This window comes from Phascolarctos cinereus, unplaced genomic scaffold (assembly GCF_003287225.1).
Source record: "Phascolarctos cinereus isolate Bilbo 61053 unplaced genomic scaffold, phaCin_HiC Scaffold_4;HRSCAF=312, whole genome shotgun sequence".
NCBI lineage: Eukaryota > Metazoa > Chordata > Mammalia > Diprotodontia > Phascolarctidae > Phascolarctos > Phascolarctos cinereus.
The window spans coordinates 336,828,534-336,900,622 of record NW_027555847.1 but is presented as its reverse complement, the minus strand read 5'-3'; the positions used below and the strand labels follow the sequence as shown (position 1 = coordinate 336,900,622).

Here is a 72,089-nt window from a genome sequence, read left to right as displayed (position 1 = left end):
TATGAGGGGCACTGCCTTGTTGAACATCTTTTCTATTCTACGGTTCAATAAAAATTTTGTGGCCTGTAGAAAGACCTTCAAGTGCTCGCCCATTTTGTTCCAGTACTAAACTTGAACTAACAGGATACTGGCCTCAGACGTGCCCATTACAACATACTTTGAAGGGGACAATGAATGCTTATTACCATGAGTAAATGTCATTATGATTTTTTTGAAAAAAATCAGTCTTTTCATATTATAGTCATGTGTACCTTATAATATCATATAGAAATGCAGTAGGCATCCCTGTCACTCTTTCTTGAGTTTCAGCTGTATTGAGTGTATGTGGGGGGGAATGAGGAAAGAGGGAAGGAAGTGTCTGTTGAAATGGCCAGGTGGTGCCAGCTTTGATAATGACACTTTCCCCAGCTGTTTTTTGATCCACAGACACTTTTGAAGATGGGCTAGATTATCTTGGTCTCTGAGGGCAGGCTTGGTTGTTCTTGGTACCCACCCTGTTCTGTCAGGCCTGATTAGAGAGGAGCCCTCAACTGGCCAAAGCAGGTCCAAGGCATTCCTGTTCATGCTGGTTGATGCCATGGATGGGCTATGAATAGGCTCCAAACACTGTGCTGATACAGAAGAGCTCTTGCTTTGTTTCCCAAAGTTGTTTCTCCTCTCTCCCCCCACTCACCACCTTCATCTATCAAGTACTCTCCCAGCTAACATAACAGTTGTGGTTCACTTGCCTTTTTGTTTTTGTCTGACTGTTCCACATAAGCATGTCTTAAGGTTTTGATCCCATCTGACTGCAGAAGGTTACTTAAATTTTGCTATTGCATCTCTCCCACCTTCCTCCCCAGGGAATAACAGGACTAGAATACAACAAATTATCACACATTTTCTCCAAAATAGGAGACAAGACCCGGGTTAAAAAGTAGGAAGTTTGATGGGAGTTTTTCCCTCGGGCCCTAATATTCTTTCATTATTCTTTCTACCATATGACACAACTGTTTCAGAACTTGAAAATTAGAGCTACATAAAATACCTGATGTCAGCAAATAACTTCAAATACATATTTGCTGACCTTTCTATGATCAACTTTTATTCATTCCAAAAAACAAAACAAAGCCGCCAACTGCTCAGTCTAGAGTTTCGGTGCCACCTAGTGGTATAGTACAATGCAACGTGAAGAGAGTGTGACATTTTGAAAGCAGCTCCAACATCCTGGGTCAGAGTTGAGGCTAGCGAGCACCAGGGAGCATGAGGTTGCGGGGAGGAGGAAACTGTTGGAATTATTTCTCCCTCCCTCCATGGAATGTTTGACACCCAAGAGTACTCTTTCTTTCCCCATACCCAAGGGTACCATGGCCTTCATCAAGGGGAAAGTTTCATTGAATTGCCTGACCAAGGGACATCTTAATTCCCTCAAGATGCCCAGACTCAGTATGGGAACAAGTTCGGGGAGGGTGTTGAGTGTCTCAGTGCTACTGCTGCTGTCTCCAGTAAACACTCATTTATTTAGAAAATGAGGTAATACATTCTTTGAGGGCAGGGACTTTTTAATTCATGTATCTTTTTTTTTTGTCTTTCTTTTTTAGTACCTTGTTCAGTACCTGGCATATAGCAGGTGATTAATAAATACCTATTGATTGATTGATTGTAGTACCTACTGGTTGGTAATAAAAGTGATTGGTATAAGATTAGGAATAACTGTGATGTTCCAGTGTCATCCTTTCATGGTGGTGGGGAGATAGCCTACTTAGAGAAATGAAGAGATGGCAGGCCTAGACATCCTCCTTAAATGAAAGTTCTGAGAGTAGCCATCCAATCAGAGGGAGAGACTTTCTAGGTGTGAATTCCAGGGCTGTGGTGATCTTCCAGAATGAAGATGTTTCTGGGGGGCAGGAGGATGGATATGTGGGAAAGTATGGAGTCCAGCCTGGTGAGAAATGACATAGCACTTGCGTTTGCCTTTTCATTTTTTTTACCATATTAAAAATTGTGTTCACTAAAGCCTAGGGACATGGAAACAGAAAATTCTGTCAGTGAATAACAGGAAATGATGATGTCTCAGAAGGACTATTTGATTCAATACTTTAAGGATCTGTGATTTCACTGATGAGGGCACTCCTTCCAGCAACCCTGAAACCTCCCCACAGTCATCAAAATCATTAGAAACTCCACAACTTGTTAGATCAGCTTTGATAGTTACTGTGGTCAAATAATGTATTGCCCCGTAACTGACTTGGTGGTGAATCTCTCTGCCCTTACTAAGACTGGTCCTAAGGTGTCAGATAAAGTTCTAATCTTGTGTAGAGGTGACCTTGGACTCCTGAGGGCTCTGCTCTAAGTCTGCAAGGCCTGAGAGGTCTTACCCTACCAGAACTACTTCAAGTATTGTGGCAATGGCAATTAGAAGGAATATCTGATAATTAATTAATGAATGCCTATTTGGTTTCTAGGGTTTTGTGATTTTTTAAAAAATTTGTTTGTTTGGGGTTTTTTGCTTTTTGCTACCACAAAAAGTGCTACAGTAAGTATTCTTCTACATATTGGTCCTTGACCTTTTGTGAAATAGGGAGTCCTTATGCCAGTAGTTGTGTCCTCAGGCTTATCAAATACTATGCAACTGTGTTGGATTGTTTCAAGTAGTATTTTTGTTGACTCTCTGGAGTTCTTTAAGTACATTATTCATATCGTCTGCAAAAAGTGATCATTTTGCTTTTGCTTTTCCATGCTGATTCCTCCAGTTTCTTTTTCTTGTTTAATTCTGTTGCAGATATTTCTAGCGCTTTGTCAAACACAAGTGGTGACAATTGACAACCTTGTTTCACTCCTAATTTTATTGGAAAAGATCCAGTTTTTCCCCCATTACAAAAATGCTAATTCTTTGTTTTAAATATAGTGGTGTTGTTCGGTTATTTTCAGTTGTGTCTGACTCTTCATGACCCCATTTGGGGTTTTCTTGGCACAGATATTGGAGTGGTTTGCCATTTCCTTCTTCAGCTCATTTGACAGATGAGGAAACTGAGGCAAATAAGGTTGAGTGACTGGCCTAGAGTCACACAGCTAAGTGTCTGAGACTGGATTTTAACTCAGGAAGAGGAGTCTTTCTGACTCCAGGCCCAGTACTCCATCCATTTTGCAATGAAAGGTTGATTTATCTTTATGTTTTCTAGTGTTTTAAACAGAAATGAGAATTGCATTTTGTCAAGAGCATTTTCTGCATTTATTGATATAATCATATGATTTCTTGTTGTTTTTCTTATTAACATGATTAATTAAGTGTATACTTTCCTAAATATTAAGCCAACCCTACATTTCTGGTATACATCTAACCCTGTTGTGGTGCATAATCTTTGTGACATTTTTGGCCTTTTTTTTTTTTTGGCTAGGCAATGGGGTTAAGTGACTTGCCCAGGGTCACACAGCTAGTAAGTGTTATGTATCTGAGGCCAGATTTGAACTTAGGTCCTCCTGAATCCAGGGTTGGTGCTCTATCCACTGCGCCACCTAGCTGCCCCCTCTTTTTTCTTAATATGTCATAAAAAATGTTTTGCGTCAGTGTTCATTAGGGAACACTAGTCTACAATTTTCTTTTTCTGTTTGGACTATTACTGGTTAACATATCAAGAGCATATCTATATCATAGAAGGAATTTGTCCTTGCCCCTTGTTTTATTATTTTTGCAAACAGTTTATATAACATTGGAATTAAACGTTCTTCAAATATTTGATATAATTCATTTCTGAATCTATCTGGTTCTGGAGTTATTTTTCTTTGGAAGTTCATTTATAGCTTGTTCCATTTCTTCTTCTGAGTCTGGTTTGTTTAAACTCTCTGTTTTATGATGTATTGACTTGGGTATTTTATTTTTATTTTTATTAATATTTTTATTTCATTTTTATTTATTTTTATTTTTATTAATATTCATTTATTTCATTTAAGTTGTTAGTTTTACTGCTGTACAGTTTAGCAAAATAGTTTCTAATAGTATTCTTTATTTGTTTTTTTCATTTGTTGTTACTTTTCTTTTTTTGATATCAGTAATTTGGCTTTTCTCTTTTTCTTTTTAAACAAATTGGCAAATGGTTTATCTATTTTAATGTCTTACTTTTAAAAAAACTTCTAGTTTTATTTATAAATTATTCTCTTCTTCTTCTTCTTCTTCTTCTTCTTCTTCTTCTTTCTTCTTCTTCTTCTTCTTCAGATTTCTGAATCTCTTCCATGATTTTCAGGATTTCTGTTTTGGAATTTAATTGGAGTTTTAAAATTTGTTGATTTTCTAATTCTCTTTTTTTAGTTACACATACAATTTATTGAGCTGTCCTTTCTACTTTTTGCTAAGTGTTTAGAAAAAATATTTTTTTCCCTTAAGGATTGCTGTGTCCTCAGAATTTCAGTATGCTGTCTCATTGTCGTCATCATCTTTAATAAAATTATCTATTATTTCTATGATTTGTTCTTTGGTTTGCTGGTTCTTTTTAGGATTTTGTCATTTAATTTCCATTTGATTATTAATACTTTTAGGATTTGCTTAAAGTATAATGGATTCTACTCCACTCCTTCATCTCAACACTTGGTGAAGCTTTGTTTCTGATGTAGTTCTTGTAAACAACTTATTGTTAGATTCTTCTTTCTAATCCATTCTTCCACCCTTATCCATGGGTGGAGTTTATCCCATTCACATTTACAGCTATAATTATTAATTAGGTGTGATTTTTCTTTCATGATTTCCTTTTCATAATATTTCCTCTCTTTGTTCCACCTCCCACTTTTACTTCTTTGAGAAGAAAAAGATGGTGAAAGAAAGGAAATGGGGTCAATTATTTATTTATAATTATAGTGGTCTGCGGCTACTCCTTTGCCCTTTTTCTCTTCATTGACCCCATACCTAAGTTGCTGAATCTTAACCTTTTTTCTCTCCTTTTAATCTCTCTTTTTAAGTTCCTCTTGAATTGAAGTTTGTTTTGCTTGTGATTATCTCTTCTCCAATTCTATCTTTTTTCTCAAAGTCCCCTAGTTCCTGTCCCTGTTTCCTTATTTATTTTAATATCTGTTTATACTGAGTAAGCTCTGTGTATATGTGTTCTATCTTCCTTTTCCTGATTCAGATGTGAATGAGATTCATGAGATGCCTGTTTTCCCTTCTATCTCCATATGTGTATACATCTGATGTTCTTCCATTATGAGAAATAATAAATTCTTCCCTTTTTCTAATTTCTTTCCTATTGTGTTTTTCCCTTTTTTTTTTCCAGCCAAAGACAAGGTTTATTAGAACATCTGCCATATTGGCCAGACTCTTAAGAAATCTGAACATTACTGAGCTATTGACTAGATTATAAAAATCTGAGCATTTGGCTAGTTTTTAAGAATCTGAGCACCTTAATGGAGACAAGACGGACCTTATATACACAAAGACTGTGGGAGAGATCTAGGGATCCAAAGGCAAATCGAATTTAGATAGGTTTAAGGGTGAGAAGTGGCCAGGGGAAATTGGGAGGTAAGAGAACAGAAGTGGGAGATTGGGTGTGGCCACAATGAAAGGCCAGTTGATAGGATTATGGCCTCAGGTGAGTGCCAGATATTTGGCCAGGTGGGAAAGTCCAGGGCTTTTCCTTTTTGGGGTCCAGATCTTAAAGACATGATCTTTTCCTCTTAGGGATTCAGAACCCATTCCCATCAATCCCTCTCAAACAAATGGGACCCAAATTCTTTTGGGGTAAGGGATGAAGGTCTTGGCTTCTGAAACTGCTTCCTGCTGGCAAGGGGCATAGAGCTGTCCCTGCCTGGAGGGGGTCCCAAAGAGGTTGACTGGAACCGAACACAGGCTCATCCAGGAGACGATGGGGGGACATTGGCTGGTACCCACTTTTTGCTGTCAATTGTATGTGAATGGCCTGTAGTCTGGAAGACACAAATCTGAAAGAAAAGGCTACAGGGCCCAGATATAGGAAGAAGTAAAAGTGTAAGAGCCCCATTAAAATAATTCACATTTGATGATCAGGATTATCTGATTTTGTTACTTTTTCTAAAGGTTAAGTAATACTTTTGCCAGTAGAAATTTTCCCACTCCTGGGTTCAATAGTTATGTAAATGAATTTGCCAGACGCTGACTTTCACTTCAATTATCACTCAAATTCTCTTCCCCAAACCAAACTGAAGATGTTTCTAATTTAATTTCAGTTGTTTGGAGCTGTTGAATGACTACACGTTCAGGTCAAAACAAAAAGATCTCACATGCTTGCACGGATCTTTTACTGATGACTTGCTCTGATTATAGAAATTTGCTGTAAAAGGATAAAGCAGGGACAAGATTTAAGGCCCAAATATGACAAGATAAAATGTCCTTAGCTCTGTTTGGATTCAGATAATTCAGTTTTCCAACCATGCAATATCAAATCCACCTCATAGTCAGACTCAGGAATAGCCAGGTGGGTAACATTCCTTTTCAAAGGAACTTAATGGGGAAACTGAGCCAGGAGGATCCCATCTTAGACTGAGGTTAAAATTGTCCTCTCAGCTTTTCCCGATGCTGGCTTCCCACCAATATCACATTCTCTGACTAGCTTGTGGCATTTCTCTCAGATGGTGGATTATTGAATATCAATGGATTATTATGATCCATCAGACGGCTCAAAATGAAATCCCATGAGCTTTTACCTCAAACAGCAAGTTTCAGTAATCACAGCATAGTAAAAACTTTTCCAAGATTTACATCTCAAATTTAAATTTGTCGTGGTCTAAAAAGCCAACCATTAAGAGATTATTTCTACATGATTGCAAATTGTCAGCAAGCCATAACCCAAACAAGTTTTTTGGCAAGTTTATCAACAATAGCCAAATTATTTTAGTGGTAACCAAATTATGAAAAGTTGCTTGACATAACTGATACAAAAAGTTCACCAATTTGAGACTTGAAACAAACCCATTACCAATCAGGTGACTTCAGTTTTGTTAAATGCATTTCCAAATTACAATCAACATCTCATCATTAACATTCAAGACTATGACTTTAAAAGAGCATGCTTACCCAAGTTTGGAGGCTAGCTTCTTAACCTTGAGCAGGATATGCTGAACCTGGGTAAAGCTTCCAGGCAAAGGTTGCCCCAGGGCCTAAGGCCATTGTCAGTGGGGCCCAAGCAGTACAGGCTGAATTCAGAGTGGGGGCAGGAGGAGCATGAAACTCTCTTCTCCTGTGAGAGGGATTAACAGATACCCTTTTGACTAAAGGGAAGGGAGTGGGAGAAGGGAGTGACCAGGGTTGTAAGGAGGTGTTTCAAAACTCCTTAATGATCAATCACAAAGCCTCTAGAATCTGCTAAGGTGTTTTTAGCTGTTTTAACTCTTCCCTGTGACTTCCATGAAGGAGGATTCAGGTGTGTAGAGGGAAGGGAGTAAGTAAGCCTCAGGGAACCAAAAAGCACTTGCAGTTTTCCCAATTCCCTAGCACTGTGAGAATTGACAGAATTGGGCCTATGCTGCCAGATAGGGTATCTGTCCTTGTCCTCTATGCTGTGGAAGGTGTACCCAGGTCCACGGCTCAAACAGAACCAGTGGACTGAGAGCCTGAGAGCGTTAGGCCAAGTGTGAGACAGCCTCATAACTCTCTGCCCAAAAAGCACCTCCAAGCCTTCCTAGGTGCTTGGAGAGCGACCCCAACTGCAGGGCAAGAAAGAAGGTGGGGAGGCTTGCATACTTTCCAGTCTTGGCTGGAGAAGAACTTGGGGTTAGGCAGTTTCCCTGTATGGGCCACTAAAATGTTGAAGTTTAGAGGTTTAGGGGTGCTGGGACCCCAAAATCACAACACATGAGTCCTCCCGAAAAGAATTTGACCCAAGCCTTCTTTCAGCCAAAGACAAGGTTTATTACGTCTGCTACATTGCCAGACTCTTAAAGAATCTGAACATTACTGAAGTATTGGCTAGATTACAAGAAGCTGAGCATTTGGCTAGATTTTAAGAATCTGAGCTGTTTTTTACCTTTCTTAAAAAAATACTTTATTACATAAAACAAAATGACATTTTATTCACTTGTTGGCTCTTTAAAACAATGGGGTTTTGAAGGGACAACTGTCTCTTTCCCTCCATCAGAATGTAAGCCCTTGATCATCATTTAACCCCTTCAAATTATACAAATGTACTGTAGTTACTTTTCTAGGTTTAATTTGTCTCCTCTATTTGCATGTCATAGGTTTTGGTTTTCTTAATAGGTATGCTTGAAAATTCTCTATTTTATTAAAGGTCCATTTTCTCTCCTTCACCCCAAAATTATGCTTTGTTTTTCAAGATAAGTCACCATTTGCTGAATCTGTTTGTTTGGCTTTTTAGTATATAAAGTTTTAAAATTTCTTTTCCTTTTAGTACAGTTTTATAAAATCTTGACTGGTTATTTGGTATGTAGTCTCTTTTATTCTGGATGCTTATAGTAGTTTTTCTTTGACCTAAGGACTCTAAAGTTTGGCTATGCTATTTCTAGGTGTACTCAATTTGAGATTTCTTTCAGGAGGTGATTGGTGAATTTATTTTCACTTTGCTTTCTGTCTCTAATAGTTGTGCATAGTTTTCTTTTATGATCTCTTGAAGTATAGAATACAGATTTTGGGTTTGGTCATGGCTTTGATTTTTAAATTATCTCTCCTTGTCTTATTTTAAAGGCTGATTGTTTTTGATGGTAGTTTTTTAGTATTTTGACTTTGTTCTAATATTTCTTGTTGCCTCAATGAATCATTGAGTTCTGTTTGCTGCATTCTATTTACCAGGCTATCTGGGTAAGATTATCTACTTTTTGCTCTAAACTATTCTTTTTCTGAGTGTTCTAATCTCATTTATCTCTTGTTTCAGCTTTTCCTTCACTTCCTCCATACATTCTTATAGTCCTTGTGGCCCATTCATTATTGTTGCCTCCCCCCCCCCCAAGGTTCTATTTATGGTTATTTCAGTTATTTTCTTCCTTTGGGATTTTATCTTGAGATATATACATACATGCATATATACACATGTATATACATATACATAATACATATGTATACATACATATATACATACACTCATGCACACACACACACACAAACACACACACACACACACACATATCATTCTTTCATTGTAGAAGGTCCCTTCTTCTTTGCTTCCCATTTGCTACTTCAGATTTTGAGTGGGATTTTGTACTGGGTCAGGGGCTGCTACAGCCTGCTGGATAGGGTGGTTGGGTCCAGGTGCTATTTCCTGCTGCAATCATAGGGTGCAATGATGTTGTGTTGGGGTTAGATCCTACCTCCACTATAGTTTAGAAGCTACTACCCTGTAGTTCTTAGGTGGAAGGTTGCCTGGTACCAATCTATGCTTTTTCTCCAGTCTTGTCCTGGGTCCTTGGTCCTAGCCTGGGACTGGGAGCTGGATGTAACATTGATACCAAGCCCACCCATTGCTGCAGTCTGTAGCTTCCATCTGTCTTCTTGGGCTTCTCTTGTCCCTGTTTCCACTGGCCTTGTTTATTTCCTTGTGTAGTCACCTCCTCAGCAATGTGGTTTCAAATGTCAACTCCTGGAGCAGCCTAACCTTGGATCATACTGGTTTCAAACTGGGCTGCTAGGGCATGCCTAGACACCTGGGCATGCAGGCCCTGCCCGTTTCCCTGTGTAGTCACCTACAGGGAGCTACACAGCTTCAGGTGTCAGCCCCATTGGACATGGCTTTAGGTCAATTTCCTCAGGTATCCCCATGCCTATAGACGCATAGGCTTTGGCTGAGTTTCCTTGTCTTGTATTATAGTTGTTTTGTATGAGATTTTCCTTTCTGTTATTTATTCCTGAATTGTATCATTGCTATATAGCAATGCTGACAGTTTTTGTGGATTTATTTGTATCCCATTACTTTTCTGAAACTATTAATTATTTCAAGGAATTTCCTTGCTGATTTTCTGAGGTTTTCATAGTAAATTGTCCTACCATCTGCAAATAAGGATAATTTTGTTAACCCTTTGCCAACGCTTGTGCATTTAATTTTTTTCTCTTGTCCTACTGCTTTCACCTGTACTTCTAGAATGATGTCAAATAATAGTGGAGAGAGGAGGAATATTTGTTTTATTCCTGCAATTATTTGCGAAGTTTCCAGTGCAAAGGTCAGCAAATGATGGCCTACAGGCCAAATGTGGTCCACCTTCTATTTTTGAATTGTTTGTGAGCTAAGAATGGTTTTAAATTGTATTTTAAAATGTAAAAAAAAAAAAACCAAACCAAAAAAACCCAACAAAAACATTCTTAGCTTATAAGCTATACAAAAACAGGTGACAGGTTAGATTTGGCCTTCAGGTCATAGTTTGTTGACGCCTGTCCTAGTGTTTCTCCATTACAAATGTCACCTTTGGGTTTTAGTATGTGCTTTTTACTATTCTATGCTTATGCTTTTGTTTAAGGATTGATTGGCATCTATTAATATAATTATGTGGCCTAGGGTGATTTTTGTTTTTAAGTCGATTAATTATATTAATTATTTTCCCATTATTGAACTTTTTATATTCTTGGTATAAATCCAAGTTGACCATAGTGAATAGTTTTTAATACATTGCTGCATTCTATTTGCTAGTATTTTTAAAAAAAATTTGAGTCAATATTCGTAAATGTTATTGGTCTATAGTTTTCCTTTTCTGCTCTATCCCTCTCTGATGTAGGTAGTAGAACCATATTTATCTCATAAAAGGAGCTTGGTAGGGTATTTTCTTTCTCAATTATTGAAAATACATTATGTTGCATAGATATTAATTGTTCTTTAAACATTTTATATAATTTACCTGTTAGTTGTTGTCCTTTGAATTCAAGGAGGACCAAAGTAACATCACTCTGTTAAGGTCAAGGTACAGTGTGTCCAACTGTGACTAATCAGACCAATATGAGCTTGGACAAATAGTCCACATGAACATTTGGAGAGGAGATGTCTCTAAATTTGCACATCTCATGTTTCTTTTGAGCTACTGCAATTCTGCTTTGCTCATAGAGTACAGTGCCCTCTTTGATGTGGACACACCATTCTGGGCTGTCTTGTGCCAGTGTCTCCCATGTCAGTGGGATCATTTTCACAGAAGTTTGTGTACATCTTTTTGTGTTTTGACCACAGGGTAGGATCCCTGCCTTCTGTGGTAAGCAGGATAAGGATTAGGTTAGATGAAGCAGACAATTTTTAGGGCACTTTTTCTAGCTTCTTCTTTATACCCCAAGGTGAGCAGTGCAGTCTTCATAAAAGGTTGCTCAGATACCCAGGGGGCTACTGAATCTTGCTGCTGCTTCAGTCCAGTGAGAAGATGACCCCATGGCCTGGGCCTCCCGTGTGCAAGTTTGTGACTACAGCTCTCAGTATATATGCACCTACTGCTTCATCCCTTGCCTGTCACCACAGAACTTTGAGGTAGGTAAAATGGTAAAATGGTATGGGTGATGTCTTTTGACTAGCACATAAATTTGCACAAAGTTGTTGACCTCACTTTCTCTTCCAGAGTCCTCTAAGTCCAGTGTCAAGACAACTGGCGATGGCTCAAGCCAGGGTACAGTGAATGACCGTGGCATCTTCAATGTCTAACCAAGCTCTAAGCACTGCACAGAGCCTGCTTCAGCTGCCTTCATGGCTGTTGGAAGAAATTGCTCTTATTCTCCCGTTCTACCAGGGGAAGTCTTCACATGCTTAGGGTAGGAACCCCCCCCCCCCCAGCCCCTCAACTCACCAACAGGTTTGAGACCCCTCAGTTACCCTCAACTAGGTTTAACCCATCTACTGAAACAGCTGCTGGGCATGCTACAGCTTCTTGGAGCCACAGGTAAAAGTTGTGAGAATCAGGGGGACATTAAAGGTCAATAAGGGCCCTGAAAAGGGCTCAGCAAGTCCTCACACCAAAGGTTGCTTGCTAGTCCTTCCTGAACACCTAGACACCCCATTTACCTGTGAGCTCATAATCAAAAGAGTTTTTTCCTGCTTTGGTAATTTCTTTTGACTATTCAATTTATCTTTTGAAATTAGATATATTTTGGACTCACTATTAATATTCTATTATTTTTGGTTTTTTAATATTATTGCAAGTAATCATCCATTTTCTTTGATTTCTCAATTTTGCTAGTGTAATATTTTCTCTTATGAATTTTTCTTATTCACTTTAGTATTTTTGCAGTTTGATTTTTTTCTTTCTTTTTTGACCAAGATTTATCAATTTTATAGTTTTTCAAAGATTTAGTTTTTAGTTTTGTTTATTGTTTCTATAGTCTCTGTGTTTCATTCTATTTCTCATTTTCAACATTAACTCTTCAGATTCTCTGGGTGTTTAAAAATTGCATACTTAGTTCTTTAGTCCTCTATTATTATATTTTGTTTATATTTTTGTATGTGTTTTGTATATGTTTTATCAGAGATATAAGTTTTCCTCTGAGGACTGCTTTGACTGTATCCCAAATTTTGATATGTTGTTTTCATAATTACCCTTTTCTTCACACATTTCTTAATTGTTTTTGTGATTTGTTCTTTGATTCAATTGATATTCAGAATATTATTATTATATGTTCACCTAGGTTTCTATTTTTTTTGCTTGTATTTTCTTCATTAATTACTATTTTATTATTTTATGGTCTGTAAATGATGTGTTGAATATTTCTGACTTTTTATATTTATTTATAATTCTTTTGTGCCCCAACACCTAGGCTATTTTTTAAAAATGCCATATAATTCTGGGAAATACATATTCTTTAGTGAGCCCAATGAGAAAACATTATAAGTTTTTCAAATATAACTTTAGTGGTATATTCAATTCTATAATTTTTTTTGTTTACCTCTATCTCTGACAGAAATATTAACACCTCCTATGAGTTACTTTCTATGTTTTTCTTTTGTATTTCAGTTACTTTTTGAACTTAGATGCTATATCATTGGGTTCATATATTTTAATATTGCTTTTGTTTCCTTGTCTGTGGTACCTTTAAGTATAGTAGTTTTCCCATTTTTCTTTCTTGAAATTTTTATTGCAACTTCTGCCTTTTTTGAACTCACTTGATGCAGTATTCCCCATCCATGCCAGGCTCTCATTTTCATTGCGTCTTGATTTTTAGATTTATTTCTTCTCTACAGTAAATTACTAAGGTTTTTTTTTTGTTTTTGCTGTTGTCATTTTCTGCTACTTTTTCATTTTACTGGATTTTTTTAAACTCCATTCACATTGAAGGTTTTGATAATTAGATTTGTATTTCCCCCTATTTATTCCTTTTCTTCCAGTTATACACTTCTCCCATCTCTTATCCCAGTCACGAACCTTCTTCTTTTCTCACGGGAATGTTCTTAAATGATACACTTTTATCCCCAAAACTAATTTTCAAATATCATCATTCCAGTTATTCTCCTCCATAGCTTTTATTCTTTTCTCCCAGAGACCACCAGAGTTGTTGAGAGACCAAAGATACTACTATTCCTTCTCTACTCACTTTTGGGATGAGAGGGAATGAATATTTAGCTTACCTCTGTCTCTTGCCTACTGTCTTTCTTCTAGAGTGACTTCCCACGTCTCAACCACAGAAGATACTTTTAAAATATCATGAGATTTAGATCATGGATTACTAAATCAATGCTTCCTCCTCCTCTCCTGATTTTTAAAGATCCTCTTGGTCTCTTTTGTCCTTAATGATTGCTCTTTGTTCTTTTTTTTTTCCCTCCTCTTAGTTTACTATCTTTCTTTCAATAGTCTATAAACCCTTTACAAAAGTCCTACTTGAACACTTCACCTGGGTTTGTGAAGAATATGCCAACAGAGACAGTCAAGCTCTGGTAGGTTCTACCATGATGGAAAAGCTTCAAGTATTGCCCTGGGGAACAGTCTGAGTCTATTTTCTGAGGACTAGCCTAGGTAATCATGTAGGAACACATCAGTGCTAGGCTGGCCACCTGGTAATATGGCTTTTTTTGCCCAAAGAAAAAGTAAAAATAGTTCTCAGTCCCTCCTGTTTCTGTAGTGATGACAGCAGAAGGGAGATATTACTAACGAATCACACAGTTTTTTCACACCTTCAAGCACTAAGTTTTGTTTCTCTAAATATCAGATACTTGGCCAGTGACCAACAAGTGGACATGTTGCTGGGAGAGATGAATAAGATCAAACTTGAAATTCTTGTTATAAATGAAACCAGAGAAAAAGGAAGTAGCAGCTAAATGGAAAGATAGTCCACAGATAGTCCTGGGAGAGGCAAATAAAATAATAGAAGGGATTTTGGCAGAGTGAGTTTTATCATACTTTCCAAAGCTACAGGAAATATTTCATGGAATGGAGTCATCAGTTCTTGCAGTACTAATGATAAGTTTTTACAAAAAGACCGCCATGAAAATAATTGAAATATTATATTGATATCAGTGGCTAATGATAAAGTGGCAGAGAAATTCTTTGAAGAGCTAAATGAGTCACTGAAAATCAAAACAACATACATTCTGATACTTTGTGATTTCATTGCAAAGGTGAGAAAACATATGCTTCAAGAGGAATAAATGAGAGTAGCCAAAGGCTTGTAGATTGTCTGGAAGCTTCATACCTCTATATCACGAACATTTTCTCCAGATAGTACATGGGTATATATTCTGGATATAGTGAGCACCAAATAACATCACAAAGAATGAAAGTGACCAAATTTTAGTAGACAAGAAAAGACTTATTTTGTTTTTTAATAGAATTTTATTTTTTTCCAATTACATGTAAAGACAATTTTCAACATTTATTTAAAAATTTTTTTGAGTTCCAAATTTTCTTCCTTCCTCCCTCCCTCCCCTGAAAAGTGTCATTCTGGACATGGTAATTATTCCTGGGTCAACTGTCTGTGTTGTCAGACTATCTACTCTTTAGAGTTAAGACCAGGATTTATAATAAACAAGAAGAAACAATAGTAGTGGGGAAAAGATATAGTATACAATGAGGGAGATTTCACCATGAATTATTTAAACAAATTTTGAAAATGAAAAAAAAAAAAAAGAAAAATGGACAACAGAAATCACATCAGCTCTGATTAGTAATGTCAGCGAGTTAAGCTGATTTAAGTTAATTACTACAACAAAGAGACCAAAAGAACTCAGAAAATGCCGTACATTTGACTTACCAAACAGAGAGACATGGCTGCCAAAGGCAATGCTATTATATGTAAAATCTTACAAGGAAGGATGATGGGTGATTATAAACTGTATTGTCTCAAAAAAGAGAAGATGTGGAGGCTAAGCCTAGCTTAAAAAAGGCCTAACTAAGCAAAGTCATCCCAAGGATATTCCAAGATGAAAATGGAAGGATTACAAATGGAACAAAAATGGAAAAGATTTGTAAAAAGTTATTTACTGTAACAAAATATTTTCTCCACCAAGAATAGTGAAACAACCACATTTAAACCCCAACATCACAATCCGTCAGTGCTTTCAGAGAAAATAGAAATGGTACTAAAAATAACAAAGAAAGGAAAAGCAGTTAGATTGGCTCAAGTATATGGAGAAGGAAACCATTCTAGAAGCCATGTAATTGTGGGGGCTTTGAAGGACTAGTATACAAGGTGTCTAGGTGGAGCAGAGGGTAAAGTGTCAGACCTGGAGTTAGGGAGACCTAAGTTCATATCTGACTTCTGACATCTACTAGTTATATGACCCTGAGCAAGTCATTTATGTTTGCCTTAGTTATAGCACCTCCCAGGGATATTGTGAGGGTCAAATATAATATTTGTAAAGTGGTTAGTATAGTGCCTGACACATAGTAGGTGCTTTATAAATATTATTGTTGTTGTTCATTCAATCATGTCTAACTTTTTGTGATCATAGCACACCAGGCTCTTCTATCCTCCACTATCTCATGAAGTCTGTCCAAACTCATTTTTGTTGCTTCTATGACACTATCTATCTCATCCTCTGCCATCCTCTTCTTTGCCTTTATTCTTTCCCAATCAGGGGCTTTTCTAATAAGTCCTGTCTTCTCATTATGTAGTCAAAGTATTTAAGCTCCAAATTCAGTATTTGACCTTTCGATGAATAGTCTGAATTAATTTCTTTAAGTATTGACTGATTTGATCTCTTTGTTGTCCAAGGGACTCTCAAAAGTCTTCTCCAGCATCACAATTCTAAAGAGTTGATCCTGTGGTGCTCAGCTTTCCTTGTAGTCCAGTCCTCACAGCCATCGAATGCAACTGGAAAAACACAGTTTTGACTATATGGACCTTTGTCAGTAAGGTGATGTCTCTGCTTTTTAATATGCTGTCCAGATTTGTTATAACCTTCCTTCCAAGGAGAAAGTGTCTTTTAATTTCATGGTTGCACTCACTGACTGCAATGAACTTTGAGCCCAAGAATATCAAATTTGACACTGCTTCTATTTCTTCTTCTTCCATTTGGCAGGACTTGATGGCATAAGTTTCCATGATCTTAGTGTTTTTTTTTTTTGATATTGAACTTCAAGCCAGTTTTGACACTCTTCTCTTTCACTGCTAGCAAGAGGCTTCACAATTCTTCTTGACTTTCTGCCATCAGAGTGGAATCATTTTCATATCTGAGATGGCTGATGTTTCTCATGGCAACCTTAATTCTGGCTTTTGATTTGTCCAACCTGACATTTCACATGATGCACTCTACATATGAGTACTATTACTAATGTGACTGTTACCAGAGATGTGGAAAAGAATTTCAAACTCCCATCCCCTATACCAAAAATCTCAGACATCAACAAACCACTGACCAACATGCCAATTTTCTTATCTATACAACATCTTTATGAAGATCATTTATACATTTTGAGGTGTGGCATTTAAAAAGGTTTGAGAGACATAATTTCTGGGTAATTTAATAATTATATTAATAATGCCAGCATTTTAATAAAAGGATGGTCATTTGGCCATGTCTCAGACCAAAGACCCCTCATGGCTGTGGTCTCACAGTTTTTAATGCCCTTCTAAGAGGGTGGCAATCAACTCTGATTGGTTAATAATTAATAAGAAAAAGAGAGTGGGCTATCTTACATTGAGGGTCTTGGGATATGTAACTTGGATCACCCAAATCTTGGTCAAAGGGATTTATCAATTTACAGATCACCTGTTCAACAAAAGGGAAAATCAACACTTCCCAGACCTGTTGGAGCAAATACAATGAACAGGAATTCACCCATTAGCCTAAACTTAGAATTTCTTTTATTGTCTGGTTAGATCTTGGCCTGGGTAAATCTTTAAGAGAGATTTTCCACACTGGTTGATTTCTGGATGAGGAAGTAGAAAAGGTGTAAAATTTTGGTTCTAATACAATAATTAGTTGTTAAATACAAGAGAGATTTCTCATAGAGGATATTCCTTGATAAGCATGTTTACAGGGAACAAGCAAGCTTTTGCAAATAATATTCAGCAATAGATCAAATCTTCACTATCTCATATTTGATTGAAAGGTACACTTCATTTCCTCCATATGACAGGGTACAATGAATGCCTTCTTTCTGTGTGGGACAGAGCCCACTTACTTAAAATAAAAACAAAGACTTAGATACCTTGAAAGTAGAAAGGAGTTTATTGCTTTCTCATGAGAAAGGGTACTGCTCCTAGTCACCATTGCTGGCCAGGAGAGTACGAGTTCATTACAGAAATCAAGGTTTATTTATACCCTAACTTGAGCTCCTCCTCCCTAACCCCCTTCCCCTTATCCCACTGGCTGGGCTTTCAGGGGCCACAATCTATTCTTCCCAGCAACAGAGACACAAGTTTGCCTGGAGACAAGAAAGGCAGGAAGTTTTGCAAGGGCAAGCAGTTCAGGTTGGGGGTAGGGCTATTCTTTTTGCTACTTACTTAAAAACAGGGTCTGAGCAGGAGAGGGTTTTGAAAACAATACAAGAACTGTTAACAAGAAGTATTGACCCTTTGAGGAGGCTTCAGTTCTGAGAAATCATCTCTCACATTTCCCTTGTAGGTATGGAAGGGCCACTTGGGAGTTGGTGAGGGAACCCCACAGTCAGAGCCTAAAGCACAAACCTTTAAGGTTGCTTTCCTCAGCTGTGCAAAGGCAGATGTACTGAGAGTCAGGACACCAGACTTGGGGCTGCTGAATAGGACCTCTAAGTAATTAAGTTCTCTGGCATTATTTCATGAAACTTTTATCCAGTGTGATATTTTTGTCTTCCTATCTTGTGGGTTTAGCTTTAATGACTGTAGATTTGGTCATTTCTTTTTTCTTTTAAGGTAGTTTAGTTTGGAGCAGTACTCCAAATTAACCAATGACTGATGGGGTATAGGTCCAAGCCAAGACCTTTGCCCCTCACCCCAAAAAGAATTTGGGTCCCTTTTGTCTACAGGCCCTAGAAAATCTTTGAACTTTCCTTGAACTAACTTGGTCAAAGAAGTCTCACATGGTTGCCTGAGGCTACAATCCGCTCAGCTAGCCTTTCCTTATGAGGTAGGCCCAGTCTTCCAATTCTTTGTTATCCTAATTAAGCTTAGCCCTCCATTTTCTATTCCTGGTTGGCCCATTCAACCTCCCAGACACTCTTATCAGGATTCCCCCAGGACCCACTACCAGTCACCCCAGCTTCAAGATACTTCCTAAACTCTTCCTCCAGTACTGTCCATTTCCATCAAGATGTCCCTTCTCTCAGCTTCCCTCTCAGTGGCTCGAAACTACTTGACCACTCCTAGATCCCTCCCATAGTCTTTCTGTGTATACGATCCATCCTGGCCACGATTTAGTGGCTGAGACTTCCTCATGCCTGCTTGGCCTTACGATTGTCACAAATGTTCAGATTCCTTAAGAACCTGGCCTATACAGTTCATCTTTAATAAACCTTGTCTTTAGCTGAAAGAAGGCATGGGTCGAATTCTTTCAGACAGGACCCACATAGCATGATTTATTTTGGGGTCCCAGGACTCCTAGCATCTAGACCTCATCATGACCACTACTCAGCCATTTTGAGACTAAGCCATTTTATCTTATCCCATTAGATAGATCAATTGTATTTTATCTTATTATTTTTTAATTTTAATTTTATTTATTGTTAACACTTACAAAATTTTTTGAGTCCTGAATTCTCTTTCCTTCCCTATCCCGCTCGTTGAGAAGGCAAGAAATGTGATATCAATTATGCATGTGAAATCATGCAAAACATATTTGCAAATTAGTTAAGTTGCAAAAAAAAAAAGCAAGAAAAATGAAGAAAGTCAAAAAATAATACTTCCATCTGCACTCAGACTTCATCAGTCTCTGGAGGTCGATAGCATAAGTTCTTTGGAATTGTCTGGGATCACTGTATTGCTCAGAATAGCTAATTATTCACAGTTGATCATCATACAATATTGCTCTTTGTGTACAGTGTTCTTCTGGTTCTGCTCATGTTATTTTGTATCAGTTCATGTGAGTCTTTCCAGGTTTTTCTGAGAGCATCCTGTTCATCATTTCTTATAGCACAGTAGTATTCCATCACAATCATATATTGTAACTTCTTCAGCCATTCCCCAGTTGATGAGTGTCCCCTCAATTTCCAATTCTTTGCCACCACTGAAAAGCTGCTATAAACATTAAATATGTTTCTTTCCCTTTTTTCTCTTTTTTATAAGTCTCTTTGAGATATAGACTTAGTAGTAATATCCCTAGGTCAAAATGTCTTCACAGTTTTATAGCCCTTTGGACATAGTTACAACTTGTTCTCCAGAATGGTTGGATTAGTTTACAACTCCACCAACAATTTTGTAATTATTTTAAATGGAATTTCTTTTTCTGTCTCTTCCTGCTGGATGGTAGATCTACTATAGACATCAACATGTATTTTGCAAATAAGAAGTTTTAGGTTCGAAGAGATTATGACATTCAAGAAAGGGTGAGGAAACAACCCAAAATTTATCTGCAAAATTTTAGCAGCAATTTAATTCATTTAAGAGCCCACAAATAAAGAATGGTTTGGCGCTCTTCACCCTTGGGTTAGGAGTACCTAATCCTACTTCTGAGATTCAGAAGCGGTTCTTTGAAAGGCTTTTCAGTGATTAAGCAACTAATCTGGGGAAAAAATAACCCTCTCTCAATTAACTGCAAAATTGTGAACCAAATTGTGTGATGTTTATTTAATTTTACTTGGCACCCACTGATGGTGCTGAAATTTTGTTCCTCCAAATGTGCTGAAAGCCAAAGTTCAGTGATTCCTACCTCAACAAATTTCTACTTTAACAAATGGGGGAAACTGATTAGCAGAAGCAAGCTAAGTCCCCTCTGTGTTGGTCCCAGCTACTCAAGTGAACTTTAGTGCTCTTGTGGTGGCCCCAAAATAGTAGAACCTTACTTATTCTTGAAGGTCTAGTGAATCCACAGAGGGAAGGTTTCCAAAAGAAACTGTATCTAAGTTGGGCAGAGGCAAATGTTCCTAAAAGGAAAAAGCATATTTGCCATTCATTCTAATTAGAGTCGCGTCTGTACTTCCCCAGTGAAGGCTAGTCATCTATTTTAGCTCAAGATAAAACTTGTTTCCCTTAGAAAGCCAGGAGTATGAAAATATTGGCTGAACAAAGCCTCCTTTGATTTTTATATTAACTTAATAAAATGAGAATGCTATAATTGACTATCAGCTACTATTTACTGAACTGAAGGCAAAAGAGGGTTTTCAAACAACTGATGAGAGTAGACTACAGAGGGGGCAAACAGGACCCTCAACCTATGGAAATGTTAATTCCCTAATGGGACCTTAGCCTAAGGTAGATTTTTAGGCTTTGTGTATTAAAAGATACACACAAAAAACTAACTAAATTAAAAAATTTGTTTTCGAATAATGTTTCTGTGCACCAGCAGAGGGAGCCAAAGACCTTTGCAGACTGAAAAATTAGGACTCCTTTAGCCTTATTGTAGATAAGCCTAGTTCAATGACACTGTGCTCAATGGCTTATCCTGTTCTGTTTAGAAAGTCAATTAAGGATACAGCTTAATGGCAAGCTGTGGCCAGGATCTTTCTAAACACCACCAGCAGGATAGTTCCTAGTAAGTGCTGTCCCTGTCAGCCCCATTCCTAAAATAGTATGTTTTCTAAACATTGGCAGCAGAACCACGTAATATATTCAAAATGTGGCATTGCAAGAAAACATTTTGGAAAGACTTCTGTCCACTTATGACCTGCGCTTACAACCTTTTAGTCAGGGCTATGGAAATGGGGAAGGAGAATCACCAGGTCCTAGAAATCACTGAGGGAGAATGGAAGGTACTTGGTGATAAATGAGCATGAATTGTAGCGGGCTGGGAAGGACCCAAGACCATGCCACAATTCTGAGCCCAGGGGCAGGGTTTATTCTAGGCAGGTTAAGGTTGGCTTCAAGACTAAAGTGGATTAAAAAAACCCCCAAAACCCCAAACTCTTCCTTAAAATCGAAGCTTGCCATCTTTGTATCCCAGTTTCTTGTGGGTCTTCTCTACCCTTTATAAAGTTCTAATTAGGTAAATTATTCCCTCTCAAATCTGTTAGTTCCCTGATGTCTTAATTCAGTTAAATGTACACAAGGCTCTAAACCAGAGATGCTAATGGTACCCCTTACATCGTAAATGACAGTGATTGCCCACCCTGCCTACATGTAATGTTCGGGCGGTTTTTTGTCTTTGTTTTTGTTTTTGAAGTGGTCACCGAACCTTCTGAGGCTTCAGCTTCCTCATCATCGGGCGTGGACTAGAGGGTCTCTGTTAATGCTATTGACTCTTTCCTTAGGTTGTCTGCAAGGTTTCCCCTGATCAGCAGAGGGCCTCAAAGAGCTGTGCAAGTTTTGAAAAGCTAGGTTACTTCCCACCATTTTAGCTAACACATTGACTAGTTTATATTCTGGCCAGCTGCAACAACGTTTTAATTTAGTTTAGGATCATGGGAACTATATATGTATGCACTTTGGAACCTTTCCAGACCTCGTATACATTGGGGCGGTGTGAGCCCTTGTCCCACTCAAAGTAGGGGGAGGCATCTGATAAGCATCGTGTTGTACTCATAATCGCCCACCTCCTCCCTCTTGGGGAAGGAGAGGGGAAGCTGGGGAGGGTGATTGCTCACTGTCCCCCTGTGATATTACGCTTCCCTTATGCCAACATTTTACTCCCCAAATTAACATTAACCAGAGTCCCCATTTGTAAAATGGAGATAATAATAGCACCTACTTCCAACAGTTGTTGTGAGGATCAAATGAGATATTAATTGCCTCGAATAGAGCAGTCACTATATAAACGTCAGCTATTATTATTATTCTTATTATTAAACTTTGTTTCCACTGAAAAAGATGGATGTATTTATGTGGGAGCTATACTTTAAAATATCCAATGATTTTAGTCATTGCTCTGTGTGTGTGTGTGTGTGTGTGTGTGTATATGTGTGTGTGTGTGTGTGTGTGTGTGTATGTGTGTGGTGGGGGGTGTGTGTGAAGGCTTCATGTGTCACAGTTTGGAAAACACTGGTGAAGGGAATTCCTGGTGTGGAAACTTCTCACCGCAATTCCCAATCTTACAGAGTAGCCTGGGACACTGAGAGATTAAGTAACTTGCCCATGGTTACACAGTTAGAATGCATTAAAAGCAGGATTAGAACATAGGTCCTCTTGGTTCCAGGGCCAGCCCTCTATCCCCCTACTCCATATTGTTTCTTATAATTTTTCTATTACATAGAATATTTGACTAGCCACTATTGGCTGTACCAGAGATAGGAGTGAACTATGTTCAGTTTCTGAAAAATAGTCACAAGATAATGCAACAACATACATTGTTCAGGTCTTATGATGCGAAGTATTTTTTATTGTTGCTGTTCCTTATATCCTGTCTCTGTGGAAATATACTAAAGGAAACACACTTCATTTCATTAAAGAAGATATGCAAAATATAATCCCAGCCAAGTGGGTGCTCAGGAGCCTATAACGGTGTGGGCAAAGCCCTATTCAGACCTGCATTGGTGCCATCTAAGTATGAAGGGAATGCAGGTAGCATAAACAATGACCTTGCCCCCTGGGCCAGGCTTACTTGTGCACCTTCAACTACATGGACATATAGTATAGAGACTTAGGCATACAAACTGATGAAGCTCCAGCCCCCCCCCCCCACCCCCAGATATTAGGTAATCATTTGATAAATAGTCATTACCTGGCTTATAGCCTCGCCTGCAGAGATGAAAATCTGGGTTTTAGGAAACACCATTAATTAGGATAAGGTCTCTGATTGAGGGAACCAAGTCACAGACCTGAAAGAAAGGTAAAAATAAGAGACCAGACAGCTGGGATCATTCTGATCTTTGCTCTAAAGAGTTTGTCACCTGGAGCTAAGAATCTCCTACTTGGGAGACCGGTGGGTTCAGAGGGAATAATACTAGTATGAGGACAGGGGTTTCTGCTTTTTCTGAAAGAGCTGGCAAAAAAGGCATATCGACACTATAGCCAAGGATTTCAGCCAAGCCAAAGGTTGGGTCACGTGGGGTCCAGTAGGGGCCTATCCAGCAGAGACAATGAGACCAATGTCATTGGGATGATGTGATGACATCAACAGAAGACCTCAGTGGCCCAATAGCACCCCTCCACATGGGTGTCTTGGCCATAGGTATACTCTGTGTATGTTCCTCACGTGCGTTACCCATATGTGTCTACCCTTTCCACTGATGCTCTGTGTATTCACTAGAGAGCTTACCCGAGGCTTATAAGGAATAATACTGTTGCTACTTTTTTATTACACTTTTTCAGTAAATGACTTTGCTTTCAACAAATTATGTCCTCTGACCATTAAAGATAAACACATCGGTGGAGGTTTGAGAACTATCATTTTAGGGATATAAAATCTTAAACCAAGGGTGTTGTTGAATCATTTAAGTCACGTCTGACTCTTTGTGACCTCATTTGGAGTTTTCTTGACAGAGATACTGGAGTGGTTTGCCGTTTTCTTCTCCAGCTCATTTTACAGACAAGAAATTGAGGCAAACAGGGTTAAGTGATTTGCCCAGAGTCACACAACTACTAAGTATCTGTGGCTGGACTACTTGTACTCAGGTCCTCCCACTCCATGGTCAGTGCTCTATCCACCACTCACGTAGCTTCCAATGCTCTCTCAGGTTGATTCTTTTGGAAGGCAAACTAGGCCATCTTTTGCTTTAATTGTTACCTAGGCTTTACATGTTGAATGGGTGTTGCCTCAGATAAACTGAGATCTGGGAAAGACCTTAGCTTAAAAAGGCCTAGGTCTCCCGCTGCATTCTGGGCCACTGCCGGTTGTTCTGACCTGTGTCTTGCCACCGGACTCCAAAGACTCTGGAGGAGAGAGTGAGGCGGATGACTCTGAACAGCCCTGCCTCACTTAAATCCAATTCTCTTGCAAGTCAAGACATCTCCTTCCTGAAGTCATTGGTCACCTTTGAGAAGGATGGATAAACAATAGCTGCCCATAAACCTAGGGTTTATTTTGCATTCCCAACCCCACCCCCCCATTAATGATAGCTTGAATTTCTAGTCTCTGAGAGGCAGCAGAAAGAATGCTGAATGTGGAGTCAGGAGAGACTGAGTTTTGAGTCTTGTCTCTCAACTCTTTCTAGCTATGTGACAGTGGATGAATCATGTAATCTCTGAGCCTCTCTGAGAACATGTATTAAGCACCTACTATGTGTGGTGCTAACCACTTTATAAATGTCATATCATTTGTTCCTCCAAACAACTCTGGGAGATAGGTGCTATGATTGTCCCCATTTTACAGATGAGGAAACTGAGGCAACCAGTGGACAAGTGACTTGCCCAGGGTGGCACAGCTAATTAAGTGTTTGGGGTCAAATTTGAACTCAGGTTTTCTCGACTTGAAGCCTGGTGCTCCCTCCACTGAACTATCTAGCTTTGTGGAACCTAACACATGAATGTTGTAAAGATTAAATAAGATAATATCTAAAAAGCATTCTGTAAACTTTGAAATGCTATGTGCACGTTAGCTGTTATTACTTCAGTAGAATGTAAGGTTTTTGAGGGCAGGGAATGTTCTGGTTTTGTCTCTCTGTCTCTGGAGCATAGCAGAGTGCCTTGAATATAGTGGGTAGTCAATCTATATTTTTAAAAAATTAATTATTAAGAGGCAGCTAGGTGGCGCAGTGGATAGAGCACCAGCCCTGGAATCAGGAGGACCCGAGTTCAAATTCGACCTCAGATATTTGACACTTACTAGCTGTGTGACCCTGGGCAAGCCACTTAACCCCATTGCTTAGCCAAAAAAAAAATTTAATTATTATTGTTAGTCTAAACTAAAAACATTGCATTGAGTGAAGTAAGCTCAGCCGGGAAAATAAAATACGCAATGACTCAAATAATGTCAATGAAAAGTCATAATTAAAACAAAGCCAGATCCTGAGCAGAAGTATTGACCTATCATGGTCCTAGAAAAGATATAAGGGAGTAGTACCTCTCTCCTTTTCAACCTTTTTGGTTCAAAGATGGTGCACCATAGGTACAGAATGTTGTGTGTGCTGCCGGGCTTGGTCACTGGGTTGGTTTTTCTTGATCGTTTTTCTTTGTTACAAGGAAGGGCTTATTTGTGGGAAAGTCTAGCTAGAAAGGGCCCTGATGTAAAAACAAGAAGCATCAGAAACATATTTTAAAAAGTAAAATAGGGGCAGCTAGTGGCGCAGTGGATAGAGCACTGGCCCTGGATTTAGGAGGACCTGAGTTCAAATCCCACCTCAGACACATTAAAAAACAAAACAAAACACTTACTAGCTGTGTGACCCCGGGCAAGTCAACCAAAAAAATAAAATAAAATGTGTTGCATCTTTTCTCTTATTTTCTCATGCCTTCACGGCTCATGCCCCAGTGTAGTCTCAGACTTCTGGCATGAAAAGTGCTAACCTTAGCAAAACTCTTGTCTTCAGTGGTCTTTATACAATTTAAGTCTTTCTACCAAGAAGAATATATCCCAAGGTCAAGGGCTCCCCTGCTGAAGTAATCTCCAGGGTGATCGTATACTAACTGAGTAAATGTTGGTCTTGGCTTTCCAGGAATAGAAAGTCAAGTGAATGATGAAAAATGCTGATTCAACTTGTGTCCTTGTGTTGCCTACCTTATTTTTATCCAAGATGTCAGCAGTGGTCTTGAGTTTTTAGCATCTGTTGTCCCAGGGCTCAAGGTTTAACTTTTCCTGTTTGTTTCAGAGAGTTGACGGTCTTTCTCTTTGCTCCTATTTCCCTTTCAAGAATGATTCCATTGTTGGAGAAATCTGTATTCCTCCTTTTTAAGGGGCTGGGAATAAAGCCACATGTTTATTTACAGAATTAGTGAGATCAAAGTGAACTTTGCTGCTGCGTCCTATTATTTGTTACTGATATTCCCCTTACTGGTCAAATTAATTCAGCAAGCCTTTTTAAAGCACCTCCTATGTAAAATGCTATGCCAGGCTTTTCAGTATGGAGGTGATCCCTTGACACATTCATTGTCTCCTTCACTGGAATTATTATCTGGTAATTAGGGGATTGGACAAAAGGATCTCTCAGGAGATTCATTGATTCTGCAATCAGTTACTAGTTAGGATTGGGAAAGTAGGCTACATGCCCCCCAATGTTAAACTAGGGAGTTTTTTGAATTTCTGTAGCTCTTAGAAATTCAGAGACGTTCAGGAAGGACACATAGGGGAGTAGTAAGAGTGCTGGACTGGGAATCAAAGGCCTGGTCTCTAATCTTAGATCTACCATTGATTAACTGTGTGATCAAGAGCAAGTCATTTCTACTCAGATACCAAAATGGTAGTGAGAAGCATAGTGTATTGCAGAGGGAATATTCATTCCTTAGCCCGTTGCCCATCCCATCAGAGTAAGTGCTATATTAGAGATTTTGATTTAATTTTGATCATTCAGTGATGCCACCACTCAATTTAATTCAGTAAACATTTATTAAGTGCCTACTATGTTTAGAATCTGTTCTTGGGTGTTGGGGCTAACAAAGGAAAAAATGAAGTAGTTCTTCCTCTCAAGGCCTTTCCATTCTACTGGGTGAAAATAACACATGTACTTTGATGGTGGGTATAGCTGTGTATGACTTGTACATGCAGGTGTGACTTCACAGAATTCTGTGAAGTTTGGATTCAGTCAAAGAGCTGCACTTAAGGACCTAGAGGACCACTTGTGGTCTTGAGGCCACAGTTCCCCCCACCCCACCCCCCCGGCCTAGACGATCAACAAAAAAAAATCAAGTCCTGATTTGTAGCATTTACTGATTTTTCAGAGTACTAATACTCACACTTAACAATTAGCTCTTGCTGATTTGACCTGGACCCATCACACGCTTGTTACATGGCTAGGTCCACTGTATAAAATACAAAGTGGAGAATGATGAGAGGGAAGAAGAGAGATCTAGACAAGGTATTCTAGAGATATATGAGGATGGAGAGGAGACTTTCAGCCAGAGGGATCAGCAAAGGCTCCACGAAAAAGGTGTCCTTGAGCCGAGTCTTGGGGGAAGATGCTGAAAGGCAATGATGAGGAGGGGATTCATCCTGACTTGAGGGATGATCTGTGTGAATGCCTAGTGATGAGATAAGGGATGCTGAGTCCGGGGAATAGCTAGTGGGGAAATTTGACAGGAATGTAGAGTATGTGAAAGGAGATAATGTGCTATAAGTTCAGAAATGTAGGTTGGTGCCTAGAACTTGGGTTTTATTTTGGAGGAAATAGTGAGCCATTGAAGATTTTCGAGTAGGAAACATTGGCAACACCAAACTTTTATGGGGAAAAAATAAAGAAAATACCAAAATTGTGTGGTGTTTCTCTATATAACTTTGGCTAGAGATTCCTATCCCTCCCTCCTCTTCCCCATCACCCGCATCATTATCATAGAAACTTTGGAGAATTTCTCTAGAATCAAAGAGAGCTGCTGGGTTTCAGGATATGCAAATATAAAGGAGAGGTCAGGGGGTTGAGGTTCCAGAGACCCTGAAGAAAATGTCTCCCTTAGGAACCACATGGGTGGCAGGACTGAAATGGAGGAGGAGGACTGTGAGCTGCAATGATCTTCATGCTCGTCCTGCCAAACCCAGCAGGGAGCTTGGATTGCTTGTCCTGCCTCTCTGTAGGCAAAAACAAAAGATGCAGGCTGTGAGAGGAGATCTCTGTGGAGCATACATGGAAGCCAGGAACGGCAAGACCTGTATGAAGGAGGCCCCATGGGAGTGGCCTGGGGCTAACCAGAGGTTGAGAGAGTGGATCAAGCCCAAGCAGCAGACGAAAGGTTGGTGAGATGAATGAAGTCCAGTCGACTGCTCCCCATTACCTCCAGAGCTGGGAAAATTTCCACCCTGGGTTTAAATCTTAATCCTTTTCTGCAACAACCCTACAGATGACTGGAGGAGAGAAAGAGGCAATCCCAGCTGCAATTTTATGTACATTGGCTAAATGTTTCTATGTGTTTTGTATGCTGCTTAATACTGTTAAGAAAGTACTTGGCCATTAACAGTGATTCATTTAATATTACAAATATAAGGGTGCAAGAGTGAGCAAGACCAGACCAAAGGAGGAGGAGAAAGAGAGGACAGAAAGAGGGAGAGAGAGGAAAGACAAAGAGAGAAAGAGAGAGAGGGAGACACACACACACACACACACACACACACACACACACACACAGAGGACAGATAGAAGAAGAGACAGAGGTAAGATAAAAGAAATTCCCGTGTTGCAGGGCCAGTTTCTAAAACATTCTGAGAGTATACTCACTAGACTATCTGGAGCCCAAGTAACAAAGAGATGAACTTGTGAGCAGAGTGTAGTGGCATTCTAGGACATGTTTTGCCACTTCGTGTAACTAGCCTGGCATCAGGTCTTTCACACTCACACCTCCATTTCACACATTACCTTTCTTCTGAAGCATAAAACACTTGGATTTTAGAACTGGAAGGGACTTTACAGATCAATCTATCTGTTAAAGAAATCCTGCTCCAGTCTCACCCTGCCCCCCCCCATTTTATGGGTGAGGAAATAGAGCCCCCAAGAGGTGAAGAAACTTGTCAGTTACCCTTGATTGTAACTTCATCCATTATCAGGTAATTAACATTAATTAAACACCTACTGTATATTAGGCACTATGCTAAGCACAGGGAACACAAAGAAAGGAAAAAGACAGTCCCTGACCTTTGAAGAACTCAGTATAATGGGAGAGACAGCATGCAGACAACTGCATACAGATAAGCTAATACAGGATAAATTGGAAATAATCACTAGAGGGAAGGCACGAGCATGGAGGATTGGGAAAGGCTTCTTGTAGAAGGTGGACTTTTAGCTGAGACCTGAAGGAAGCTAGGGAAGCCAGGAGGCAGAGATGAGGAGGAAGAACATTCCACCCATGGGAGACAGCCAGTAAAAATGCCCTGAGCCAAGAGATGGAGGATCTTGTTGGAGGCCCAGACAGAAGGCCAGTGTCATTGGTGAAAGAGTACCTGGGGAGAGGAGCGCAGTGTGAGGTTTGCAATGTGGGGTGTATTTTTGTCTTCAATATCCCTATGGGACAAGTGAGAGTAGAATTAGCCTCATTTCACAAATGAGATTTCTAAGACATAGTGGTTATTTGGCTTTCTCTGTGGCAAAGCCAGAAGGCACAGTGGCTGGGCTTGCAATCAGGAAGACTCATGTTCATGAGTTCAAATCTGGCCTCAGACACTTACTAGTTGTGTGATCCTGAGCAAGTCACTTTACCCTGTCTGCCTCAGTTTCCTCTTCTGTAAAATGAACTGGAGAAGGAAATGGCAAACCACTCTAGTATCTTTGCCAAAAAAATCCTAACTGGGGTCATGCAGAGTTGAATTGATAGAACAAAAAGTGGCAAAGCCAGACCTGCAGGGCCAGGTCTTCTATCACCAGCCCAGGGCTCCTTCAGGAAGACGGCTGCTATTTCCTTCTCAAAGCTGTGGATTTGGGTAGAGCAAAACTGTGATTATGATTTTTAAAAGATGTAAATTGTTTTGTTTTCACACCCTTCTCTTGCTTCACACCTCTGGGTCATAAGTTCAATTTCATTCTACCAACATTTGGAAAATTATTCTCTGTGCAGGACACTGTTCTGGGCACTGGAGGTGAAACAGGATGTGGAGAAGGCAGATACATATCTATCTCTGTTTCCTCACTCACTTCTTGTTAGTTTCATTTTCTAGCTAAATATACAGAAATACTTTAATTCACAACACAACAGGGGGATGTTTAGATCCAAAATAAACTATTTTTGTTGGAATGAAAAAAAACCCCATAAGGACTTATTCTTTTCATGCTGCTTTTCCTTTAGAAATTCCTGCATTCTAGCTCTTTAGCAAGGATCTACATTTATTTTAAATAGTTTAGATGAGCATGGTTGGGGCAGCATTTCATTTTTTTGACAGTGATCTAAAGTTGGAACATAATATTTGGGAGAGGCTTTAAACAATCTAACCGTTTGGATCAGCCACTATCGCCTAATGGTGAAATCTGCCAAGCAAAAACAACCCTAAAAAAAGACATTTGGCTGCATCCGATAGAGTGAGGCCTCACTTTGGGCATTAACTATAACCTGAAAAGTGATGTGCAGACTTGACATTTGTGTATTTGCCCACTGACTTCTGTGTTAACCCAGGGGCTGCATTCATTCTTATGGGAGCTATTTTGACTCAAACAACAAAAAAATAAAAAAAATTGCCCGTTCGTTTCAGGGAGCACTCAGTTTCTATTAGTGAAGTGGAGTCAAATTCAAATAGAAATTGAGCTACTCTACATACATAAGAATCCCTGCTGCAGTGAAGGTTTAGAAAACTACATATTAACATTATCTATGTTCTGCTGTATTTTTATTTATTTAATTAAATGTTTCTCAATTACATTTTAATCTAATTCAGGCTGCACTTGGAAATGCGGGTGGCATGTAGCCTTGGGTATCCTGTTTGATGCCTTGGTATTAGTATGCAATTTTATATATGTCTATGTCTATGTCTATGTCTATGTCTATGTCTATGTCTATGTCTATGTCTATGTCTATGTCTATGTCTATGTCTATGTCTAGTCTATGTCTATGTCTATGTCTATGTATGCATTCACGTATATATATGTATATATACGTATGTGTGTGTACATCTTCTTGTTTGTCCTTCATTTTGGAAGAGGACTGATGACATAAGGAAGGTGATGTCTTGACTCTATCACGAATTGGATTTAAGTGAGGCAGAGCTGTACAAAGTTGTCAGCCTTACTTTCTCTTCCAGAGTCATTGAAGTCCAGTGGCAAGACAAAAGTCAAGATGATGGGCTGATGGCCTCGGATGCAGTGGGTGACCTTGGTCAACATTCAAGGCCATATTCCTAGAATCCCTGTGGGGTTATAGTAGACACATTCTGGGGAAGTATATGCACGTACAAGTCTATCCATATCCATACATACACGTATCCATATACATTTTAATAACATATACACAAAACTCTTCTGCCCAGTCTCTGTGTAACACATGATGCTACTTGCCCTGATGAGTTGAATCTCCAGAATGTGGTACTAAAGACCTTTAGGTTTAGGGATATGGCCTTGAGAGGTAATTTTTCTAATACTATAGTTGGATCACTTCCCCAACTAATTAAATGTGAAAAAGTGAGGGAAAGAAGGACACTAACATTTCTTAAATGGTATCTAAGGCTCATCCTTGAGAGTCTAAGATACTTTGTTTTTTTGCCATTTGAGTAAGGATTCCATGACAAAATGTCAATGATAGTTTCCTCACTAAAATATTAACTATGAAAAGATATGTGGATAAAATATTTAATATCATCAATATTTTGGTATAACAAGTAGATTTAATTTTTTCTACTTTACTCCGGAATATCTCTAAATTCCCTTTATTGGGGGTTCCATACCCTCAGGCCTCTCAGGCCATCTCAACCTATGGATTCTATCAACATATATGTAGGTGGGATGTATCGCCGGGAAGCTAGGTAGTCTGAACTGTCCATCCTCCACTAAGTTGGTGTACCTATTAAGCAGGTTGCTACAACTGCTCCCACTCCCTTTGCCTAAATGGAGCTTCACTATTAGCTCACTCCTCCTTTCTTTGAGAGGTGAGACTTGCTTTTAAAAGTCTGGTGCAGCAGATGGTCACGGCTGAGAAAATGGAAAATGAATGGAAAGCGCCCACAGTTTGTTCCCTTAGCAGCCTGCTCTTATGGGCTTGAAATTTTATTTCTAGAACCATGGAATCCTGACTCTGGTGCCAGGCTTGTAACAGTTCAATACTATTCTGCCATTTTGTCCAATAGTTCCAGATTAGCATTCAAGCCCCCAGGTTCAGTTGGAATCTACATCAGTCTCTCTATTCTCTCTCTGTCTGTCTCTATCTCTGTCTCTGTCTGTCTCTGTTTCTCTCCCCTCCCTTTTTATTTGTAAGCATTAAATAGAATACACATGCAGCTTAACATTTCTGTTGATCAACAGCTTTATCACATTTTCTGGCTTAAGAGAAAAATAAACTTTTAAAACAAAGGTAAACACCTTCCAAACCCAGAGGATAACAGGTAAGGTTAAAGTGAGTAAATAATACAATCATCTCTTACCAGGGATAGGAAAAAGGGAAGTATGAGGGAATTCACCAGTCCCCTTTTTTGAACCCAAACTGGATCAGCAACAAGACATTTTTTTCATGCCTGATTCATTTTTACTACTCTCAACCTTCCTTCCATTCCACTCTGCAAGGCCTCCTTTACCTTCTCTTTCCTGTTTGCTTCTCTCATCCCTCCTTTCCTTAGCTTTTACATCTCTCACCTAAGACATCCTCTATTATAGTCAGGTATTTCACCCTTACTTCAAGTCCTTGGAGCTAAAAGAATACTAGTAGTACCACCTTTGATCAGAGAGCCTCCTGAAAACTGGGTGACTGGAGGAGCTGATTGGCAAATGTGTTTTTTTATGTTTTTTTGTATGTGCCACTGACATATAGTCTAGAAGACCGTGATTTTTCACCCATATAGAGAAAGGGATAAGTAGACATAAAGAGGTAGAATAGGTGCGGTCCTGTTACCCCAAGAGAACTCCATGAACCCCGAGTGCATCCTCATCAGCTCTTAGATTGAACACGGTTTTTTTGATAACATAAGAAGGGTCAGTGGTACATACAACTTCAGAAACTCTTGCAGTTGAAGTTGTATCTTTTTGTATCTCCTGCTGCTTAGTACAATGCTGAGCCCACAGTAGATGCTCACTAAATATGTATTGGGAGAACAAAGGCATGAAACCGGATTTTCACATCCAGGGTTGCTTAAATCAGGGTATCACGATTATTTCATGTCCTATCAGTGCCTACTGGATTTCTTTCTTCCCTCTGCTTGATGATAAGCTATGCTCTGGTTATTAATCTGTATTCCTTAGTAGGATGTCAGCTGCAGAGAGAGATGGCTTCAGGACCAGTAATTGCTCCTGAAAGAGTCTTCTCCTGAGGATATGTCTGTGGTTTTGCATTATTGAGCTGGCTCGCTCTAGTTGCCTCCCAAATGCTGGAAGTAGAGAACTGTTTCTGCTCATTGCTATCAATCAGTGCTGCTTAAAGTTAATGTACATGTAATAATGAAGAGTGAAATGAGCAGAACCAAGAGAACAGTAACAGCAATATTCTTCTAAAAACAACTTTGAATGACTACGTCATTTTGAATATTATAAATACTCAAATCAACTACAAAGGGCCTGTGAAGGAAGATGCTATCCACCTTCAGAGAAAGAATTGACAAATAGAAGTATATATAGTATGGTTTGATACATATATACATATTTGTGACTAATGGTAGCCTTCTCTATAGTAGGGTGGGGAGGGAGGGAAAAAAATAAAATATACTCGGCAGAGAACAGAAGAAAACTTAGAAGAAAGCACAGAAAAGCAGGGTAGCTTTGAAAATGATGTGTAGCATTTATTACATAGTTTTTCAAAAAAAGTAAACATTCTAAAATGGAAATTCATGGTTTTATATTGAATCTTCTTTTTATGTTGTACTGTGTATACAGAAATTTTTTTTTCTTTTTGTATATAAGTTAAAAATGAATAAAAATAAAATAAAAAAATAAAGTTAATCTAGTCAGTGCTAAGGAGTATGAAGGGGGCAGCTAGGTGGTGCAGTGGCCTGGAGTCAGGAAGACATCTCCCTGAGTTCAAATCTGGCCTCAGACACTTCCTAGTTGTGTGATCCTGGGCAAGTCACTTAATCTTTTTTGCCTCAGTGTTCTTATCTGTAAAATGAGCAGGAAAAGGAAATGACAAACCACTCCAGTATCTTTGCTAAGAAAACCCCAAATGGGGTCACGAAGAGTCAGGCATGACTGAAATAATTGAATAACAACAAAGCAGCATGAAACAAATGGGGGAGAAGTGGGATAAATCAGAATGTGAATTGACTGTAAAAAAAAAAGAGGACAAAGGCTTTTTGTAGAGTCAGTAGCAGACCAACATATCTGCATTCAGAGTCTTTGCCATCTCAGTTGTGGAGATGAAAATGGTTTTTGCAGATACTTAAACATATTGGAATGATATAGCTGTAACTTTGGGACATGATGGAAGCTGAGGAGTGTGATCAATCCTGTGGACTATTTCTTTGGCAACCCCCTGTTGCCTGTGCCTACAAGGGGTCCAGGACATTCATTTGGTCTCAGGTCCCTTCATGTTGTCGAGAAGCTAATTTAGGCTGAAATGTTAACGACTTAGTGAGGTAACTCTCCTAAAAGAGTACCCACCTTTTAAAGAAGACAACAAGGGAAGGAATTGTTATTCCAAGAGAATCTATTTTGAAGAAGGATGGAGACATTTTGAGGCAGAGAGGAAAATCTTCAAATTATATCATATAGGCCATAACCTGTTCCACTAGTGCTTTAAGTTGACCTTACTGGGGAGCCATGGTTTGTGTATGTGGAGGGGACAAAGGGCCAATTGGTTGTTCATGCTTGTTCTTTTCATCCCCTTTGTATTTTATTGGGAAAATATAAAGCTAACACATCCAGAGACTTCTGAAACAGAAACTATAGCATGCTTGATGTGGTCTGGCTTGACGTGGCTGCTTCACTCATACAGAGAAGGGGATAAGTAAACATAAAGAGCTAGGATGACTGATAGGTCCATAGGTGTAGTCTGGCCACCCCAAGCAAACTCCACGAGCCCCTGAGCATCCTTATCTAGCCTATTGATGTTTGTTGTATTCCCAAGGTTCCTAGGTACATTGGAAAAGAGTTGCAGTAGCTTTTGCCTCTGGTTATAAAACATTGCTACTTTTAATTGCTGTTGGCCTACACTTCTGGACAGGGCATGGTTTTCCCTGATCCTATCACAATATGTGATTTTGCCTCTCAGAACCAGAACAGACCCCCAAAGAATTGGGTGACCAGTGGAGCTGATTGGCACATGTATCCTTTTATGATTTTTTGTGTATATCACTGACATGTTTGTATGTCATCAAAAAAGACTGTACAATTAGCTTTAAGGAGTGTGCAGCTGCCTGTCTATTCCCTGAGATACAGAAGTGAACTAATTTATTCCTTTCAACCCATAGGATCCCTGGCTTCCTTCAAGCCTCAGTTCAAATGCCACTTTTTGTGGAAGGCCCTTCCTCTTCCTCCCTTCCCCCACAACTCAAGCTGTCAGAGTCTTACCCCTCTAACATTGTCTTCCATCTACTCTAAATGTATCTTCTATGATTATCTATCTTTATCTCTATCATCTATTTTTGAACTTCTGTTATTTCCCCCCGATTAATATGCATTTGTATTTTTATTTACAAGTTGTTTCCCCTGTTAGAATTTAAATTCCTTTAGTGCAAACACCTCTCTTTGTATCATAAGGACTTAGCACAGTCCCTGCCTTATAGTAAGCTCTTAATAAATGTTTGTTAATTGATTGGCTCAGTCTAAAGATGAGTAAAGTTGGCTCTTGGGCACCTAATTGTCAGGACTTGCAAAATACCCACCTCAGGTCAGGCACAGCCCAAAGAAGGATGACATCTCGTTTTGTAATCAGAGGTATTTATGCAAAATTAGAGTCAAATGGTGGGTCATTCCCCTTCTCCCAGCAAATCCCCAAACTTCTCTTCATTGCTCTGATTCCTAATTACCTGGGCTAGGTTCTTTTTCACACCTGCTGAGACCACTTCCCCCACAGTAGCATAATTGCCTAGCTGAGGGCTCCCAGTGTACTCCTAATGAGCTCAGGGCCTGCTGCAAATAAGGGCATTTACAATCCCCGGGAGATGCTGAAACAGTTCCTTTTATTGCAGGAGCCCCGATTCTATGCCTGATTAGCTCCTGCTTATTAAAACATATGGTTTAAGTACTGAGTTGCCAATTTAATGTTTCCATGAAACGTAATGCTTTGTGTAATGAGGAAAATAGTTGAATACTGGTGTTTATGGAACAGTAAAAATAGGGTGTTTTGAAAGACCATAACATGAAGTATAACTGGGAGATTAGGTTTAATATAGTCCTTTTGCATTACGTAGTGCTCATACTTTCTATACATCTCAGGCAACAGTGATATTTATAATTCCATGACTTTAGACCAGAGCATTGCCTTTTGTTCTTCAGTCACATCCCCCTCCCCATTTTAAAATCACATGAAATGACGGATGCAAAGCTCTTTGTAAACCTTAAAACTATGTATTATATATATATATATATATATATATATATATATATATATATGATTATTATTTTCTTTTGCATTTTATTGATTTTAATGGTTTTTATATCACCTTCCAAATATATCCTTCACACTTGTTACGAAGAACAAAAAAGAAATAGAAAAAAAATTGAACAAAACTAACTAACAAATTAGCTGAGTCCTATAGTATATGCAATACTTCATATCAATAATGCCATGTCTCCTCAAAGAAGGGAAGGATGCTAATTTACTCATTTCTTTTCTGAAGTCAAACTTGTTCATTATGTAACAACTCTTTCTTGATTCATGATTTTGTGGAAGGGAAGAGTTATTTAGACCCCCACCCCAACCCCCAGTCACTGCTTATGCTTTGTGGGATGAACCCAACTTGGTTGGTCCTGGTCTCTTCTACTTGCTCCCATCTAAGCAGGGCCATCTCTAGTCATCCTGATCCATATCTTGCCACTGGATCCAGACGGTCCTAGAGGAGAGAATGAGGCTGGTGACTTTTCATAGCCCTCCCTCACTTAAATCCAATTCACTTGCAAGTCATGGCATCACCTTCCTGATATCATGGTTCTCTTCGAGAATGGAGGACAAACACAACAAGAAGCAGGGCTAGAGATGCTCAGAGAGGACAGCTTGTTGTGGTGGGGGACCACTGGCCAGAGAGTCAGGAGACTTGGGTTCTGTTCCCTGCTCTGCCACTAACTAGCTTTGTGACCCAGGGTAATTTTGATCGTGAGTCTCTTCGCTTGGATGGACCAGCTTTTGCCTTATCCTGCTGGAGACCACAGCCCTAAGCCATTCTCTGGTTGCTCCAGTTATGCTGACTCCCTGGTAGTAGTGTTTACAAGTGTGTGCCACTGAGGTTGGCAAGATGCCTTTTTTTTTTTAAGGCAATTGGGGTTAAGTGAGTTACCCAGGGTCACACAGCTAGTAAGTGTCAAGTGTTTGGTCTGAGGCCGGATTTGAACTCAGGTTCTCCTGACTTCAGGGCCCGGTGCTCTATCCACTGCGCCACCTAGCTGCCCTGCAAGATGCTTTCTTTAAAGAAAGGAAACAAACCAGGCTGCTTATCCTAAATGAGCGTAGCCTGAATCTCCTTATTTTTATTTAAGGACAACAAATGGAGGGGTTTTCATTTTATATTCACATTTGTACACATTTGTCAACATCATTCACAATAGTAGAAACACCAGAAAATTATAGCATGAACTTCTTATAAAGTGATAGGGAAGCTTTTTCTCCTTAACGTTTTTCTTACTATTACCTTTTATTTTTTCACTGTCCACAATGTATTTCCCAATATATCACTCTCCCTTCTCCCTTCCAGAGAGCCTTCCTGTATATGATAAAAAAGATGGAGAAAAAATCAGTTTGGTGAAACTGACCAGCACATTAGCTAAGTCAGACATTACATGAAGGGCCCTACACACATAGTCCTCCATTCTGCAGAAAAGGGAAGGAGGTGCCTTCTCATATTTCCTTTTTGGGGCCAAGCTTGTTATTAAAATTTGATAGTATCTGATTGTTGCTGTTCTTTCTAAAGAACAGTATGCTGTTTTTATGGTTTCTCCTTCCTTCCCTTTGCATAAGTTATATAAGTCTTCCCATGAGTCTCCACAGTCATAATATTTATTGTTTCTTACAGCTCAGTATGTAATGGCATATCACTGTGCTGCAAGGAAAGAGGGGGAGCCTCGAGTTATTGGCTATGGAGCTGGGAAACCCCAGGGAAGTGGATGGTTTGGCAAAAAGATGGCTCCAAGCCATGACATCCAGCTCCCCACTACTCAAGAGCCATCCCTTTGGCCCAAGCTGATTTAGCACAACTGTCCATATGCGTCAGAGCTCCAACCCATGGGGAAGAGATCATGTCAACAAAGTCCTCTAACCCAAACACCATCGGCCCGAACACAAAAGCCCAAGAAGGGACTGACATTTCTGGAACGGCAAACTGCTCTTCAGTGGGAGTTCCAAACTCAATATATTTTGTTGTAACATAAACAGGATGAAGTCCTTTCAGCTGGAGCGCTTGTTTACCAGGACCCTGTGTGAATGAACTCTATGCTAAGTTGTGAAAATGAAATTAGGAGTAGCAGCAGCAGCTAACACTGTCCTTCTCGAAAACAGAAAAGCAATACTTTGCACCGTGAATACCTGCTGCAAAAGAAAATTAGACCTTGCTTGAAGACAGAGGAGGGGTTGCAGATGTTCCCCACAGCAACGCTGAGCAGGATAAAAGACTCAGTTATGAAGACTATCTCTGAAAAGGGGAAATAACTTGTTTAATAAAAGCAGGAGTAATTTATTTTGAGACAGAAGTGACCTCAGAGGCATTTCACTCTAATCCCCTCATTTTACTAATGAGGAGAATGAGGCCCTAGGTGACATGACCATTGAGCATCAGTGGAAGGGTGGGAACTTACATCCTCTCACTCAAGAGTCCAGGTTCTTTGTGCTGTGCCATGTAGCTTGGGAAAAAGAGAATACCTTATCAGTTTTTCTGCTTGGAAGCAGGAGTCTGGACTTGGAGATCTATTTCAAAGTTGTGGGGGTTTTTTAAGGGTCGAATTGGAGTCTTGAGAATTCATATTTGATAGAAAACTCTCTTTTTCTATGTGCTAAAAAATGTTATTTTAACATCTTGCCCATTTCACAAATTCTGTATATTCTTGTTTCCTTGTCAGATTAGAATTCCAGTCTAGGGTAGTGCAGAAAATGTTTTAAAAGGTCTCAGAGTAGGGGAGTGGAATTAAAAAAAATAGAATAGTTGAGCTTCCCTGAAAGATTTGGGTACCTTCCCTGATTTGGTGCACCTACCTAGCTTTACCTTTGTATCAAGCTTAATTAGACTTATCTAATGTTCTTTGTGATGTCACCAGTATTTGGGTTTAGACAGGCTAAGGGTGTATGTGTCCAAAGTGTAAATTTTTTAAAAAATCAAGTATATTATTTAAGTATTTGTTGTTTGTAAAGGCACTGTTGTTGTTGCTCAGTAGTGTCTGACTCTTCGTGACCCCATTTGGGGTTTCCTGGGCAAAGATACTGGAGTGGTTTACCATTTCCTTCTCCAGTTCATTTGAGAGATGAGGAAATTGAGACAAACAGGGTTAAGTGACTTGCCCAGAGTCATATAGCTAGTAAGTGTCTGAGGCCAGAATTGAACTCATGAAGATGAGTTTTCCTGATTCTAGGGTTAGCACTCTATCCATTGTACCACCTAGGTACCTTCGTACTAAGATTGAAGGAGATGTAACATTTTGCTAAGATGTAGTCTGGGCTTTTACAAGTTTATAATCTAGTAATCTTCTGTGTTTAATAAATACATTTTAGGGATTCTTATTTCACTTAGGACCTCTCATCAATCTTACTTTTTCTTTATACATTAATTATATGAACTTAGACCTTAATTCCTGGCATCTTGTACTTGAATTGTGTACCTTGCTTTGTATATATTTGTTTGCATTTTGTCTCCCCCATTAGATTATATACTCTTTGAGGACAAAGACTGTCTCTTTTGCCCCTTTTTGTATCCCAAGTGTTTAGCACAGTGCCTGGCACAGTGCTTAATAAATGTTTACTAACTGAATGTAGCAATTTGTTGATGGATGGAAATATAAATCAGCAGGCAAGATGACATGGAAACATATTATTAGAGTCTCGAAGTTTTGTGGATAGTAGGAAGAACCCTAGATTTAGAATCAGAGATCCTGGGTTGACACTGCCATCTGTGTGGCTTTGGGTGAATTGCTTTACTTCTTTGGACCTCAGACTCCTCATCTGTAAGATGGTGGGATTGAATCAGAGGACATCTAGTGGTCTATTTCAGTTCTAAATCAATGATATTGGAGAGTTTTAAAAAATAAGCATGAGAATAATTCTGATTGGGTGTCAGAAGACCCCTTTAAAAGGAATTTAGCTTGGGAAAGACCTTAATTTAGAAAGGCCAACGTTCTCTGTATCCCGGGCCATTGCCAGTAGACCTGACTTTTGTCTAACCACTGGACTTAGATGACTCTGGAAGAGAGAGTGAGGCTGATGACTTGGTGCAGCAACGCCTCACCTAAATCCAATTCGTGAGTGAGTTAAGACATCACCCCATGATGTCACTGGTCCTTTAAGAACAAAGGACAAACAACTACAAGAGAGATTAAACTTAATCAATCTCAGAACTTACTTTCCTCAACTGTAAAATGATAGTATTGGACTAAAGCAGGGATTCTTAACTAGGGGGTCCAGGAACCTCCAAGATAGATAGATTTTGGGGAGAGGGTTCTGTGAACTTGGATGGGAAAATAATTACATCTTTATTTGTACTGTAATTGCTTCCCCTATGTACTTATTTCATGAATTTAAAAACATTATTTTGAGAAGGGTTCCATAGGTTTCCCAAGACTGCCAAAGGGATCCAGGATAAAAAAATAAAATAAAAAAAGTTAAGAACGCCTGGACTATAGGATTTCTAAGGTCCCTTCCAGACTTGAATTCCATGGTTTGAGGAGGCTGTGTCCTGAATACTTGCTGGTGGCTCATTCCCAAACTCTGCCTTTCCCTTCAAAAGTTTCTAACAGAGCCAGTACACTATAGACTATGGAGGAAAGAATGTTAGACTGAGATCCTGGAAATCCTTTGAATGCTAACTCCATCACCTACTAGCTGTGTGACCCTAGGCAAATCATGAAGCCTCTCTGACACTCAATTTCCTCAGTTAGTCAGTCAACAACCATTTATGAAGTACCTTCTATGTGCCAGGCACCATGCTACCAGCTGAGGATACAAAGAAAGGCAAAAGACAACCCCCACCCCAGAGGAACTCACAGTCTAATGGGGAAAACAAGACACAAACACTTATGTGCAAACAAGCCGAGTACAGGATGAACTGGAGCATTTCAATAGAGGGAATGCACTAGAGTGAAGGGGAATGGAGAAAGGCTTCCTGCAGAAGGTGGGATTTTAGCTGAGCCTTGAAGGAAGCGAGGGAAGTTAAATGTAATATGGAGTTACTAGTGCTCACTGTATTTACCTATCAGCTGTTGTAAGGATCCAGTGAGAACATGTATGTAAAGCCCTTTGCAAACCTTAAAGCACCTTATACATGCCAGAGTTTATAATCATTTTTATTACCTCTGGCCTGTGTCTCCATAGATGGAGGGGCCTTCAGTCACTGAATAACCTCCTTCCAGAAAGGTAAGAAGAAAAATATTCCCACCGCAGCAGCTAGCCCTGAGGCCAGTCATTAAATGAGAAAGTCAGCCCGGTTCTGCCTTACCTTTCATTGCCATCTCAAGAACAACTGAATAAATTACAGATCAGCTGCAAGGCCACCAAGTGGCTGTGATATTGGATAATAGACAGGTGCAGACCTGAAGTGTCACACAGGGGCTTTCCGCAGCAAATAAATCAGCGTCTATTATTTATTTAATGTACGTGGTTCTCTACCCTCTATTGGGGCAATCAGAATGCAAAATGACCATGAGAACTGGTCCCTCAACTTGGACACCATGAGCAAATGAGACTTTATACATGCACATACATTTGTGTACATATGCAACGTATAATCTTTCTCAACATATTACATGTGTGCATATATACACACACATCTACACACATACATGTAGTTGTTGTTCCGTTGTGTCCAACTCTTTGTGATTCCGTTTGAGGTTTTCTTGGCAGAGATACTGGAGTGGTTTGCCATTTCCTTCTCCAGCTAATTTGACAGATGAGGAAACTGAAACAAACAGGGTTAAGTGATTTGCCCAGGGTCACATAACTAGTAAGTGTCTGAGGCTGGATTTGAACTCAGGAAGATGAATCTTTCTACCTCCAGCCAGGCCTGGTACTATATTCACAGTACCACCTAGTTGCCATATACACACATACACACAATTATAATGTGTATAAATGTGCATGTATATATACATGTGTGTATGTTTGTATATATATTTGTCTATTCAGTTGTTTCAGTCCTTTCCAACTCTTTGTGACCTCATTTGGGGTTTTTGTGGCAAAGATACTGGAGTGGTTTGTCATTTCCACATACATACACATATGTGTATATACATACATGTACACACATATATCTACATATATAATGCTTTGCAAACATTTGAATATTGTTTAAATGTATCTAGCATTATTATTACTAACCATAGAAGCTAGAAGGGACCTTAAGGATCATCTACTTGCCCCTTCTCATTTTACAGATATGGAAACTGAGGCCCACAGAGGATAATGACTTGCTTGGGGTCATGAAACTAGTTAATGGTTTGTCCCAGCCTCTAGTATTCTTTTGATTACTATTTTAAGAACAATATTTAACTTCCAAACACAGGCATGAAGTTAATATTCTTGTACTCAAAGTCCCAACTGCATTTAATATTGAAATCTTAGGTCCAGTGAGATCATTCAATATAATGAAAATGCATATAAGGATCTCTGTTCCCATGTGGAATGTTCGGAAACCTAATTTTGAAAATCAAAGCAAAGAAAATGAGTTGGCTGGTATGTAGAGTAGAGATTTTAATGCTCATGCACAATCAGAGATAAAACCATGAACTTCTCTATCTATTCTTACTTAGAGAATCCCAGATGAGGCACCGGGAGGGTCTTCAATTTCACCTACTCCAACATATAAGTGAAGCATGAATTCCCTCCACAATTTCCCTGAACAGTAACCGTCTGGATCAAACACTTCTAGTAATGTGGAACTCAATACATACAGAAATTTCCCATTCCATTTTTTGAACAGTTTTAATTGTTAGGAAGTTCTTTATTGTGTCACATTGAAGTCTGCCTACTTTTAAAGGATTCCCATCAATTACTCCTAGTCATTCCCATTGACATCATATAAAATGTACCTAATCCTGTTTCAACAGGCCCATCTCTGTTCCGTATATTCTTTTGGAAAGAGTACTCATCTCTAAGTCCTTCAACTCTTCCCCATGAAGTATAAGGTTTCAAGCCCTCTTGTGACCTTGGCTCCTGTCCTCTGGAAGTTTTCCAACTAGCCATTGTCTTTTAGAATCACCTTTGTAAGAGCTAGAAAGAGCCCCGAGGGTCAGCCTTCCTATTTGCCTACAAACATATTTGTTCTCCAAGTCCTCAGAAATCCTTCCCTAGATCTTTCTAGCTTAGTCAACTACTGTTCCAGTTCTGGACGCCCCATTGATTGCTAAATTTCTCAAAATAGTGGTCTATATCTGATGTGTTCCCTTTCTCACTATTCCCTCTGTCCTCAACCACACATAATCTAGCTTTCACCAGCCTACTTAAGGTACCCTCTCATGGGTCTCTAATGAGCTCCTAGTTATACGCAGAATAAAGGGAGACAAGGTCATTTTCTTGTAGGTCTTTGCAATCTATGGGAGAACATGCAGACAAAACAGAAAAAAGACTTTTTGCTCAAAGGCTTTGAATGTCCAAGTTTGCTAATGTAGCCGGTAGATGTCACTGTGGAGGGCAGAATTATACTGTGGGTTTTCCAACAGAAAGGAGCAGGGTTGAATCTACTGGACTACACCTGTCTCTGCCTGTGGGGCAGGGCTTTGGACATGAGCTTCTTTCTGGTCACACCCCAAATCCCTCTCTTCTCCAGAGACAGGGGGACTCTAGCCTCAGGCATGCATATTCAAAGTGATCCAATCTCTGTGGTTTTATCCTAGAGCAACGGTGGGAGATTCACATGGTTGTCCTTTCCCTCTGCTATTTCAGAAGCTTATTAATGTAAATTATTAATATGATAATAGCAAAAGCTCTGAGCCCTCAGGCAATCTTTGGTTCTGAGGTGTCTTCTGTTCCCTATTCCTGAGATGAGAAACTCTAATGGATTAAAATTGTTTGTTTTTTTTTCAAATAGCTATCACCAGCCCCTGTTTTCCACTCTCTGACATGACCAACACACAGATAATGAAGTACACAACTGTACAATCAAATGTTTTAGATTTTATGTAAAAAGAAGGCAATTGAAAAGGAATGCAAGATATGTATGTGTACATATATATAAAACATATGATATATATATATATATATGTTGTGTATCTTCCCTTTAAATTACTTTCTTTTTCTTTTTAATTTAAAAGGAAGGTAAGAATGTATCTATAGATATATATGTAATATGCGTGACATATAATATATTATGTATAACATGTAATATAGATGATATTTGATATGTAATATATGGTATATAATATATAGTTTACATGTAACATACATAATATGTATATGTTTTCCCTTTAAATTACTTTGTTTTTACATAAAATCTAAAACATTTGATCATGAGAGTTATGTACTTTGTTTACTATGTACATGTGTGAATATATATGTATGTATGTGTGTGTGTGAAATTATTAGCACACAAGGCACAGGGAGAAAAAGTCAAAGGAGAAAATTTAAACCTTTTGCTATATTTCCCCAGCTCTTAAAGGATGGTAACCTCTCAGGTGCTCCCTTGTCCCTCTACCCTCCTCTGCCCAACTCTTATGTCTACCACAGATCTCTGTCTTTCTGGCTCTCTCTGCCTCATAACCCCACTCAATCTAATTTAAACTATAAGACAGATTCAGTCTCTTCCTGGGAAGAGGATGCCATCCATTTGAGATGCTGTACTACATTTTCCAGGGCAACTAGGCAGCACAGGGGATAGAGTGCCAGGCCTGGAGTCAGGAAGACTCATCTTGCTGAGTTCAAATCGGACCTCAAGTGCTTCCTAGTTGTGACCCTGGGCAAGTCACTTAACCCTATTTGCCTCAGTTTCCTCATCTGTCATATGAAGTGGAGAAGGAAATGGCAAACCACTCCAGTATCTTTGTTAAGAAGACTCCAAATTGGGTCATGAAGAGTTAGACACAACTGAAAAACAACACAACAAAATTACATTTTTCAGGGGCCCACATAGTCCTTGGAGACTTACTCTGTAGAGATCTATTTCCAAAATATACCACATTTTTCTTTCTTTCTTTCTTTCTTTCTTTCTTTCTTTCTTTCTTTCTTTCTTTCTTTCTTTCTTTCTTTCTTTCTTTCTTTCTTTCTTTCTTTCTTTCTTTCTTTCTTTCTTTCTTTCTTTCTCTCTTTCTCTCTTTCTTTCTCTTTCTTTCTTCCTCTCTTTTCTTCCTTCCTTCCCTCCTTCCTTTTTTTTTTGACAGCTACCGAATGGGGAATAGTGAGGGGTAGAGGCAAGAAGAAATATTTTGAGGAGGCATGGAAATTGGTTGAAAAGTGCTGGGTTTGTGAGTTTTTTTCCCCTTTTGTTTCTTTTTACTTTGTTCCTTTTGGTACACTGGAAATAGCCCAGGTCTTGGAGTCAGGAGAGCCAGGGTTTGTGTCTGGTCTAAGGTTTCTCCGAGACACTTCCATTCCAAGTGATCAATCATGCCTCTGCGGGAAGCATTTCCCTGGCCTCTTCCACGTGGTGAGTAGCATCAGAGGAGTTCTGTATTCTCTCTTACACATCCGAATCAACTGAATGGATTGTATTATAATAGGGTTCAGCATACATAGTAATAGTAATAATACTTCATACGTTTCAGTTTCCTGAGTGATGGAAAAAATCAAACGGAACAACCAAGCATCAGATAATTCACTATTCATGATTGTGTTTTACTCTCTTGAAAAGAGCCTTTTAAAGATTCTCTTGTCCCTGAAACTATTCCTGTGCCCAGGAATCTGCTCTTAAATCCTATAAGAGCAAGACTGCATTTTACAAATGCTACACACTGCCCTCCTGGGCAGGAACTCTTCATCTTCATCATTGCTGTGACTAGGTTCTTAGGAGGGTCTGAACTTTGATTTGTATCACTCCTGAGCCGATCCTATTGCTTCAAAGTTAATCCTCTATAAACCATTAACATGAACTTTGTATTTGACATCCACTAGAATGTGCCAATAAATGTCTTGTTGCAAGGACCCCAATTTCCATCCACATTCTGGAGTCTAATATCTAATATTCTATTATAATCATATTAAGTTTTACTTTTAGATGTGTATTCTTTACTGACTGACCCATCCCTCAAACCACTCTCTCCCACCTCCAGTGAAAAAGCAGGAAAAACAAACCCCCTATTACAAATATGCATAGTGAAACAAAACAAATTCCTGTACTGACTATGTTAAAAAAAAAGTTTCAGTCTATACTTTGACTCCATCAGCTCTCTATCAGGATATGGGTAGCATGCTTCCTCATGCTTCTCCTGGAATTGTGTTGATTAAATTTCTTAAATCTTTCAAAATTGTTTGTCTTTATAATATTGCTATTATAGTATAAATGGTTCTTCTGGCTCTGCTCACTTCACTCTGTATCAGTTCATACAACTCTTCTCATGTTTCTCTGAAACTATCCTCTTCATCATTTCTTACCATACAATAATATTCCATCATATACATATACCATAACTTGTTTAGTCATTCCTCAGTTGATGGTTACCTACTTAATTTCTAGTTCTTTGACACCACAGAAAGAGCTGCTACAAATATTTTTGTATGTATGGGACCTTTTCCTTTTTCTTTGACATCTTTGGGGTTCATACCTAGGCCAGAGGGAATGCACATAAACCTGCTTATTTTGAAAGGGGCGGAACTGGCCATGGTTAGAGATAGAATCAGATCTGGGTTCTTTCTGATCCTGGTTCTGACAGTTTGTTAGCTATGCACGCTACAAGAATCGTTACCTATTTCACGAGTTTACATATGGTCTCCCCAATTAGATTCCCCAGTAACTTCAAGACAAGAACTCCATGTTACATTTCTTTTTATTCCTTATAGTGATTAGTAAAGGGGTAGAGACTAGACCTGTGATTTTGTTGGAATAAGTAAGTCAAGTGAGGAAATTCCTGGTACCAGTATAGGCTAGGATCTTGTCTGAATCTTATACTCTTAGAGAGATGTCTAGATCAGAGGTTAGCAAACAATATCCCACTGGCCAAATCTGGCTCTGTGCCTGCTTGTGTATGGCCTGAAAACCGAGAATGGTTTTAATGGCAGACTGGATTTGATAGTTTGCAGAATATCCCAAGAGATTAAGTGACTTGTCCAGCATCAAACAGCCATTATAAGTGTGAGGACTTCCTGGCTTCAAGGCCAATTCTCTATCCACTCTGATGTACCAACTCATGTGGAATACGTAGCTTAAAAATGAGGCTGTCAGGAGCTAACTGAAATCATGAATCTACACAAATAGCAATAGGAAAGTCAACACAGAGATTTAGTTTCCATCTGTTTATTTAAGACATGCTTTATCTGAGTAGTGCTGTAACAATTCATTCTTTTATCAGAAGGGGGTAGAGGAATGTGTATGTGTGTGCATGTGTGTGTTTGTGTGTGTGTGTGTGTGTGTGTGTGTGAGTATGGGCTATTATATATCTGAAAGGAAGGTGTTTTTTCTTTCCAAAGTCAAATTATTGGCACTACTCATTGATGAAAAATACACCTCCCCCCCAAATTTCTCTAGCCCTGGAATAATTGTGCTGCAGCCTGGGGGGCTTGGTTTTTAGAGGCACTCACTCAGGTATTAGATTAAATAGCCCAATAAGCATTAGCTTTCGGGATAATTGGTTTTTTTCCATAGCTCAGCCGTGTACCAAGTGGGAGCCCAATAAATGTTTTGAAATGAATGATTGGTGGTATTTAATAATAGGTGCTGTAGGGGGCAGCAATGAGCAGCTGCTGTCTGTTTTCCTGAAGGATAGGGCAAGAGGGAATTGGAGTTTATGGGATCTCTTATGGAGTTGTTCAAGACAAGAAGTTCAAGTGTAGTCCTTCTTGGAGGCGAGGACCTGACCTTGATGACAGTCTGTAGCCTCTTCCTTTCCTTCATCAAACTCTGGGACACACTGAGATTCCTTAACATACATGTGGAAAACAGTGGTACAAAACCCCACTTGAGTGACACGCCTTTCATCTCTGGTCAACACACTTTGAGGGTACAACTGTAACTTTGGGAGACAAATATCTTAAATTATGAAATATTGGAAGAAGCTAAAATAACCATGGGAACTAGTGATGGTAGGGTCTTGCACCTCAACATGGCCCTCACCATTCATAAACATGATAGGTAACATTTATGTAGTACTTACTATGGGCCAAGCAGTGTTTAGTACTTTACAATTATTATCTCATTTGATCCTCACAACAACTCTAGGAAGTAGGTGCTATTATTATCCCTGTTTTATAGAAGAGGAAACTGAGGCAACTAGGGTGCAGTGACTTGCCCAGGTTACACAGCTAGTAAGTGTCTGAGGATGGATTTGGACTCAGGTCTTCCTGATTCCAGGCCTGGTGCTCTATCCACTATGCTACCTGTCAAATACCTCCCTTCCCACCATAGGGAATTTTTATTTGCTCTGGGGGTCCCTAAGAAGGCTGTTCTAGATTATTCCACACAATTAAAAATCCTTGGGAGACCCTCCATTAATTCTAGGTAGTCTCCAGAAAAGCTTGGGGGGAAGTTCAGCCTAGAGTAGGCTCTCTAAGTCTATTCTACTCAATATTCATGGCCATAGAGGTAAGAAAACATGAAATCCCATCAGTACCTCACACATTACAGAAACCTTCTTTTCCTCTGATAATTGTTGACCAAAATCTTCCTGATTCCTTCTTGTGTTTTCATCAAGAATGCCTTTGATGTATTCATGTAAACAATGTTCTGATAAAGATTTTAGAAAAACAAAAAAGTAAGCAAAGTAAACAATTACTGATTGTCACTTTAAAATATCATCTGTTGTATTTCTTTTTAATTAAGTTTTTGTATTTTTCTTTTTTCCAATTATATGTAAAACAAATTTTAAAAATTCATTAAAAATTTTTTGAGTTCCAAATTTCCTCTCACCTTCCCTCTCCTCTCCCCTCCTTGAGATGGCAAGAGGTTTGATATAGATTATACATGCGAAGTCCTGCAAAACACCTTTTCATATTAGCCATGTTGCAAAAGAAAACACAGACCAAAAGAAGAAAGATAAGAAAAATAAAGAAAGTTTGAAAAAGTAGGCTTTGATCTGCATTCAGATTCCATCAGTTTTTTTCTCTGGAGATGGATAACATTTTTCATCATAGGTCCTTTAGAATTGTCTTGGATCATTGTATTGCTCAGAATAGCTAAGTCATTCACAGTTGATCATCATACACTATTACTGTTACTATGTACAATGTTTTCCTGGTTCTGCTCACTTCACTTTGCATCAGTTGGTGTAAGCCTTTTCAGGTTTTTCTGAAACCATCCTGCTCATTATTTCTTATAACGTAATAGTATTCTATTATAATCATATACCACAACTTGTTCAGCCATTCCCAAATTGATGGGCATCCCTTCAATTTCCAATTCTTTGCCCCCACAAAAAGAGCTGCTATAAATATTTTTATACATATAGGTCCTTTTCCTTTTTTTAAGTCTATTTGGGATACAGACCTAGTAGTGGTATTGCTGGGCCAAAGGGTTCTATACTAATCATATGATCAGAGATCTAGTATTAGAAGGGAACTTAGAAACCATTAAATTCAACCCACTCATTTACAAATGAAGAAACTGAGGCATGGAGAGGTTGCATTCCTCTGTCTAATCTATCCTACCCTAGCTCCACCTACTGATTCAGGATCCAGTCTCAATGCTACCTCCTCCACGAAGTCTTCCCTGATTCCCTCCATCCAGAAGTAACAACACACATGGCTATACTGGTTTACAAGTTACAAAGGGCTTTCTTCCTGACAAGAATCCTTTGAGCAAATGGTGAAAAGATGACTAATTACCATTTTACTGATGAGGCAATTGAGGTTCTAAGAGTGAAGTAACTTACCCAAAGTTACAACACCAAGATCAATTCTTTTTGCATTGCAGCTGCTGCCTGTCAGTTGAGAGGGATCTCTTCCTCTTCTGAACACTCTTGGTAATTTCATCTTGTCTGCAGTGCCTTGTGCCATAGTTATATGTGAATGTATCTGATCATCTGGCTACCAGGGGTGGGGAACTGGTGGTCTTGAGACCGCCAGTTCCCCACCCCTGGACTAGACTGTGAGCAAAGACAAGAAACTTTACCTGGTTCAGCTTTGCACTCTCAAGCACTAGCATGGTGTCTCAGATTAAGGAGGCACTCAATTCAACAACAACAGAAAGCAAGGTTACGAACATCTATTAAGCATCTATTATACATAAGGCACGTTAGGTTTTACAAAAAGAAAAATAACGTAATCCCTACCTGCAAGGAGTTTACAATCAAGTTGAAGAGATAATTAATGTAAAAGAATAAATATGGTAAGAGATAGAATGTGGAAGTTAAAAAAAGAAGATATCCAGACAAGGTGCTTTGAGAAATTCAAGGAGGGAGAAATCACTTTTGACTGGAGGGGATCAGGAAAGGCATCCTGGAAGAGATGGCATCTCAGCTACGTCTTGAAGGAAGAGAAGCATTTCAAGAAGTAGACATGGAAGTAGCCCATCCAGGCATGAAGACAGTTGGCACAAATGTGTGAAGTGGGGTTGGGGAAGACAAGACAAGAAAAAAGTTAGAAGTCCAGCTTGGCTAGTATGTAAGGTGGGAAAAAGTATGAAGTCAGACTGAAAAGATAAGTTAAAAGGCAATCAACATTGCACAGAGGATAAAAAGCCTGCCTTGCAGTCAAGAAGACCTGGGTTCATTTTTGCCTCAGAGACCTCATGGCTGTGTGATCCCAGCCAAATTTCCTAACTTTTCACTGCCTTAGGCAACACTAAGGGGATACATCCCAGTACTGCTGATGATCCATATTGGTAGAGGGAGTCCTCCAATCCATGAAATCACAGATCCAGATAAAAAAAGTTGGAGCCAGATTGTGGAGAGCCTTGCATTCCAGGATAAGGAGTCTGTGTTTTATTCTATAAGCAACTGGGAGCCATTGAGAGTCTTTGAGCAAGGGAGAGACATGATGAAACCTGTATCTCAGAAAAGTTACTTTCACAGTGTTGTAAATGGAGACCGGGAGAAACTGAAAGCATATAGGACAACTATACGATGGTCTAAGTAGGGGAGGACAGAAGGGATATTTACTGAATGGCAATGAAGTACAAATACTCAAAACTAATTCATTTCCTAAATTTTGCAGAGAACTTTGTGTTTTAACAGAAAGAGTTCTGGCCCAGGAGATCTGAATTTTTGAGGCCTAGCTTTACCATTAGCAATGTAACCTTAGACCAGTCATTTTCCCACTCTGGGCCTCAGTTTTCCTTGGATAAATGAGAGCATTGGGCTATCCATAAATTCTTCCAGCTCTAAAACTCTCTCTATAAATTTCTTTCTTTGGGTCTGTGGAGGGTCATGATTGGAGCATGGCATGTGGTGTTCTGTTGTTCTGGCTACATTTTTAAATAGCCATGAATTGTGGAGAAGCCAGCCCCATGACATTCAATTTGCAGTCTAACTCGGGGCAGGCTGGGGCTTTTAGAATTCAATTTTGTGCTTGACACATTTCAGGGAGATCTTGACATTTTCTGGTAGCTTAAGTTCTTGGCCTGATTTGTATTTTTTTAGACTGTATTTCAGGCAATCAGCTTTTCACCCCATTCCAAGGAGAGGCAGCATGGCATGGCAGAAAGAATGCTGAATTGAGAGTCCAAGCACCTTGATTCCAGCTCAGGCTCTGTTACTCAGTAGCTGTCTGATCTTGACCAAGTCAGTGGGTCAGGATCCAACATTTCCTCATCTACAAAATGAGATGTTTGGACCAGGTGCTTCCCACCCCATGTATATCTTCTATGTTCATTGTTCTTTGTGTATGCACTTTGAGGGCAGGGGCTATTTTTTGCTTTTTTTTTGTATCTTCAGAACTTAGTATAGTGCTTGGCATATAGTAGGTATTCAGTTGTGTCCTACTCTTTCTGACCACATTTGGAGTTTTCTTGGCAGAGATACTGGAGTGGTTTGCCATTTCCTTCTCCAGCTCATTTTATAGATGAGGAAACTGAGGTCAACAGGGGTAAGTGACTTATCTGAGGTTACACAGCTGGTATGTGTCTGAGGCCAGATTTGAACTCAGAAAGGGAGTCTTTCTGACTCCAGGCCTGGCACTCTATCCACTGTGCCACCCAGATGCTCTTGGAACATAGTAAATACTTAATAAATGCTTGTTTACTGGTGATGGAGGCCTGGATGACTCTAAGGCAGCTTTCAATTCTAAATCCTGCATCTACGGCTCAGGGGAATGCATAAGACTATGATTATTAAAGGGGCAGCTAGGTGGCACAGTGGATAGAGCACTGGCCCTGGAGTCAGGAGGACCTGAGTTCAAATCTGGCCTCAGACACATAGCTCTCATTAGCTGTGTGACCCTGGGACAAGTTACTTCACCCCATTGCCTAGCAAAAACAAACAAAAAAACAAAAAGACTATGATTATTTGTAGCCAGATGAATTCAAATTAAAAACATATGTACTAGAGGTGATCCCACAAAGCCAGACTGAATGTGAGGGGGTACCCCTGTTACATGCACTTAATTGAGTTGTTATTACACTGAAACCAGATAAGGTAACCTTGGGGGGAGAAGAGTTGCCTTCCTTATCTGGTATCCATCCATTTATATAATGGTACTACAGTCTCAAATTATTGCTTAAAAGGAATTGTTTCACAATCGAACTCTTGTAACTGATGGGATTAAATTGGATGTGGGAATCAAGTAACAGCATAAATCTTTGTCCTATATAGACAGGGATGTTAGTTTTTCATCTCTACCTGCCACTTCTGTAAAGTGTCTTGTGAAGTAGTAAGGGAGAAAGTCTATGGGCCTTTCTTTTCATCCTTCGTTGTTGTCGTTCAGTTGTTTTTTTTACTTGTGTCTGACTCTTTGTGACCCCATTTTGGGGTTTTCTAAGCAAAGATACTGAAGTAGTTTGACATTTCCTTTTTCAACTCATTTTATAGATGAGGAAACTGAAGCAAGCAGGGTTGTGACTTGTCCAGAATCACACAGCTACTAAGTGTTTGAAGCTGGATTTGAACTCAGATCCTCCTGACTCCAGGGCTGGTGCTCTAGCCACTGGACCACCTACCTGACCTTTCTTTTCATCCTGCCACCTTTAATTTCATCATAACCTGCTTCCCTCCTCCAGAGGTGGCCTCTGTTGTCTCAGTGTAGGGTGGGGAGGGGGTGACCTTGGGCTCTCCAGTGTTTGGGCAGATCTATTAAGGTAGAGAACTGGGTTAGCCACAGACTGTATGGAATGGGACCAGTAGCCCAGCTGGGGTGCAGATCACTACCAGTGTCTGCCCTTTGAAATGGACAAGAATACAAAATGGCCCCAGTTTTGGTGCCATCTCCTCCTTCTTCTGCAGTGCTGGTGATGGGATGGCCTGAAAGCAGACAGAGAGTGTGGAGAACCACATGGGTCTGAAACAATTCCCAAAGATTCCCATGAGGGCTGATACTCTTAACATGTGGTCTTTGTCCATTGGAGTAACTACATCAGATGAAAGCATCAGAGAATTTCAGGGAATTCCAAATTAATTAATTTTAGGAACTTAGCAGTCCAACCTAATATCTGAAAAAGACTCTTCCTTGCAATACACCCAACAAATGGTCATCATGCCTCTGCCTGCATAGCTCCAGGAAGGGGAAGCCATTCCATTCTGACATAGTCCACACCATTTTTTAGATACTTCTAATTGTTAGGAAGACTTTCCTGACCTGAAGTTACATTTGCCTCTTTGAACTTTCCAGTCATTGTTCCAAATTCTAAGGTAAAACAGGACAAATCTAATGTCTCTTCCATATAATAGCCCTTCTTGTACTTGAAGACAGCTTTTATGACATCCCCTTCCCCAATCTCCTCCCCCATTCCCTCACCCTGGCCTTCTCGTCTGGAGAATTTCCACTGATTTTCTCAAACATTCAATGTACATTTCTTAGGCACTAGGGACACAAATAAGGCAGCTAGGTGGCACAGTGGATAGAGTGCCAGCTCTGGAATCAGGAGGACCTGAGTTCAAATACGGTCTCAGACACTAGCTGTATGACCCTGGGCAAGTCACTCAACCTTCTTTACCTCAATTTCTTTATCTGTAAAATGAGGTGGAGAAGGAAATGGCAAACCACTCTAGTATCTTTGCCAAGAAAAACCCCAAATGGGGTCATGAAGAGTTGGATATGACTGAACAGCAGAAGACTTGACTTCAATGTCTACCTTACTGTGGTTATCACTAACATCTGATTTAGAGATATTTAACAAGATCCTAAGCCAATATATTTCTTGATACTCTATGACCTCAAGATGGCACTCTTCACCCTCTTCCAGGTCACTCTGGAGACATTACCGCAGACACCGTTTACACTGCACTCAAGGCTTAGCCTCTCCCCAAACCTGCACAGTCTACAGGAGACATGATGAAGGTGCTGGGGGAGCTGGGAGAGTGTCTTCTCCTAGCCTGGCACTGGAGTCAGTACTTTATTTATCACTGTTCAAACCTTGTCAAATAGGACAGTGAATCTATATAAAGGACAGAGATCAGGGGAGAACATGCCATGACATTTCAATTTATAGTGTAATAGAAAGCCCTGTCTGGGCTTGATGACTCTGGCTTTGGAGTCAGGAGAGCATTGGGTTTGAATCCTGCCTGTGACACTCACTAGCTTATGTGACCTTGACAAGTCATCTTTTTTTTTTTTTGAGGCTCCTTTTCCTCAGCTGTAGAGACAGGGTTTGAATCTGTGATTTCATTGGTATAAGGAATTCCTAGGTAAGGAAACTCCTACCAATGCAAATCACCACCTCCTCTGCAACTTACAGGCTAAGAAAATTGCTTAGAATACTGAACCAATCAATAAGCACTTATTAGACATTAAGCAGTTAAGTATTATTAAGCTCCTATTATGGGCCAGGCACTTTGCTAAGAATCCCTGGGATACAAAGAAGGGCAAAAAACCAACCCTTGCTCTCAAAGAGCTCCTAGTCTAGTGGGGGATACAACATGAAAACAGCTAGGTACAAAGGATGCATACAGGATAAATTGGAGCTAGTAGAGAGAAGGTACTAAGCATTAATTAACTGGAAAGTTAAATGAATTTCCTAGAGTCACAGCCATCCCATATCGGAAACAGGACTCAAACCAAGGGCTCTAGTCTTTGAGGCCAGCTCCCTATCCATTACACCACACTGCCTCTGGTCCATAAAGTGGGAATTGTAAAAGCTACAGTGTTCACCTCCTATGAGTGTTGGGAGGATCAAATGAGATAACGTAAGTGAGGATGTTACATAAATGTTGGGGTTTTTGAGGATAGGTAAATAGGGCATTTATTACTATATTTTTAATATATGATATAATACATTTGTTATATATAACACTGTATGCTATAACTTATCATACATTAATATATTGATATGTAACAATATTTTAAACATATATTACTAGTTCTAGGCAATGTGTTAAGAACTGGGAATACAAGCTCAAACAAGCAAGATGGTTCCTGCCTTCAAGGAACTGACACTCTAACAGAGGGAAGACAGAACATTCAGTAGATCCAGAAAATGGATGGAGGGTACAGAATGGTGTAGAGATATCTGGGAAGAGATTAGATCTGGTTCCAGGAAAATTAAAGTGAAAACTCACCTATCAGAACCAGGAGCCTCAGAGGAAGAATCCAGGGTTCCATTGGGGGAGGGGGCAAAAGGGATGATGAACTGGAGTGGAGGCATGGTGTGCGGGTGATAATAAACTAGGTGAGAGATGATTTTTATTAATTCCACTGTGAAATCCATTATTCCAGGGCTTGATTTCATGGAGGGCCACTGACTGACTCTTTGGAATCCCAAGTGGTCTGAGGCTGGCAGGAGGTGTTAGAAGGTATGTTATGTAGGAATAGGGGTGGGACAAAGACCCCATCCTCTTTGCACTCACATAATCCTGAGTTTGTAGGGAAAAGAAGCATAATTTTTAATTGATGTTTGTTGGGGATACTCCCCCAAATATGTGCAGCCATCAAACAAGCCAGTTATTATTTTTTGGATCTGGGATTTGGGATTTGGTAGGTAATGGGGGAGGGAAGAGGACATCTTTGTATTTGCTCATAAAGATAGAAATAGCACCTCAGAATGCATTTACTTCTAGAACAGAGACTATACTCAATCCTTCCTCCTCCTTTTTCCTCCCCCAACTTCTCATCCAATATGGTTATTTAGAAGCTTCAGTTTCTGGTCTATAGTCAATTTCTGCATCTTTTATCTCTGTGAACCAAATCAATGAAGTACCACATGACACAGGATGCTGAGGGCTTCTCACTCGGCTCCAACTCCTTCCATTAGGGAATTTTCCACCCTTATGATTGGAGCTTTTATATTTTTCCTTCCTCTGGTTCCTCTTTCTGCTTTTCCTCCCCTTTGAACCCTTCTATGTGTTGCTTTGTGCCAGAGACCTGGTTCTGTGGGAGGATGTATGGGCACGTGCCCTTTAAAGCCCAGCTCTTGGCTGAGTGCCCAGCAGAGGAGGGGGAAGTCTTTATGGCACAGCTAAAAGAGTTTTAATTATTCACAGAACATTTATTAGTTGGGGAGACAGCCATGAAACCACCATTTGTTATTAGGCCACAAGTTATTAGGGAAATAAATTAGCTTCCCATCACCACAGAAGTGATTTTCTCCTCTGTGGAGGGGATTGACTGCCCGAGGTTGGCAGTCAAGTGGGTTCAACTCCAGTAAACAGACCCCCAGAAGTATCACATCCACAGGAGAATGCCAGGGACTCAGACAAGTCTGGGACTCGCCATTGACCTTCAAGATTTTTTCTTTTCCTAGTGGAGACTCCGTTGGCTTGTGAGCCAGAGACAAGGCTGATAGCAGGAAGGGGGAGCTTTTTATATAGTATTTTCATCATAATGACCCTGTGTGGTTGATTGTACAAGTGACGTTATCACCGATTTGCTGATGAGGAAATGGAGATTAAGAAAAATTTAACAAATTGTTAATAAGTATTAGACTAGGAATTAGAACCCATGTGTTCTGACTCTAGGCCCAGACCACAGTCTGGTGCTGCCTCTTTCCCATCAGATGCTATGTTTGTGGGAATTATTTTTAACTATAGGCTCAAAGGCCTGATATCTTAATTAGATAAGCTACTGATGAGGAAGAATTTGATAAAAATGGGAAATTTTGAGCCATAAAATTGCTAACATGCTCTTTCCAGCTCACAATGGCCAAGGCTACTAGATGACTCATAGCTATGTCATTGAGAAGTGCACTGGTGAAAAGAACCAGCAGTTGGGATGGACCCACAAGACTGACCACCCACGAGTACATACATATGCATGTATATACTTAGCTAGAGTAACTACATTTTCTGAACCAAAAATGTAGAATATAGTCTGATGAAGGATTAATTTTTATAATCCCAGCACCTCATACATAGTAGGTATTTGAAAAATGATTTTTGATTTGAATGTTGTTGAATTATAGGCACAACGATTAGGACATTAAACAATTCCCAGAAAACCAAGAAGGCATGATTTACATACTTCTGACTGTATTCATGGAAAAGCTAAGCGGTGCAGTGAAGAGAGTGCTGTCCCTGGAGTCAGGAGGACCTGAGTTCAAATCCAGCCTCAGATACTTACTAGCTGTGTGACTCCAGGCAAGTCATTTAACCCTGTTGGCTTCAGTTTCCTCATCTGTAAAATGAGCTGGAGAAGGAAATGGCAAACCACTCCAGTATCTCTGCCAAGAAAACCCCAAATGAGGTCATGAAGAGTTGGACATGATTAATCAACAACAAAAAAGATCTTAAGTTTTTTAAAGTGTGGAATGTACTTCAAATACATACCATTCCAAAATGGAAAACTAGTGTGATTTCTCACAATTAATACACAATTACATGGTGTATCAGAAGAGTTAGTGTAGTCATAAGCTATAAAGGCTTAATATACTAAGGCTTTTAGGGCATTCTTTTAGGGCACGTCCTATAGTTGTATATGTGTGTATGTATGTATGTATGTATGTGTGTGTGTGTATGTGCGTGTGTGTGTGTGTGTGTATGGGTAGAGGGTACAGCATGGCTTAGAGATATCTGGGAAGAGGTTATATATCTATACATATCTATTTTTTATATATATACATACACACACACACAACTATAGGACGTGCCTTGGCCTCTCATATCTGTGTACCCATGCAGCTTACCCCAAACAAATCAGCTATTCTGGTCAAAAGAAAGAGCAGGGATAGAAGCAATATTTTAGAAAACATTCACTGCTTTCTGAGACCAAGAACTGAGGGGTATGGGAGGCATTAGCAGCTGGGGAGATCTGGAAAATTCTCATGCTAGTACTTGGTCTGAGGTTTGAAAGAAAGCAGGGATTCTAAGAGGTGGAGGTAAGAAGGAAGAACATGACAGGCCTGGGGTGCAGCCAGGACAAAGGCAAAGACAAGAGGGAGAGCGTCATGTGAGGAACTCTAAGAATGCCACTTGGGATTAGGATGTATATGAAGGGAATAAGTGTATAAGAATGCTCGAAGGGTGGGTGGGATCCAGTGTGAAGGGCTTTGAAAGCAAAACAGAGGAGTTTTTATTTGAATAAGTGAGTGACATAGTCACACCTGTGCTTTAAGACTAACCCTCTGGCACCTGTATGATCAATGAAATGGAGAGACTCAAGACCAGGAGGCTGATCAAGAGGCAAAAGATAATGAAGGCTCAAATTAGGGTGTTGGCCAAATGCTGTCTAATGGACAAAGAGGACCAAAGCTCAGGAGAGAGACCAAGCCTGGATATAGATGTTTGTGAGCTATATGTCTATCTAAAGATAATATTGAACCCAAAGGAGCAGATGTGGTCACCAACGAATAAATGAATGAATGAATAGGCATTTATTCAGAGCTTACCAAGTACCAGCCGTTAAACGAGAATGTAGAAACATCTTGTCCAAGGACAGCACCCTGGAGTGCACCCAAAGTTAGGGGCTATGATGCAGATGATGATCTAGCCGAGGAGCTGTGAAAGATGTAGACAGAAGAGCCACTTTAACAAACAACTATTCAAAGTATGGTGTGGTGGAAAGATCAGTGTCACAAAAACCCAGAGAAGAAAAATTATTCAGGAAGAGGTCAACACTGTCCAGTGCAACAGAGGAATCAGGAAGGATGAGGATTTGGAAAAAAGACATCTAGTTTAGTAATCAGTAGATTAATGGTAACTTTGGAGAGAGTAGTTTCAGTTGAATGAAGAGAGTAAGAAACCAGAATGCAAAGGGTTGAGAAATGAATGAATGAGAAGACAGGAAATGTCAGCAAGAGAAGACAATTTCTTCTAGGAATGTGGCTGGGAAAGGGGGAAGAAATAAATATAGGATGATAACTTTAGAAGATACTGGAGTCCTATTAAACGTATTTTCACATTAATGATGTTGTAAGGAATAATTAGAACCAATAGGAGGAACTACAAGAAAGAGAAAACAAAACAAAACAGAAGAAAAAAACAGCAAATAATATGCTTCAATCTGCATTCAAACTCCATAGTTCTTTCTTTGGATGTGGATAGCATTTTCCATCATGAGACTTTGGAGATGTCTTAGATCCTTGCATTGCTGAGAAGGACTAGGTCTATCAATGTTAGTCATCACACAACGTGGCTGTTACTATGTACAATGTTCTGGTTCTGCTCACTTTACTCAACATCATGCAAGTCCATACAAGTCTTTCAAAGTTTTTCTGAAGTCAGCCTGTTCATCATTTCTTATAGCACAATAGTATTCCATTACATTCATGTACCACAACTTGTGCAGCCATTCCCCAATTGATGGACATCCTCTTGATTTCCAATTCTATGCCACCACAAAAAGAGCTTGCTATAAATAATTTTTGTACATGTGGAGCCTTTTCCCATTTGCATGACCTCTTTGGGATACAGCCCTAGAAGTGCTATTGCTAGGTCAAAGGATATGCACATTTTTATAGCCCTTTGGGCATAGTTCCAAATTGTTCTCCAAAATGGTTGGATCATTTCACAACGCCACCAACAATGTATTAGTATTCCAATTTTCCCATATCTTCTCCAACATTCATCATTATCCCATTTTGTCATGTGGGCCAACCTGATAGGTGTGATGTGGTACCTCAGAGTCGTTTTGATTTACACTCCTCTGATCAATAGTGATTTAGAGCATTTTTTTTCTTATGACTATGGATGGCTTTAATTTCTTCATTTGAGAACTGTCTGTTCGTATCCTTTGACCATTTAGCAATTATATCAGATTGCATTCCATCTTGGGGAGGGAGACGGACTGGGAGGGGGATAAAAATTTAAAACTCAAAAGCTTATAGAAGTGATTATTGATAAATTAAAATAAATTAATAAAAATATATTAGAGTCAAGTGGGGATTTATTTTTTAAGAATAGGAGACATACAGCTGTGTTTAAAGGTGGCATGGAAAGAATTAGTAGGTAGATGGTGTTGTGGATAGAGTGCTGGGTCTGGATTCAGGAAGACTCATCTTCCTGAGTTCAAATCTGGCCTCAGACACCTACTAGCTATGTGACCCTGGGCAAATCACTTAACCCTGTTTGCCTCAGTTCCTAATTTAGAAAATTAGCTAGACAAGGAAATGGTAAACCATTCTAGCATCTTTGCCAAGAAAACCCCACATGATTGAAATGACTGAACAATAACAACAGCAAAGGTTAAAGATGTATGTGTGAGAGGGGATGATTGTTGGGGCAGAAGGGAGCAGATCAAGGGTACTTGTAAATGGATTGAATCAATAAAAGGTTGGAAATCATAGGGGAAGTTGGTAAGGGGGGGGTTTAAATACTCTGGAAGCTTTGGTCAAATGAGCTCTTTGCTTAGTAATGAATGTGCTGAGGTCTTTAGTTATGAGGCTGTGGAGAGGGGATGGTGTGGGATTTCTGAAGAGAGAAGGTAACTTTAGGATAGTGACTGTGGGGGAATGCAAAAGAGAATAAATTAGGAAGAAACAAAAGGATTGCCTTGCTGTAATGAGGGCCCATTTAAGATTAGGGAACAAATCTACCACGGACCTAGTTAGCACCTTCATGTAACTCTCTCCAGTGCTGCTTAGCATCCCATGCAGAGGAATAGTGGAGGTGGATGTTGGGACAAAGGTGGGGTTTTACAAGGCATGAATGGCAATAGGACAATGGGTAAAAGATTAGAGAGTAGAGGACAGTGACTACTGAACTGGTCAAGATAGAGAAAGGAGGAAAGTGAGTCCAGAGCACATATGATAATCTGGGAGAAAACTGAGGGGAAAAGAACCTGAAAGTCACAGTGAAGAGGAAAAACAGATTTAATGGGGAGAAGCATAGGGAGGAAGAGAATGGTAACAGATGATCAAATAAAGGAATTTTGGATTTCTCGATCAAGGAAGTGGAGTATATGGGTAATGGCAAGATTATAAATTTCTGCATCTCCCTCCCTGGAAGCTACATGCACAGGATAATGATACCACAGAAAATGTGCAGAATGAAATTAGTGCTAAAACCTGTTATACATTGTGTTTTCTCATCAGGCTTCTGGGATCATAGTAACACCTAAATGGATTTACTGGTTTGTGTCTCCAAAGAGGATTCTAGCTCAGTGCTCTGTGCTGTTAACTGCAGGTGACATTGGAGATTGAACAGCAATCTCAGGTGTCTGGGGCAGCAACATTAGTGGATGTCAAATGGCTTTTAATCGGGAAGGTACAGACTTGAAATCACCCAATGGGAAACTTTTTGGCCAATAGAAAAGCTGCTTCATTGGACTGACAATGGGAAGAGAGAATGGTGTGGAGTGACAGGTGGCCTGAGGCTGGGAACTGTCCGCCTGGGGCACAGAGTGGAAGGAGCAGCTGGTGCCTGGGATGTGGGATGTGGGGAGCTTTAGAGAAACAGGGTATATTGCAAACAAAAGATGAACAGGCCCTGCCTGTGAAGAAGCTGATCAGTCCCTGAGCTTCAGCCCTTTCAGACTTCAGCTAGGGCAGATAACTGGTTGTGCTGTCATCATGTAACCTAGATAGGCATATTTACTGTGACTAGCAGCAGCCTCTTTCTGAGGGAGTGAGACTGGGTGACATCCTGGCAATGAATCTCAGTGCTGCTCTGGGACAGCGCTCCTGCTGTTTTCTTGAGCTGTTGCTGCTGCTCTCTTTTATTGTTATTTAACTTTGGAGTGTGTACCTTGTCTTCACAACTAAATTGCAAGCTCCTTTAGGTCCAAGGATCTCCATACTTTAATCTTGCAAGCACCTAGAGGAATGGCTTATACAGTGGCTGTATAAATATTTGATTGGATCTGTACCTCTGTGTGCTTCAACAGCAAGTTTTTAAAGCCAGATGTGGTGACACATGCCAGTGATCTCAGCTGCTGGGGAGGTTGAGGCTCTTGGGTTTCCTGAGGTCAGGAGCTGGGAGTTTCAGGGACTATACCAATAGGGTGTCTGCACCGGCTGGCATCAATATGTTAATACTCTGGGAGCAGGGTACCCAGCCCCCAGCCCCTGGCTGCTTGAGGAGGGATAAACCAGACCAGATTAAAAAGAGAGCAAGTCAAAGCTTCTGTGCTATTCAGTAGTGGAGTCAAGACAGGGAATGGCTTCTGTACTTCCATCTGGGACTAGGGAGACCCAGGTTTTTTTTTTTTTAGAAAGTTGTAGCAGGGCAGCTAGGTGGCACTGAGGGGGCAGGTAGTGGTGCAGTGGATACAGCACCAGCTCGGTATTCAGGAGGACCTGAGTTCAAATCCAGGCTCAGACATGTGTGACCCTGGGCAAGTCATTTAATCCCATTGCCTAACCAAAAAGCAAAAAAAAAAAAGTTGTAAAGTGCTTACTATGTACTCAGTAATGTGCTAGGTATGGAGGGGTGGTGGCAGAGAGAAGCACAAAAGAAGTAGGTGTCAGAATCCCTGCTCTCAAGAAGTTTACAACCTAGTTTTGTAGGTAACATGGAAAGTTACAGATACTGGATAAGAGAGCTGACATAGTGCTGTCCAAGGGTCCTTCCAGTGCTAATATTCTAGAGGTTATGATTTTAAGTAGGAAAACAATAGAAGGTAAAATAAATTATTCAGACACTGCTGGCAGAACCTGGAAGCTGAAGAATTGTTGGGGTGCTGGGGTGGGGGGAGGGAGAGGAGCTGCCAAAGGGAACCCATTCCCACAGAAGAAGCAAGGCTATAGAGAACTATCTTCTTTCCAGACCCACTTCCTGGGAAATTGCATTTACTTTCCCAGCTTTAACTCTTACTTCTAAGCAAAAGACTTTCAAGTTGATGTCTTTAACACACATCTCTTCTATGATTGATACATTTCCAGTGACTGAAAGGATATCCTTACTTTGATATTGCACAGGTACCTGAAGCTCAACATGTCTAAAAATGAAACAATCATCGTTCCTTGCAAACCCCCTCTTCTTCTTGACTTCTTTGTCTTTGTCAATGGCACCAATTTCCCTCCTACATTTCCATGCTCATCACCTTAGAGCCATCTTTGACTCCTTCTCATTGTCCCACATTATCCAATTAGCAGCCAGTCTTATCAATTCTATTATTCACACTATTATTGTTATTGTCCTACTTCAGGCCTTCTTTACTTCTCACCCAAAATACTGTGGTAATGTTTTAACCTGTCTTCCTGCCCTTATCCTGTACTACTTTAATCCATACTATCCTGTAAACTGAGGTACTTTCTCCAAGCAAAACCAGTTTATTAACAGTGACATGTATAACTGTTAACAAAGAAGGTCAGACTGGCAACCTCAGTAAAGCCAAAGACCCCCATAAGAAGGGGGGGGTCCCTTTTTATTGTCTTGCAGGAAAGTCTGAGTAGTTGAAGAACATTTCAATTGGCTATACTTAGGAAAATGCTTGGTATTCAGATGTGGCTAATCACTCTCCTCTCTGTCAATTAAGAAATATTAGTTGTTTTATGGGACTCATCTGCTTCTTGTAATCTTGGCCAGGAGACCTGAACCACTTGGTTTGATCTCCATGAAGGGGAGATCAGACTTCTTCTGAGGCAAGGATAGAAGACTTTTCTTTTGTGGAGGGTGGCACCAGGTGAAGCTGGTTGGGGTTTACAGACAACAAGCAGATGTGCCAGGGGCTAACTTGCATGAGTGATGACAACATTCCCTTCCAACCATACCTTTACACTAGCTGGAAGGGGCAACTTCATTCTTGATTTTAACTCCATAACTGAGAAATGTGGCTTGACAAAATAGGGAATAAGGTCAATTACATAATAGAATCAATACAGCAGAAATTACAGGTAATAGAAATGTTTAATTTTTCACATAATACACAATTCTAATAATGCCATTCCAATGCTCAAAAGGCTTTAGTGAATCCATATTGCATACTACATTATTGAGAAGCTCCTTAGCCATTCAAAGCTCTCCACAATCTGCCTCCAACCTACCTCTCCACACCTATTTCACGTTATATTCCTGTGCCCTCAAGAGATGTATGTTCAGTCAGATTGGGTTACTCACTGTTTTTTGAATACTCCCTTGCTTTTTTCCTGCCTTTGTGCACAGTACTCATTATTCCAATCTATTCCTTTGTCATCTCTACTTGTTCAGATCTTACTGGTCCTTCAAAGCCCAGCTCACATGCTTATGCTTCCTAAAAGTCTTCCCTGAAACCCCTTGTTGTTAGTAACCCTTTCACATCTGAATTTGTACCATTTTGATTATACATTCTCATTTATCATATTCAGATTTGTTTTACATTTATTTCTGTGCATATCTTACTACCCCTAGGAGATTATAAATTCCTAGTGGCCAGAGACATTGTATTATTTATTTTTCTATCCCTCCTGGGTTTAGCATAAGGTCTCTATATGTACACACTCCCCCTCTGTCTCTCTGTCTCTGTCTCTCTCCCCCTCTCTCCCCTCTCCACTTTTTCCCTCCCACTTTGGACCTATGATTTCCCTAGTGTAAGGAGTTTTCTATGAGAAAACCCTCTCTAAAAATGCAGATCCACAACCTAGCTATAATTTGCCATCTTAGAGAGTTGCCTGGGACATGAAAGGGTCAAAAAACCAGGATGTGTCAGAGATGGGACTTGATCTCAGGTATTCCCAACTCCACAACTGGCTTTCTAACTTATTATGTTATGTTGCTTCCGCTGTATATAATTATCACTTAGTAAATGTTTGTTGAAAGAATGAATGATTGATCCCAGCCACCTTCCCTTGGACATGCTGCAGAGTGTCAATGTTTCTAAAATGTGGTGTCCAAAAAGGAAAAGGTTTGACCATGGACTGACCAACAGAGATTAAAATGGAATGTTTACTTCTTAGTCCAACAGTAATAACTAACATTAAAACAGCATTTTATAGTTTACCAAATTTATCTATGTGGCAGCTAGGTGGTGCAGTGGATAGAGTGACAGGCCAGCAGTCAGGAAAACTGGTCTGCATGAGTTCAAATTTGGTCTCAGACACTTAACTAGATGTGTGACCCTGGGCAAGTCACTTAACCCTGTTTGCCTCAGTTCCTTCATTTGTAAAATGAACTAGAGAAGAAAACGGCAAACCATTCCAGTATTGTTGCCAAGAAAACCCCAAGGTGGGGTCATAAAGAGTTGGACATGACTAAAATGATTGAACAACACCAAAACCAACCAAATTTAACTATATCCATATCAATGCTCATACCAATATCTATATTGAACCATTTTGTAACATTTGTTCCATTTCTTGAACTTGTTGAACTCTTTTTGGAGTTTTCCTGACTCATGGCCTGTCAGGTTAGTGATTTCCCTTGACTTCCACATTAGCTGTACTTTCTGCACTCTGTCAATCTGGAGACTGGATGAATTTTCTTTCTATTTCTCCCCCTTTGATGAATTCTCTTCCTGGCCCCTCCTTCCTTGGTTTAAAAGTTATTCAATTCCAAAATGCCAGTTGGAGGACTGGCTTGTGTTTCTAATTTCAGTTCTATCAAAAATGGACTCTAATTACTACCTCAATAACCTAGCCTTTTCCCTTGGAAGAAGGGTAAGGAACATTTTTCAGGAGATTTAATTTATGGAGCCTCAGGATAAAAATCTCAGTGTGCCAGGCAGCAGGACCAGTGATTATTTAGCTGAAGTAGTGATGCTTTCCCAAATGATACAGCTTTTCTTTTGTCTTGGTAATTACCTTGTCTAATTAGGTCTTCGCTCTGATTTTTAGAACAAAGGAGATGCTAGTCCCACTGTACTGTGTCTTAGAGTTGACCACTTCTAAAGCATTGTGTCTAGGCCTGGGTGCCCCATTTGGACATGGGTAGACTGGAGTATTTCCACAGGAAACAGTTCAGAGAGAGAAGGAATGAAAAACTGCCATATGGGTGTTGGCCATCAGATTGGGGATTTTTAATCTGGAGAAGGGAAGGATTGGGGAGAGGAAGAAGGCAGTGGTCTTTAAATATTTGAAGTGTGATTGATTTGCTTTGTTTGGCTCCTGAAGGGTAGAAGTAGGACCAGTGTTTAGTTTGCTAGAGGAAGGCCTATTTCAGCTCCATTCATTTGGTCCCTTTGAAGGGAGGGATTATTTCACTTCTGCTTTTGTATCCACTGTGCCTAGCAAAGTGTCTGATACACACTAGGTACTGGTTAATTTACAAGATAAGAATGAACCCATCTGTAAGTCCCTTGAAGGCAAGGGCTGTATCCTTTTTATCTCAGGGTCCCCAGCATCTAGTATCAAACCTCATGTATGGCAGGTATTTAATACATGTTGAATTGTGTTGAAGAACTTCCTAACAATTAGAACTACTCCAACAACAGAATGAGCTGCCTCCAGAGACTGTAGATTTCCCATCATTGGAGGTCTTTAAACAAAGGCTAGGTGACTTGTCCGAATTATTGGAGTTGTACTTCATGTTGAGGCTAGAATAGCTCTAAGGTCCCTTCCATCTCTAAATTCTAAGATACATGCTCAGTTTTTCAGTGCCATTATAACTGAAACTATGACTGATTTAATTTGGAGGAATATTTTCAAGTTCATTCATAGCCCAAAGTTAATTTTCATTTAATTCTCACATTAATCTTGGAATTATAATTCCTATTTTAAAGATGAAGAAGCTGAGATAAAGCTACTGTGGCATGTCCATGATCATAGAATGAGAACTAACTAAAACATAACTGGCTGAAACATCATTGTCTTTAATGAATATTACTGAATTAAGAAATTGATTGACCAAATACTTGTATGTTTTGATGGTGCTAAATTGGGAGACCAAATATATCCTTTCTAATCTCTTGCTCACTTTTGTCAGGGTTCCACAACCTCTGACATAGGCATACCTGAGAGAATAGGGAAGGAGCTGAAGGGATGGAGAAAGCAGCTGCCATTCTAATCTCATGGTGCAAAGTCACAGTCACCTGGCCCTTTGGTGTATTCTGTGTGTAAGACCTCAGGCAAGTTGTAGCATAACCTAATGCACGAGACTTTCTTGAAGACCCACACAACAAGGAATAACACAAACACCAACACACAGGGAAAGTCACAAAGATAAACAGATTACAGAGCTAGAATAGAATGAATTTGCGATAAGGTAGTATGATGAAAGAATATTACCACCACCCCAAAGCCCTCCCCATCCCTGCCCAATTAGTGGTTTCTGAGAGTGACTGAGTTCTTCTGAAAGGAAAGTACTTTGTAAACTTTAAAGTTCCATATAAAGATGAGCAATTATGATTACTTTTAACATTGATTTTTTATTTTGTGTTCCAAATTCTTTCCCTCCCTTCAGCCCCTCCTCCATCCATTGAGAAGGCAAGCAATATGAATCTATTATATATGTGAAGTCATATAAAATATATTTCTGTTTTAACTGTGTTGCAAAAAAAAGTTAAAAATATGCTTCAATCTGCACTTAGAGTTCATTAGTTCTCTCTTTGAAGGTGATTAGCATTTTTATCATAAGCCCTTTGGAACTGTGGATCATTGTATTCATCAGAGTAACTCTTTCACAGTTACAATATTGTGATTACTATGTACAGTACTCTCTTGGTTCTGCTCATTTTACTCTTCATCAATTTATATAGGTTTTTCCAGATTTTTCTGAAACTATCCTGCATATCATTTCTTATAGCACAGTAACATTCCATCATAATCATACATCACGACTTGTTTAGCCATTCCCCTATTGATGGGCATCCTCTCAATTTCCAATTCTATGCCACCACAAAAAAATCTGCTATAAATATTTTTGTGCTTCTAGGTCCCTTCTCCCCGCCCCCCCCTTTTTTTTTAACTCTTTGGGATACAGACCTAGCAGTAGTATTGCTGGGTTAAAGGGTATATATATGTAGTTTTTTTAGTTCTTTGGGCATAGTTTCAATTTGTTCTCCAGAATAGTCAAAATCATTCACAATTCCATCAAACAGTATGTCAGTGTACCTATTTTCCACATTCCTTCCAGCATCTGTCATTTTCCTTTTCTGTTATATTAACCGATCTGATAGGTGTGAGGCAGTACCTCAGAGTTGTTTTAATTTGCATTTCTCTAATCAATAGTGATTTAGAACATTTTTTAATGTGAGTATTGATAGCTTTGATTTCTTTTTCTGAAAACTGCCTGTTTCTGTCCTTTGACCATTTATCAATCGGGGAATGGCTCTAATTTTTAGATATTTGGCTTAGTTCCCTATATATATTTTTTGCCATTATGCTTATTAAAAAGCTCTGGATTTGGAGTTTGAAAACCTGATGCCATCTCTTTGAATCTCAGTTCTGCCATGTTTTCCTTTTGTAACCCTGGAAAAATAATTTCACTTCACTTTACTGATTTATAAAATGAAGAGTTGGGACTAAATAATCTGCAAGATTCCTTCCAGCTTAAGGAACTCTTACAGCGATGTTATTTGGCTCTCTTGCCTTCATTCTTTTCAACAAACTAAGCTGTAGAGCATAAAGTATTAGGGCGAATTTAGGAACATCAGTCCAGAAGGTCTGGATCTCCCTGGTTTTATCTATTGCCTGTAGGCAGCTTTAGGGTCAGAGAGAGGCTGGTCTTGTTCCAGTTATTGGAGACAGCTGTTGCTCTCCCTCCTTCATTATGCTAACAACTTCCTTGAAGCATTTATAATCTTCCTGAAGTCAATAACCTAAAAGCCACCCTTACTAGTACTCCTTACTCCTGTCTTTCCATTTTCTCCCTCATGTGCTAGTGTTTAATATGCATCTGCAGCAAAATTTTCCATAAACAAGAAATAATGGGACTTGCATATAGGAGCATCTGGCTTATAGCTCTCCTTTTCCCATTTGTCCTTCTCCATACTGAAGCATTGCCCCTGGCTGAGGAATGAAAAGGAATGAGGAAATCAGTGAGCTTCTGTGATTGGTTCTGAGGCTTCTCATCCACTCAGTCTGCTGTGATGGAAACTGATGTGTCAGGGATTGGAAGGGCTGAAGGCTATGACACACTCAGGAGATGTGTGTATCTGTTCCTTCTGTGTGGGCAGTCTTGACAGGTGAACAGACTGGAATGCAACCATCATCCATTCTCAATAGCTTAGGCTTCTTTCTACCCACTCTGGAGAGAACTCTTCATTTCTTTGACATCTTGAAAATCAGTTCCTGGGCACTTAATGTCCAGATTCAGTGAACTGATGACTTTATAAAAAAAAAATCTAAATTGAGACTTCTCTCTAGTCAAACTAAATATTATTCCCCACTGGTATTGATCATTTCAGGGAGTTATTGAGGATTTCATTGATTCTGGAGACTGCTTTATTATATGGAAAAGAAGAGGGAAAAAAGCTCTTTCAGCATTTTTACTGAAAAGGGAAATTCTTGAACTTTTTAGGTCTTTGAGCCATTTGGGTGATAAACTATCTGCTCTGTTCCCTAGAAATTCTCCATCACTTAAAAAAAAAACAAAAACAAAATTACTATAGAGGCAGCTAGTTTTTCTCTGTTCACTTTGTTAGTTTGATGCTAAGAAAGTATTTATAATGAACATCAACACATTAATATTGACAGTCTCTCCTGACATGATGTGCCTTTTAATTTTTGTTATATACACATTAAAAGACAATCCTCCCTGTACTGGACTCCTCAATATCAAACATTCTGCATATAACAACTTCAAATAGTTTTTCCTTGATTTGTTTAGGATCATTGTTCCTAATAAAGCTGAAGGTTCAATGACCTTTTTTTTCCCATGCCATTTTGTCAAAAAATTAAGATATTGGTAATTAAGCATGGCATCAGAAATTAGCTACATACACCAAAAAAAGTAAAAAATTCCCAACCAGAGCTATAACTAGCAAGTCTAGTATCTGGACAAGTTTCAGAAAATGGGAGAACATGGGAGACAGAGACCGAGACCACGGCTGGGTAGGTCCTGGGTAATCTGCCACTGGGAGAGAGACCACCATTGGTCAGGTCGAAGGGCAGCTCACATGGACCTACCAGGATGGTCTCTGGACTCTCTCTTGGTCAATCAATGCACGCTTACCTTCATCTTCACTGTGGCATGGGTAACTTTTGTGCAAGCCCTCGATTTACATAGTTTGTTCTGGTCAAGAGTAGTTCCTACAGAGTTTGGCTTATGTCCTGAACTGAAGCTGATGAACCTTGTACTACTCCCAACCTCCATTACTTACGAGGCAAATAAAGATGAGGCAGCAGATGGGGGTGGGGGTGGGGTGAGAATTAACAAAGTTCTCCCAGGTTAAGATTAAGTCTTCTGACTGGCTATGTTTAGTGCCAATTTAGTGTTGAAACCTGAGATCCTATCAAAAATTATTCCAGAGGACAAGTGATGAAACATGATACCTACCTCCTAATAAACATATGATGAACTAAAAGTGAATAATGAGACATAGGTTTTAGACATTGCTAGTGATTTTAAAGTGCTCAGACCAACCATGGTCTCTCTTTCATTCCTCTCCAGGCTCCACTCCTGACTTTCTGGACTTTCTCTACTAAACCCCAGCAGCCTTCTGACCCTGGAAGATCACTTAATCTGCAGCCCCTTCCTCTGACTAATTGGTTCCTCCCAGAAACTTCATTTTTAAGGAAAGTGGCCACACCATGCATTTCTAATTCTTCATTGCTGTCTGGACTTTGCTCCTGACTCTCTAGACTTTCTCCACCATGCCCATGGGTGCACCTTCTCTTCTTTCCAGTTTTCAGCCTTTTAGCTCTCTTTTATGTATCTTCCCCCATTAGAATATAAGCTCCTTGTGGGAAGCACCCCTTCTTCTTTTTGCCTTTATTTGTATTTCTAATGCTTAAAACAGTACTGGAACAGAGTAAATGCTTCATAAATGTTTGTTGACATGACTTGTGGTGGGGTAATCCAAAAGAGAGTCGCTGAAGCATTTAAAAATGCATAGAAGAGAACAAATTGCAGTTTGGCCAAAAATACAAGCAGGTTGGCTTTGAAATAACATATTGAATTTATTATATACCTAATAAAAAAAAGTCAGCTCTTCATAATACAGATTCATAGCTTCACTTATAGTCCTCTTTTTCTGATCTACTTTGTTGCTGGAAATGCTGGAAATGCTTGTCTTATTTGGTGTTACTTAAGTCCAGATTTTTTTTTAAAGAAAGAATTCAACAACAATGACAGAGCAAAATCTGTGGAACCAG

At 39.5% G+C, this 72,089-nt stretch overlaps 1 long non-coding RNA gene across 1 annotated transcript; it reads right to left on the bottom strand.

Annotated features, from left to right (window-relative positions):
• Positions 1 to 37,825: 37,825 nt before the first annotated feature.
• Positions 37,826 to 71,035, bottom strand: LOC110213614 (uncharacterized). The gene is made up of 3 exons (XR_002326056.2): positions 70,948 to 71,035; positions 59,373 to 59,481; positions 37,826 to 37,898 (listed from the first exon to the last, which is right to left on the bottom strand). It is a non-coding gene; the product is annotated as an uncharacterized LOC110213614 (long non-coding RNA).
• Between the last annotated feature and the right edge of the window lie 1,054 nt (positions 71,036 to 72,089).